This window comes from Neomonachus schauinslandi, chromosome 9 (assembly GCF_002201575.2).
Source record: "Neomonachus schauinslandi chromosome 9, ASM220157v2, whole genome shotgun sequence".
In the NCBI taxonomy this organism is placed as follows: Eukaryota; Metazoa; Chordata; class Mammalia; order Carnivora; family Phocidae; genus Neomonachus; species Neomonachus schauinslandi.
The window spans coordinates 39,047,094-39,119,182 of NC_058411.1; the positions used below are offsets into that span (position 1 = coordinate 39,047,094).

General features: G+C 37.8%; 1 protein-coding gene across 2 annotated transcripts; it reads right to left on the reverse strand.

The window, feature by feature from the left end:
• Positions 1-15,964: 15,964 nt before the first annotated feature.
• Positions 15,965-57,213, reverse strand: PPM1A (protein phosphatase, Mg2+/Mn2+ dependent 1A). Of its 2 annotated transcripts, none has more exons than XM_021701434.2 (6): positions 56,813-57,213; positions 26,883-27,736; positions 24,562-24,679; positions 20,307-20,415; positions 18,815-18,872; positions 15,965-17,841 (listed from the first exon to the last, which is right to left on the reverse strand). In XM_021701434.2, exons 2-6 carry the CDS (start codon positions 27,714-27,716, stop codon positions 17,812-17,814), a joined length of 1,149 nt encoding a protein of 382 aa, XP_021557109.1. In that variant the 5' UTR covers positions 27,717-27,736; positions 56,813-57,213; the 3' UTR covers positions 15,965-17,811. The 2 variants fall into 2 exon arrangements, with proteins under 2 accessions (XP_021557109.1, XP_021557110.1); XM_021701435.2 differs by lacking the exon at positions 56,813-57,213 and adding an exon at positions 56,045-56,092.
• Between the last annotated feature and the right edge of the window lie 14,876 nt (positions 57,214-72,089).

Here is a 72,089-nt window from a genome sequence, read left to right on the forward strand (position 1 = left end):
CCATGTGAGGAAACCACAGAAGTCAGCTACAGAACCACCCAGCACTGGATAATGTATAAGTATTCCACATATTCCATATTTCAGGAACCACTGTCTTCTGAGCAACTGAATGTGACTTGGGTGTAGAGAATTTAAAAAGTATCACCCTCTATTTGATGAATGGAGATGACTAGGTAATGATAAATCTCCCTTTTGCCTGGCTACTGAAAAGCCCCAAACCAAGCAAAGCCCCTATGACATGCATTCTATATTACTAGCCTTGCTCCAGGCTTAATCTTACTTTTGCTATTCTTGCTTCCTGTCCTAGTTGGGGCTGCCATACAAAAGTACAATAGGCTGGATGGCTGATAAAGAACAGAAATGTATTGCTCACGAATCTGGAGGTTGGAAGTCTGCAGTCAAGGTGCCAGAATGGTTGGGTTCTGGTGAGGGCTCTCTTGTAGGGTATACACTGCCAACTTCCTGTATCTTCACATGGTCGAAAGAGAATGAGCCAGCTCTCTGGCCTCTTCTCTTAAGGGCATGAATCCCACTCCTGAGGGCTCCACCCTCATGACCTAATCACCTTTTAAAGGTCCCACCTCCAAATACCATGACATTGGAGATTAGGGTTTCAACATATGCATTTTTATTTATGAACATATGAGACATTTGAACATTTAGCCCATTATATTTTCCCTAATCCCCAATCTTTCTCTTAAAGTCATTGGTATAGTTTTGAAAACTACCTTTGAGAATAAGACAAAAACAAATCGCCAAACCAGGACTCATGTTTTGAGAAAAAAAATTCTAGTTTTGACTTTTAGAACAGCCAGTGAGACAAAGATTAGCAATGAAAGTATGTCTAAAACGTTTAGGACTGATGGAAAATAGTAGAAATCTGCAAGATGTAGGAGAGGGAATACAATCTTGAGGTAAAGATTGACGTAATGTGCTCTCTGAGATAAATGCTTTTAATAGCACATTATCAATGTCCAGTCTACTCTCCAGGGCACATTATCCAGACTCAAGACCGAACATAGGGTGGGGGGAGGGGGATGGCTTGGGGATGGGCTAGCTCAGAGATGAGGAAGGAGGCAGGATGGGATGGCAGTCAAAGACCAAGCTCAGGACTGGGGCAGGGACTAACTGTGGGCTGGAGCTCAGGATAAGGAAATCAAGGATGCAGTGAGAATATGCTGGGCACGTGTGTATTAATTTTTTAAAAAGCTAAAAGTCGGAGAGATAAGAGAAAGCCTTTCCTCATAGTAGAATATAGAAAGTATGGAGTTCTAAAATCAGCTGATGCTAGAACTGGTGGGTGGAGTTAGATGAGCAATAGACGATTTACAGAGTCTCAGATAATCTCCCCACCAAGTACACATTAATTACAAAGGGAAAAACAATGACTTCACAGTGGAGAAAACCAGCAGATACCACCTTAATTGAGTGATCAGAGATAATATCTGAACCTAGTAATGAGAAAACACTAGAAAAACCCAAGCTGAGGGATATTCTCAGAACTGGCTTCTATTCCTCAAAAGTGGCAAAGTCACTAAAGACAAAGGCAGGCTAAGGAGGCAATGAAAGCAACAAGAGAGCTGATGGCCATGTGTGATCCCCGCTTGAGCCCTGGGGTGGGAAGAATAGCTAGAAAGACATTTTGGTGTAAGTGATGAAATTCGAATATGGACTGTGCGTTAGGGAACTGTATTTTAGGAATGTGACATTACCTGATGGTGAGAATTGAGCTGTGATTCTGTAAGGAAACGTCCTCGTTCTCAGGAAACACACGAAGTATTCAGAGGTGTGTGTGTGTATTCAGAAGAAGCTCAGCGTTTGCAGCTCATTCTCAGACAGCTCAGAAAGCAGCATTGGGGCTACAACAAATGGCGCCACTGTTGGCCCACACACTCTTGCCAGTTGTTGGTCAAATTCACCATTGAGTATGTCAGCTACCGCAGGCGAGGACTAAAGAGTAGAGATCACAGAGATTTCCTGGACCTGGAACAGTGACTGATGACACTTTGTATTGTCTCCCTCTGGGGAAGGGCTAATGCATTTCTTTTCTTTTCTTTTCTTTTCTTTTTATTTAGTTCCATTAGCCAACCTATAGTACATCATTAGTTTTTGATGTAGTGTTCAATGATTCATCAGTTGTGTATAATACCCAGTGCTCATCACATTCCGTGCCCTCCTTAATGCCCATCACATGGTTACCTCATCCCCCCAGCCCTCTCCCTTCTGTAACCCTCAATTTGTTTCCTGGAGTGAAGAGTTTCTCACGGTTTGTCCCCCCCCCCCGATTTCTTCCCATTCAGTTTTCCTTCCCTTCCCCTATGGTCCTCTGTGCTATTTCTTATATTCCACATATTAATGAAGCCATATGATAATTGTCTTTCTCTGCTTGACTTATTTCACTTAGCATAATACCTTCCAGTTCCATCCATGTTGATGCAAATGGTAGGTATTCAGGGCTACTACATTTTTTGAAAATTGCATTATGTGAGGCCAGGAGCATTTGGGGAAATATAGGAGTGAAAGGGACGTGGATGTGGATGTTGGGAGACCAGCAAGATGATTTCTAGCAGACGGTTGCTGTCAGTTGTGGCCCAATATTCACTCCCCGTCCTGGGCTCTGTTTCCTTTAGGGAATCTCCTCTACGGCCTTATGTATGGTCTTGGTGCATCTAAATTTTGGCATCTGCCTTACTATGAAGCTAAGATGATAGATCTTTCCTCTAATTACCTTGGTTTCCACCCATTTCCAAGCCTGGTTTTCTAGCTTCTTGTAGGTCTGTGAGCTGCTGATAGCGTTGCTATAAATTTCACTTTTTGCTTAAGTTATCTAAAGTCAGGATCTATGGCCTGGAAAGGAAGAGCCCTGACTGATCTGTCCGCTATGTGGTGGGCACTGTGGTAGGTGTTTTGTATACACGTCAACAATTCTCAGAGCCATCTACCAGCCTCATGGAGAAGACAGGCATGAAGGCTAATTGCTAGTAGCAAGAACAACAGATCCATTCATCTCTGCTAATCAGGGAATTTTAAATGGGGACCATAAGTGCAGTTTTTACTCTAGAAATTGGGGTTGATCCTCACCAGCCAGGGAGAAGAAGCAGTTTGTAAGCTTTCTGTCTCCAGCCTATGCCCAGTGTCAGGTGAGGCAGGAAGAAAAAGCCATTGTCCTAAATAAATTTGTTAATCTTTTTTTTCTTTATTTAAATTCAATTTAGCTAACATACACTGTATTATTAATCTCAGGGATAGAATTTAGTGATTCATCGTTGCATATAACACCCAGTGCTCATCACATCACAGGCCCTCCTTAATGCCCAACACCCTGTTACCCCATCCCCCCACCTGCCTCCCCTCCAGCAACCGTCAGTTGGTTTCCTAGAGTTAAGAGTCACTTATGGTTTGGCCCCTCTCTGTTTTTATCTTATTTTCTTTTTCCTTCCCTTCCCATATGTTCATCTGTTTTGTTTCTTAAATTCCACATATGAGTGAAATCATATGGTATTTGTCTTTCTCTGACTTATTTTGCTTAGCATAATACCCTCATTGCAAATGGCAAGATCTCATTCTTTTTGATAGCTGAGTAATCTTTTAAATAAATGGTGCTGGGAAAACTGGATATACATATGCAAAAGAATGAATTTGGACCCTTACCTTATGCCATATATAAAAATTAACTAAAAAATGGATCAAAGGCCTAAATTTAATAACTATGTAGCCCTTAGAATAAAACACAGTTGAAAAGCTTCATGACCTTGGGTTAGGCAATGATTTCTCAGGTACGACACCAAAAGCACAGGCAATAAAAGAAAAAATAAATCAGGCTTCGCCAAAATTAAAAACTGTGTATCAAAAGACTCCATCAACAGCTCACAGGATGGGAGGAAATATTTGCAAATCATCTATCTGATAAGAAATTAATATCCAGAATCATAAAGAATCCCTACAACTCAACACACCAACAAAGCCAAATAACACAGTTAAACAATGGGCAAAGGTTAAACTGGACATTTCTCCAAGAAAGGTACACAGGTAGCCAATAAGCACATCAGAAGATGCTCAACATCATTAGCCATCAGGAAAATGCATATCCACAACAGTGAGGTCCGCTGCACGCCCATTGGGATGGCTATCACTCAAACAAAGAGAAAAGTGTTGATGAGGATGTGGAGAACTGGAACCCTCGTACATGGCTGGTGGGGATGTAACATTGCGCAGCTGCTGTGGGAAACCATCTTTCAGCTCCTCAATAAGTTGGACACACAATTACAACATGACCCAGCAATTCTACATATATATACCTGGAAGAATTGAAAACAGGGACTCAAATTTATACACGTATGCTCATAGCAGCATTATTCTCAGTGGCCAAAAGGTGAAAAAAAAACCTGTCCATCTATGGATAAACGGTTAAACAAACTGTGGTATACACATTGTTGGAATAATAGCCCTAAAAAGGAATGAAATTCTGATACCCGTTAGAACATGGATGAAATGTGAAAACATGACGCTAAGTGAAATAAGTCACACACAAATACACAAATAGTGTATGATTTCATGTATATAAAATATGTAGAATAGGTCAATTTCTAGAGATAATAAAGTAGAATAGAGGTTGCTAAGGTCTGAGGGGAGGGGAGATTGGGAAGTTATTGTTAAGTGGGTACCGGGTTTCTGTTTGGGGTGATGGAAGTGTTCTGGAGATGGATGTTGGCGATGGTTAAACAACACTGTGAATGTACTTAATGCCACTGAATTGTACACTCAAAATGGTAATTTTGTTATATACACGTTGCAATAAAGAAACTATGTCAAGATAATAAAGCTGGTGAGATCTTCCCTGAGAAGTTAATTCAGGTAGCTTATGATCAAAGATGTTAAAAAAAAACAAAACTGTTTTTTTTTCCCAGCTTGAGGATTTTTTTTTACAGGTTGTTATAAATCATGGTTGGAGGTAAGTCTAGTATATTTTAATTATTAATATTCCTCAGTTTAAACAATATTCCATATACACTAGAATTTCTATTTGATTTGTCTTTTCCCTGAATCGCAAGAAAATGATTGGAAAGATGGTCACAAAACTAGAGGCTGGTTAAGTTAGTCTAACTTAAACTGTAGGCTCTGTGGCAAACCTCAGATTCACTTTGGTGCTCCCAGAAGCGCCTGAGAGAGAAACGATCATTATCTGCAGAAGATTAAGACTGAGGCCCGGGGGATGGGGATGTGTGGCCCGAGCGCACAACGGGCGGCGAGAGGCTTGCACGGCAACTGCCTACTGAGCCTCAGAGGCAGAGACTCCACTGCAGGTGAGGATGGATTGCAGAGGCGAGGCCGCTGACGGGCAGCTGTGGCATATCTCAGGGTTAGTGACAGCAGGGGGGTCTTTAGTTAAGACTGGTTGGTAAGTCTGGCCCGTGACGAAGGGCAGGACGGCTGGAGCCGCAGGAAGATGAAATAGCAGTAAGCAGGCAGAGCCCCCGGCCTTGGGTTTTGCTTCTGTTTTGTTTTTTTGCACACCACTTCTATTCAGAAAATGTCTCCTCCAAAGAATCACATTTACTAAGAAGAAAAACACAGGATTGTGCTACCTCCTGTCCTAGCCACAACGGCTGCAGGTTACTGTTTCAGAATGGAAGGAAGGAGAGCACAGTGTGAGGAGGGAAGCTTTCTGATAAAAAAACAAAGCCTCTTGCAAGGTTTACCTCCAAACTGTCATAGTCACAATGAATGGACCTGGGCAGTAGCTTTCGAAGCAGCTCAAAAATAGGGACATAATAATCGTACATCTTACGGTAGTCGCATCAGAAATAAGTTGCCGATAAATTGGAGGCTGTAAAAGTGTTTTTTTTTTTTAATTATGAAATGGGTTGTCCATTGTTAAAACTTGAAAAATGACAAACTATCAAATGCTTAACGGCTCTTAGCTGACTCCACATTCCAAATGTTGGTGTTATTTTGTTTCCGCTCAGAGGGTGGTGGTGGCAGGAAACCTCAAACAGCATTTCATGTGGTCCCCGCCTCTCTGCTCCCACGCACTTGCCTCAAAGTACACAGTTCAAGTTCGCCCCCGGCTCCAGGCTCGTGCTGGCGGCGGAATAGCGAGGCCAGTCAGGGTGGGGGCTGAGCTCAGGTCTTGGGTGTCTTCTCAGGGCCACAGTTCTGCCAGAGCTACTGCCGAGGCTCCTCTACAGCCGTATCTAATGCGTATCTAATAAACCTCCAGAACCCTCCTGGGGGTGGGGGTGGGGGGCGGGCGGGGAGGCCGTGGCAGATAAACCTTCTGACTGGGCAATCAGCCCGAATTACTGACCGACTGTTAGGTCTGGGGCCCGCACTGCGCTGGTGGCGTATGGGGGAGGGTGGTGGTGACTGAGATGCCGCTGGTCTGGGGTGAAGCTGATTTAACATAAGCAATGTCCTATTCATAACATAGACTTAGTGAAAAGCTCTTCTCAGGAAACAAAGGACAGAGAAGGCAGGTTTCTTAGTGATGTACCTTGAAACCTCCCTCATTCGCCGTCGGCGGTCCGGGCGCGGGAAGTTCCCGCGGAGCTGGGCATTCTCACCCGCCTCGCCGCCTCGGCGCCTTTCCTTTGCGCTCCGTTGCTCATCGGGTTCTTCTGCTTGGAAAACTACCTGCCTAGCTCTGTCTATGCAAATCTAACCTCACCCTTAATGCCAGGTGTGTTCCACTTCCCCAAAGATGCAGGAACACTCACCTCTCATAATTATGAGCACGTCCAACATGAAATCATCCCATGTGGTCCCAGCCACTGGTCTCAAAGTGCACAGTTCAAATAAGACCACGTCTCCCGGAGCGCATACACCAATCTCGTTTTCTGCAGGCCCAGATACACGCACAGGCTTATTTATCCAAGCGCATATTGTGCACCCAACATACTTAGTAGGGTTACTCACGATTATTCCGGTTTGTTCCTTTCAAGTCTCCTAAAGTTAGATGTGACCTGCTCTGGCCAATGAAACCATGCAAGTACAGGACCAGTAAAGCAAGTTCCCCTAAGACCCTAGGATGTGAATGAGACAGGCATGTTCTGGGGAGTGTGGCTGAAGCAAAGCAAGCCAGGTGGGTCTGAGAGGTCTCAGGGACCACCTCATACAGAGGGCTTCGCAGGCCGCTGTGAAGGGCTTCGGCTTCTACTGAGTGAAACAGCAGCTCTCTCAGGAATGTGAACAAAGGGTCTGAGGGGCGAGGGAGACTGCAGGTACCCCCTGGGGCTGGTGGTGGAGTAACCCTGCAACTGAACCTTCACTGATGGTAGAAGGTCATTCTATCTTGTGGGCAACTTGAGAACCACTGCTTCAGAGAAGCCAGGGGACCAATTAATAGAAGGGAAACCTGTGATCCTTATTTTAAACTTCATTTTTATTGCTTTCCTAATCGAACCTCCAAGTGACAGTTGACAGCTGAATGTTGGGCCATCCCCAGCTTCCCTTATACAGGGCCTTTGGAGGGACATAGTGCAGGGAGAGCAGGGACGCCTAATCTGCCAACCAGGGGTGCCTATTGACGGCTATAAAAACATAAGGATTTATGGAGCCTAAATTGATTAATTCTGTTTTTAATTTCAGAAAAGTAGAATTATCTTAACTTAAAAAAAAAAAAAACCTTATACCTTGTTTTTCACTTTAGAACCTCTTCTTTCTCGCCCTTAGTATTTATCGCCTTTCCCTCCCCTCCTCCACATTCCCTTTTCCTCTTCCTCTCTTGCCAAAAAGAATACTGCCAATTTCGTTAAATCACTTCAAGTTAAAGTCTAAGAAAATCATAGATTCTAAGATTAAAAAGTACAATGATTTTCACATAAAGCATTCAAATTTTTATACCTGAACAAATGATTTTTGAACAAAAGCGTTTGACTTCAGCCCAAGAAACTAAAATACCCAAACAGTTCCAACAGCTTTAGAGAACCAACTACATGATCTTCAAAAACTACTACAGCCTTCTTATTTCAAATCATGGAGACTCACCCTCCAGGAAGTATCCTTCTTGGAGCCCTGCTCCTCCTGAGATGAAGCTTTTACTGACACTGTAGTTCTGTCAGATGCCAAATCCATCTGGTCGTGAAGCAGCAAACCTCTCTGAAGGTCAAGTTGAACCAGGAACACTTGTGCCAGGCACTTGAACTTGAACAAGGATATTTATATATGCATATGTAACACCCTTATAACCATATTGTCATTAAACAGTCCAACCTAGAAATATTGAGGAAATCGGGACAAAGCAAAATGCAAACCCTTAGGATATATGAGAGGCAGAATTCAACACCCTCAGATTTTTCTAAAAATGTATTTACATAAGTCCTAAAGCAAATGTAGTCTAGCAGCTTACATATTTAAAACAAAACCAAAGACAAAAAACAAGGCAAGCATTCTGATTTCAGACATTAAAGTAAATACTAAGGAAGAAGGACACCAAGCAAGCTTCCTTTCTGGGATCTAGGCACATTAGCCGTTTCGTTGCCCTTATTAAATGCTAAGACCTCTGTCTTTTTATTTTATTAAGGATCATTGCAGCAAAATCTGTCAAAATACATTGGGACAGTTATAAAAGTTGAATTTACATCAGCTACATGAAGACTTTTGCTTAATGCCAGGTTAAAAAGTCACTTCCCATGTGCTTCTACTACATCAAATCACTAGAACATTATAGTTGTTTTGTTAGGAATGTTCTGGAGAATTTTAGCTAAAAAAACCTTTGTTTTGTTAGTAAGGAGTTAAAAGATGGAATGGCTAAAATAATTGAAAAAAGCTCTGCTCTTATAATGATATATAGTGAATCTTTGTTTTCTTCATTAAATAGAATCAAATATACATTGGAGATTGTTATACTAAAAATTTAAGACAATCCTTAGAATGATTTCAGTATCCTAATGTGAGGTACACATACAACCCATTTGAACTAGAACAGTCACGAACTCTTCTAGCAAACCCTTTGATTTTTAAATACTAAACAATTTTAGTCAGTTGATAGCAGAACAAACACAAATAGCAAAATACAATACAAAAAGGATCTTTAAGGACACAGCATGGCTATAATCCAAGTCAGAGTTTGACTGTCACCTAGTTAGAGACCTCATCCACCTCTAACAGAGACTACACTTAAAAGAATAATTTTCGGAGACTTCAGTGTGTCTCAGTCAGACTGAGTTGGATCCATAAATCTCAACACCCTTAGAGTTTGAAAGGAACTCTCCACTCAACTCACTTTTGTGTCATTCAAAAGAAAACCTTAAAATCACTTTCCCATCTTATCTTTATGCTATATTATAACCTGGCATTAACATTTAAGCTCAATATTATTTCTTTCTGGGTCAGCTGCTGGAATAACATTTCCCATACCAATGTCCATGCAGCAAGTTGATCTAATACTAGAGCATCTAGAGGGGGCTTTATGAAAAAGCTGAAATGACAAAGTAATTTAAAATAAAAACATATCTTTAGATTTAATTTCAAAGTAGGAATTATAAAGTTGGTATTGTCTATATTTATCAAACTTCATAAATGCAAATTTTATTTATGTATGTTTTTTCTTTAAACCTGTCATCCAGTTCTAAGGGTCAATTCTAAGGAGACACGATTAAATTGAAATAAGTACTGACTTGCAATCTGATCATTCAAGAACAACTAACTTCAGAAACTATGAAATTGAACCAAATAAAACTGCCATTTTTGTAGATTAAAAATGGTCAAATTAGAAATTAGAAATTTCAGTTAAAGGGGTGCATGGGTGGCTCAGTTGGTTAATCGTCCGGCTCTTGATTTCGGCTCAGGTCATGATCTCAGGGTTGTGGGATCGAGCCCCATGTTGTGTCGGGCTCCGTGCTCAACATGGAGTCTGCTTGTCCCTCTCCCTCTGCTCTCCCCGCCCCCCACTCACTCTCACTCACTCTCTAAAAAATAAAATCTTTAAAAAATAAAAAAGGAATTTCAATTAGAAATTTCACTGGTTCAAATTAACATCTGGAAAAACTCTTTGTACCTATCAGGAAAGCCATAGAGAAAGTGCTTTGGTCTGGGAGACCCAAGCCCGGACCTAAACTATAAACAGAAGAGGACACTTACGCAGTATGTTTAGCTAATCTACTATCTAGGTAATGGTACAACTATTAACATGAAACACAATCTTATAAAAAGCTTTTTAGATACTCTATATCACCTTATATGAGGTATCAGGGAAATTACTATAATTCTCTTTTAGACAACAGGCAGCAACAGAGCACAAATCCTTTCCCTGTCTCTGGTAAGTGGGTGGTTTTGTGGCCAAGTAAACAAAATCCTATGGACAGCATGCAAATTAAGTTTTTCTGGGGTAGTTCATTTAAGAATAGATTTTTCAACTAGAATCAAAATTTCTGTGATTTGATGGGAATTTCAGTCTAAGCAATTAAGTGATAACAAGGAAAGAGTACCCCAATATTAGTTTCTTCCTAAGCAATCACTTAAAGGGAAAAAGTAACTGAAATAAACAATTTTTACTTTAAAAAAAAAAAAAACCTACCTTCAATGTTTAAAAGAATGATTACAGAAAACAAAACTCCAGGATACAAAACTACACTTTGACAGGTGAACAGGCACTAGTTACATGTAAGCCAAATAAATCTTATTTGCCTCAACCTTACTTATTTCTAAGACTTGCTACCTTTAATTAATGTGTTTTCATTACACATTTTATGACAATTAGCTTTTGCAGTTCATAGAACTTAACTTACATCACCAATTCAATGTATGTTAAAATCCCTCTAATTCAATTCTGCAAGCCTCTAAGTCACACTTCCAGACATGAACACAGGTAATACAACAAAATATCAGAATTAGCAGAAGCACCAACATACACACACACACACGCACAATGAAGTGAGCACTACACCAGGGACACTAAATGGGTAAGTTCCAGACCACTCCCAATTCCCAATTCTCCAAGGGAGTAAGAAATCTTTATTGTAAGAAGACAAATGGAAATGTTCTTGCCAAAGAGGAACAACTTCTGGCTTCTTCGTTTCTGAAATGTTTTTATGAAAATAACCATCAATTCAAACTTACTTGCTTTCAGTAATCTTCCTAAAATCAAGAAGGGACAAGTCCAGTTCAAATTATGGCTATCAGTTCTATCTTCCTTAGCCAATGAACCAAATTGAGTTGAACAATTCTCTTAAGGTATCCTAATAACTAACTTCAAAACTCCCATGTTTCTAGGCAGAACAAAAATGCTGCCTGCAGTATCGAACAATCATAAACACACACACACATTATGCAATTGCCTGTTTATTTAGTGGCACCAATTTTGCAAACTAGAAATTATTTCTACTTTTCATCTCACATACAATCTGCAATCATTCACAGGCCGAATGCAATTTCTTCAACAGACTTAAAAACAAAAGTACATTCTTAAAGTTAGAACTGAATCCACATGTTTTCTTTGGACCAGGAAAACGGTACATAATACAAAATATACATTTATGGAATTTCTTTAAAGTTTGGATCACATAAACGGCAAACAGTGGGTGAGTTAACTGTGGAGAATTTTGTTATACACTGTTTAGGAAAAATATTTCTGCAGTTGTATTAGTTTTACATTTATAGATTTAAAAAATGAATGTATTTATATAATGCAACATGCTTTAACATGTACATGGTCTCTCCACTCATAACATTTATACAAATTAAGTGAAAAAAAATCATTTCAAGAGTGAAACCAACTACTATTTGGGCGTATTACTACAAACAAGGTATTTTCCTGCACATACACTGTTGTCTTAATCAATGGCTAACCAAGTAAGACAATGGTTTCTGTGTTTCAAAATTCCCACAACTGGGAATTAAATAAGCTGTAACTTATTTTGGCAACAAATGCAACAAGCTAATAAATTTTTTCATGGTGGTTATATTTTAGTAGATATCCCATTAATTCTATACATTAATGGCTGTATGTTACATCCTATTTTAACATTCTGTATCAGTAAGTAAATACCCAATTCCTTAGAATCTGAAGTGAATTACACGTTTGATGAACTCTAAGACTAGGGAGCTCAAAACCTGAGTGAGATCTGACAGTTAAACATGTTGTGAATATACTGTATTTGCACTATGCAGGTCAGAAACATTTCAAACTTTCAATTTCCATTTTTTACCTCTTTTCTGTTGTTTCAAGTGGCAAACTTAGAGTGATGTTATCCTCCAAAACTAGTCCAAATACTCTATTCACCTTTAATTACTTGCTTCCCCCCAAAATACCATCTTTAAAAAGGATATTTTCGTATCAGGTTCTAGCCTAGGGTCCCATCCACCTCTTTTATCTTTTAAAAAAGTGAAACACTTCCTTAAAATATAGACTCAAATTATTTTGATGCCCTTGAAATTTTTATGGGCTTTGCAGGAAAAAGGCTGACGAACCAATGCAATATTGTAAACTTTGGGGAGTTATGTACATTATATGAATTTTCCTGTGTAAGGAAGTTCCTAGGATTCATCAATTTCAAAGGGCCTGGGAACCTAAAAAGTTAAGAACCACTGCTAAAATGAATTTGTACCACTCACTGTACCTAATTTTTACTAATTTTGTTCTGCAGCTACCCAATCTCCTATACAAATCTTCAGATAGTACCATACAAACACAAATGTTACTAAATGTCCTTTACTGGATCAGGAGGACTATAGAAAAGAAAGGAAAAACATTAAATCTTTCTAAACATTTAATTCAATAAGAAAGCTAACAGAAAACTGAGGTTTGGAGCAATTAAAAGAACAGAAGGATTGGGTTTTTTGGTGAATAAACATTGCATTTATTTTTCTCAGTTAAGTTGAAGCAGCAGTAATTTTTACCATTATTTCCCTTGCTGGAAAAAATCAAATGATCTGAAGAAGCAAAGGTTGGTTCTTGCTGGTTTATGTGATGCAACAGTTAATAATATACAGCTAGGCTCAAGGAAGACCTTCCAATGGCATTTAAAATAATTAAGAGCAATCCTCTCTGTCTTCCTCACTGGCATCTACCCACCCTTCCGTCTCCCAAGTTTTCTTATTTTTGGCCCACTTTTATACAGTGTTAATTGGCCTTGGTGAGGTAATGCACCCAAGAAAACAGAACTGGCCTGCTGAAAGAGAGACAGAGAGAACCATCACCAAGAGGGTAGTAGAGGAAATCAAGCAACATTTCGTGCTGCATGAAGGGGGGGGGAAAAAAGTCACTTCTTTGTTATATCAATTCAAACAACATTTTCCCCCATCTAATACGTTGTCAACTACAATATAAATATATCTGAGTTTTTCTAGTTGGTGCACTTCTACCTGCTGGTAATATAATCGGGAAAACACGAGAGCAGAGGCCCCTAGGTTAATATATAAAGCAGGCAAAAGGGAAAGAATCTGCGTGAAGGTGAACAGAAGTAGAAATGTTCATTTGACAACAAAGTGGAACCAAATACCTCTCATCAATTCTGTATGGCATCTTGATTTCAGTAATAACTAACACTTGAGACTTATTATTCTGACCAACAAAACAATACAGTATTTTACTCCCAACATTTAGAAAATGTATTCTTAAATATTTCAAGCATATTCTAAAGTAATGTATAATTTAAAAATACAATCCAAACTCATGGCACATTATTGAAGGAAATAAAGTGAAATTAGGCTTCTAAAGTTTTAAACTACAGAGAAGTCGTCCTCATGACTAAAAGAAAAACTAATTAGAAGACTCAATTACAAAATGGTCATCTCACTAGCAATACCTGCAAGCAAAGGTATGAAACTCTTTAAGATTCCTTCAAAGAAAAACCTCAAAAGAGAAACATCTATGTACTGAAATATTTACATATTTTCTACTACCAAATCCTAACATAATACTGTACAAATAACAAAACATAGGCTTACACCTCTAATTCAAACTTTATGAATTAAAACTATACACCATGAAATTCAAAATGAAAACAGAAAACCTGTAACCAATTTTGTCAGTTCTTTCAGAAATCACAAATTGAATTCCCATATGAATTTGTCCAATAAAGATGGGCAGTGAAATTATTTTTAAAAATTAAAACACATAGTAATCATTTGGATAAAATTATTAACACCGGCAGTGTGTTTTCAAAAAACAGATTTTTCTCTTAAATAAGATAAATTTAGCGCTATATATATATATATATATATATATATTTTTTTTAATTTTAAATGCCTTAAGCTCAAACTCAACCAGTATTTCCAAGGTTGGAGAATTCTAAGAAATCCATGACCTATTTCTCTGACTGGCTGCTGTCGGCAGGAAGAGTAAATAAAGGCCATTTGTTAAAGGTAGTCAAGTATACTGAATAGAGTTGAGCCTCCTCAGTCCAATTTTATTACTATGCTGAGCAAAATTTTCTTCTGAATGAGATTTTTAACTTTGGGGAGAAGAAAGTAAACAGGAGCATTTTCAAATGAATAATGGTAGTACAAAGGAGCTCTTTAGGGCAGAGACCTGCCTTGTTCAGGACAATTATCTGGCAGACAGTAGGGGGACTGTAACTATTTCTCTGGATGAGTGATTCAGTTACAATATTAACATACATTAGATTATAAATTGTACTCAAATGTAAACTCCTTGAGGGCAAGGACCTATTCATGTCTTTATAGTTCCAAGGTACTTGGCCTAGAACAGTGTTTTGCAGGTAACACTCAATACATTTTATGGAAAAGGTGGATTATTAGCAGAATTGACATGTGGTCAAATGGATGGTCACTAAAAGTGTTAGTATAATTCAGATTATTTGAATTACATACTTGATTTAGTCTTTAATCCAAATTTCTCGACGTGGTAAACAAATGCATGGTCGGAGCAGCACGCTAATTGCATAGTACTCTAGGAGCAAGCATTACAATTACAAATGTTTGAAATCGTTCTAAAGCTAAATAAGAAAAATACCACTTGGATTTTTCAAAGTTAATGCTAATATTGAGCACTGTTTCTGTTATCTGTAAAAGTATATTCCTTAAGAAAGTGGAAATTAAGAGAGCTTACCTTGCTAAAACAATAAGAGATCGGTGAAATTTTTTAATGTTAGGGTAACAAGAGTCTGCTACACAAAATGAATTTCCTATTAAAAGCAGCAAATTGAGTTCATCCTATTAAAACACTTAAATGAAAGTACATTTTGAATGGTATATTACCATCATACAAGAACTTCCACCCTCCAAAGAAAGTAACATACAACACATCAAAAAAATTTTGAGGCATTGCCCTGAGATGCTAATTAGCACACAAAAGGGGGTTGGGAGGGTAAGAACTTAAGTGGTACAAAAATGATGTGCACAACAGAGGTGCAAAAGTGCCTTTTAAAAGTGTGGTTGGTTCCCACCCCCACCCTTACCCCCAGGAATCAAGAACACACACAGTCTGCTATTATAATGTATACTTCCTTTTTTTACAATGAAAAATTATATATAGTATGGCAATGCTGACTCATGCGGAAAAGATTTAGTCTTCTCAGAGAATACTTAGTAGTTTTCTCTCACTTCCAAGCTTCATTTCAGTACTAATTTTAACAAGGAATATCTTAACCTCTTCTTTTCTATTTAAAAAGTCTCAAATAAAAAACAACTCTAAATATGCTGTTATGGTTTGAAATATAGCGTTCCATCACATATTTTTACTCATGACTTACAATTTTGCATCTCAAAGTCTAATTCAAGGTTTTGAAATTTCTAAAACTAAAAGATTCAGTCTACTTTAAATATTAAGGAGCTGGCTTCTTACACTAGGAATTTAGATTTCAGCGCTAGTAGGTCTAGGACTCACTCTACACGAGAAGCGCCGCCATCCGCGGACCGCACGTGGAGCTGCCCGCAAAGCCAGAATAGAACATCGTCATACTTCGCACTCTACCACAGATTTAGACACCGAGCATTTATTTGTAAGTTTGGAATTGGTTCTGTAATTCCAACTGTTACGAATTTCTAAATATAAATAGTACTTGTTTTTCTTCATTCATGCTGGATTGAGTTATAAATTAAATACAATTAAATTACATTGAATCGCCTCACAAATAAGAGGGATAATGGAAAGGTTTTGCTGGTATGTAACTACTTAAATCTGAGACATTTCACATTACTTTGCCCACTACTCCCCTAACTTTACATTAGTTTTAAGGCTATATATACAAATATGTATATTTCCAAGTTAGGGAAAAAAAACAAATATAACAAAACTGATTATACTACCTTTTATACACAGAGTTTCGATTTTGTATTCAATGTTGTATTGTAATCTTATACGTTCATAGTTTTCTAGTGGGGAATCTGCCTACTGAATGATTAAATTACACGGCAATAAATACAATATCCAACCTAGACAGACAAAAATACAGAAGGGCACAAAACAGTAGTCTTTTCTGCGTGACAGATTTAAAAACTTACTTTCACATGCTTAATCAGAGGAATTTAAGCCTAAATTAAATTAGGTATTTTTATATCTACAATTCTTTAAGCTTTGAAAGTTATTTTTAAAGGCCAACAGCTAAATATTAGCAACATGCTATATTTCAAATCACAAATACATCTGAACTACTTGGATTCTAAAGACATGGGCCAATTAAGAATCACAGGCAAACACACGCTCACACACACACACGCACACACACACCCCTACTATAGAGTGTTAGATTGTCAAGCTCTGACAATTATTTTAATTAAACAGTAGGCAAATTCAAGCTGATCCACATCTTAATGAAAAATAAGCAGCCAGAAAGAACTCCATTAAAAAACACATTAAGAAACAACACAGACTTAAATCTTGTAGTCTTTCTAATGGAAGGGAAACAGTTCCATCTGTGCCTTGAGTAACAGTATTTCCCAATTAAAAGAGACTAGCATCTTTCCCCATGAGAAACTTCTCATTTACAATGGCATGGTGTTTTATAAGGGTGGGGTAAAGGAGGAATTACACATACATGATTAAATTTCTTGTTTGTTAAATCAAGCTTTATTGATAAAATGGAATCAGAATACCTTACTAGGAATGGCAGCAGGCCCAGCCAATCATGATAGCAAAAACGTGGCAGTCTCCTATCTGCAGGAAGCTGCTGCTTATCAATTAGTAATTCAACGTAAGGACTTGTAAAAGAGGTGCAAAGAATCAAGGCATTTTAGCCCCAAGATTGATATTCTTATGAATATACTGTATTACCTGCAATACTCCTGGCAACAAGGCGAGAACAACCTAAAAGACAGTTAAATGAAGGGACCAGCTTTATCAACAGTGCCAACCCCACTGCCAAGATAGTTTTCGGTTAACTCCCTGGATGTTCAGCTTTGTAAGATTTTGGAATTATTCTCCATAATTGTGAGCACATTTGAGCGTCTAGCTGGCATGGCTGCTACTCTCCCTGTCCCGACCCCAAGTCCAAGCACAACATGACTTCAAAGGACTATATATCTGTTGCATCACACAACAAGCCAAACATTTTTTGTAACTTTGATAGTGATTTAAAGCAGTTCATAATTAAATATGAGCATTTTGTACAAGGACAATTACACTTTACAAAAAACAAAATCATACAACAAAAATTGCTGGAGTCTGATTTACAACATGAATTATGGTTTGAAATCATGTTTACATTAAGTCTCAAATTTACAAAAAAAAAAAAAAAAAAAAATTCAGTCCTGGGCTAGCTGTTGTACTGCTGAGTTCTCCGGTGTGGCCCACTCTCACCCACGTCAGATGGCCTTCTTTAAAGTTGAGGATGGATGTTTAAAAGGTTCAAGGAAGTTGAGCTGTACTCTCCTTTGGAGGTGAAGGTAAACTCCATGGCTAGATGAGCAGTTTTACCACATGTCATCAGTTGATGTAGAGTCCTTTATAAAAGGAAACAGAACAGAACAAGGAACTACATTAAAGCTGAGGTGCCAAAAAACATTACTTTCTGGATAATGCGGAAAGGTAAGGTTTTATAAAGTTGACATTTGGACTACAAGTGCTTTTTAAAGTGTATGTGTTTGTGTGTATATGTAATATCAGTATTCTACCTGCTCAAAAAATTGTTAACCCTTTGTTTTGTTTTGGAATAAAATATTTGAAATACAATTTTACCATGAGGTTGACCAAATGTATTTCTAAATCAGTATAATTACTAAAAAATTTTTATTTTCTTCAATTAAAACCCAATTTATCTTCAGAACACTACTTTTATTACATAAGAAGATATTAAGGCTTCAGGTAATATGAGATTTGAGGAGGCTTCATAATGCAATATATATCTCAGAGCTGTGCCCAAATGATTTTAAGTCACCACTTTTCTGTAAACACCATACTACAACAGAATTCTAACAGGAAATTTAAGTGGAGAATAGGACATTCTAATGTCTTTTTATATAAGTAGAATTCTCTACTTTAGTATTTAAATGAAGTATATATTTCAGGGTTCTCAGCAAAGGTATTTCCAAACAAAAACTACTTAGTGGAGCTGAGCATTCTGAAGTTCTGTTGCAGCTGCTTATAAAACTCAGAATTTAGAATTCTGAGCAGAGGTATTATTTCCAACTTCAAAAAATCATTTAGTGGAGGCAAACCTTCTGAAGCTGATTGCTTGCAGAGACTTAAAAAACCAAGAATAATTCAAAGGGACTTTCTTCTTTTTCAAGAGGTGGCCACTCACCATGATTATGTCCTCAATCACTAGAACTGTGGTGCAGCCAGAGTTCAGAGCAATCAATCAGGGGTGTGTGTAAGAGAATGCGTGCAGTGAACAGCTCTGCAAAAACAGGTAGGAAGGATATGCATTTAGAGTGAAGTGGAAGGGAAAGCAGATGGAGCCAAAATGTTACTTACAGTGTCATCATTTTTGTAAGGATTCAGCCTGTTGTAAACGGCTTCAATTACATTCCGCCTAAATTTAAAAAAATGCAGAAAGTTAATTCTTTAGAGCACAAAACTTTAACAATTCATAGTTAGGTGCTCATTAAAATGTCAAAGATAACCTTATACTTAGAAATTATTTTAATTCTATTTCTTACTGTCAGTAAGTGATCCTCACTTTAAGGTATTTGAGCCCCTTTGTTAAACTAGAGGGGAATTTACTCTAAAATGTTAACATTCCACCAACCCAATTAATAGAAGACTAAAAGTCGTGGTACCAAAAAAAAAAAAAAAATCAGTCTATATATGGTCTACTTCATTTGAACTGGCTTATGTGGTTATGAGTCAGCAATGACAATGCAGTTTTAAGATAAAAATACTAATATATATCCTGCTTAAGAGTTGAATGTTAGTTTTGAAGTAGAAGTAACTTCAGCATCTGTTGCGGTAAAATAATTTAGATAAATTTTACATTTAAATTTCTGCTTTTTGTAATGCCCCTTTAAAAAACTCTATTAAAGCTAAAATGTCAAATATGACATTTCCCTGCCAAGTCTAGGACTTTCTGAATAACATTTTGTTAAACAATCTGTAGTGGTATTTATAAGTTATAGCCTTCCCTACTTCCAAAATTGATTTGAAGCAATTTCAGACAGTCATTTCACAGAAAGTCATATTGGAAGAAAAGGTTTCCAAGCTTCAAATAGGAATTTTAACAATTACTATTTAGAGAAATGATTATAAAGAACATGGTTACATTTACACAACACAGTAGTGAATCAAGGAAATTATCAATATATCTTTGTAGGTCCATTATACGGATATCGGAGGTAAAAATGTTTGAATTATAAAATTTCTTAAAGTCTCCACTTTAGTTTATAAAGATGTAAGCTTAATATCTGACACAAATTAGTCCAGTTCTATGAACTGAAATGCACACAGAAAAAGGCAAGAAATGCATCCTCCTATATTCCCTCGTTATAAAATCCAACCAACCAGGTATCAACAATCAAAGACACTGGGAAAATCAAGAGATAGAAAAAAATGGCCTAGATGGAGGAAGGGAAAGATGCTCATCCCTGGGTGCTAAATTATCCAGGGATTGACAAAATCAAATTAAAATAGTAGCAATAAAAATGACAATTAGAATTTTGTAGTGCTACATAATTTAGCTTAAAAAATTATTTCACAAAAAAATTTCACTATATACTTATCCTATAACCCAAGGCTTCACTAAAGACAGCCTTCAGTATAATTAGTTACACATAATGACATTCTGACACCTATTCTAAAACATGCATCATGTATCATTAATAATGAAAAATACTGAATCACAGGCTAAACATTTTGAACATACAGATAACTGCATCACTTTAGAAATTAGGTAAATACACATCTGATCAATGAACACCTAACATTTTTATGTGCGGAGATAAATTTTAAGAGTATGCAGAATGTAACTTACTTGCTTGCCAATTCACCCCCTGGTGGGAGGCTGGGGATGTTCTCACTTGCTAATGTGCGCATCACATGGACTAAGTCAGGGACGCCTTCCCCCTGCTTCTTTATGATTTCTGGGAATCAGAAGTACTTTTTTTGTAAGTGTTGTCCAAATTTAATTAAAAAAAAAAACTGAAACAAAGATAACTTAGGTTTTTAAAGATGGCATTTACCACATCTGAGATTTTCTAAGCTGGTATTAGAAAAAAAATCAAGTTGACTTTTAAAAATTTATGACAAAGGGATGCACAAAATGACACACAAAAATGAGATACTTTCCAGATTAACTTCGAAGAATGAAAATAAACAAGACAAAAATGTGAAAAAAATTTCATGTTAAAATCAATGTACTATATGATCAAGGATATGGGTATACAAATGAGAATATTCTTAAGATGCCAACTAGTTACTTCTGAGGAGGTCAACTCCTCTCTTTAGACTAGAAACATGTTTCCTGAATTTTGCACAGGTTTTTTTTTTAAAAAATAACCAATCTCAAAATTTGAAAGGAAAAAAACTCTTTAAACATAAGGGAATTTTTTGATTATATATGAACCCAAATCATTTTTACATATGTTTATACTTGCAAAGTGAGATTAAGTAGCATGTGCAGATTACCACTCACAGCTTAATTTTTGTCTGAAGTATCTTTAAGCAGTAAATAGATATATAATACCATTTCCTCAGTTGGTCATTTGCACAGGGCATATGGAGTGGAAAAAAAATCTAAATTTCATGATAAATTTTTACAAAGAAAAAATTTGATAAACCATACAACTGCACTTAAAATTGTTAATTTCAAAACATCCAGTTACTAAATGGGTATAGTGATATGAGCTGCAGTGTTGCCATGTAGACGCATACTGTTATTCATACCACAGAATAGCAACAATTATATACAACCAACTTAAAGAATTCTCAAACTATCAAGTACAAGAAGTCTTCACTTGGAGTTTTAGCATATTTATTCTAAATGCAAGATCATACCAAAGGTATTTGTAATTTAAAAGTTCAAGTTTTGCTCAATTTTCTGTTTTTAAATGTTTTTAAATGTAAGAAATTCTCTTTGTCATCATTAGGGCAAGAAAACTGTCATTCTAGTTCTCAATTTATAAATACCTTTGAAAATCACAATGCATATAAAGATCTTCCATCCTTTGATCAAGTCTCAAAATATCAATTCCTCATTAAAGCCATATATTAAAAGACAGACATTGCTACCCATATTTCTTTAAATGGCTTAAATTGTCCTTTTGGAATTAAGGCCAAATTTTACCATGTATTCTTTTTTTGCTTTTTTTTTTTTTAACCAGTCTTAAATCTGAACAAAAAGCAAGGATCTCAGATTTGGTTTGCCAAGTTCCTTTATTGTATAATCTTTAACATCTAGTATTCTACATGGTTCTAATGCTGGAAATCTGCTGTACAAAAATAAAGGGTTTTGATGTTTACCTAAGCTGCACAATTTCACAATCTAAAGCTGTAAAACACTTAACATACAGTCTCTGCTAAGCCAATACAATTATTGGATAGATGACTAAATACAATAGAAATGAACACTGATGATAAATTCAATCAATGATAGTTTCAGGTCTAAAAAACATTATCTTGATTCATCTATATTTGATGTATCTTACATCTCCTTTATTAAAATATATATTAGGGTATTTTAATTGTGAAGAAAATTACAGGAAGACAAATTCTTTTAAAAAATTAATGTAAGGCTTTAAAAACAGTTAATATCTCTTATTCCACACGGGACAACACATTTAAACTGTCTTACCATTAATACTACACTAGCATTGCTTCTTCTGCTTTTAAAAAGGAAAACAAGATGAATTTTATGAAATATTCCTTTAATTGCTCTTGAACTATACATTAATTAGAATTGTAAAAAGGCTGAATGCTTTTACTAAAGAATATATGTATAGAAGATCTGTTTCCCATACTCACATATAAACACATTCTGCTCTTCCCTACTCCCCTCCACACCAAGTCTGAGGCATCCTATCAGTTATCTCCAAATTAGCAACTTTAAAGCTTGGGCAGTCAACAGAAAAGATTTAAAAAGTATATATGTACAAGTACAATCTTAAATTGGCTTAGAAGGACCACAACCTTAAGTGATGTAGTTTTAAATTATGAGCTGAGTCTTTTTATCACAACCCTAGACAGTCAAGTATTTAGAAGGGCACAGGTAATGGGAGAGCTGAAAAGCCTTTCCTCTTTTGTATGGTGTGGACAGAGAAGCCAAAAGTATTCAAAGCAAATAAAATGAGGTTTAGTAGATCACAGCAATTTTGAAGACATGCATTTAAACAAAGAAAGAAAGAAAAGAAAGAAAAAAATATTCGGTGCCTGTTTTGGAAGCTGAATGCAGTATTTTTTACTTAGAACAACTTTTGCAATGTAAATAGTTACATTCTATGTTTTAAAATATAGTAGCAATTTTAATTAATGTAATTATTTATTTTCTAGTTGCAGTCTTATCAAACCTACCTCAGTAAAGAATTTGAAATTTGATTTGTGACATAATAATCTCAAATTGAATGATACAAGTATATTTCAACATATCAAAAATATTGAGTATTGATGTAAACTCTGTTCAGGTAGCAATTCTTCCTTGATAAAAAGCAATATAAAACTTAATATTGTAACATAAAATTATGTATCTAAAGCAATTATTTAGAATTGCACCAAAAACTTAAAGAGTGTACACTAAAGACAAAGTTGTAATTCATTTCTAAAATATGATCCTGTTTCACAGTAAATAAAACTAAAGTACTTATTCTTTAAATCAGTAAGAAAACATGTACACCCAAATTACTTTAAAGTGCCAATAAATCACATACCAATTTATCCCAATACATATTCTTACTGTTTCATTTTTCCACTAGCCAGCAGTTTGAACCAATGTGGTATGACTTGGTAGCATTCTAAATATTTTATTTTACTGTATTATATATAAATAACATATCAAAATGATTCATTTAAGATATAAAAATTCCAAGAGCCTTGGGTAATAGTAAGAAAACAAACTCAGTGAATAGTATGTCCAATGAATGAAATACTAAATAGTACATACACATACTAGATATAGCACTATCAAGTGGGGGAGAGCAATAAAAACAAAATAGCAGCTCTAGATAGTACTGAAAATCAAAACCAATCATGATTCTAATAGCAGACTGATCATAATTGATATCAAACAGTAAAAACGGAGAAAACAAAATTAAAGTGCATATTAATTTTAATAATGCAGGGCATAGCAGGATATAATAGTGTGTAGGTCAATGCTTACACACTATTAGATCTTTAATGTGCAAATTCATGACATTAGGAGCCCAAAATGCATTTTAACGCTATCATAGGCATGTCAAGTTTTTCTGCTTAAAAGAAACTGCATAATCTACATGCTTATTGCACATATGCAACCAAATGGAATTCTCTGGGGAGACTTAGCATTTAAAGCAGCAGCTTCATAAAAGGTCGCTTGTATTTTTCCAGATATTTAAAGGCATTACACTTGAGAGTTACAAACATCTTTCTAATTGTCTCCAAGTAATTTGCAGAATTATGACAAATATATTCCTGAAATTCCCAACTCATTTCTTCCTTTTATTCAGCATTTATATTTCTACCAAGTAGAAACTTGGTATATCTTCTATTCAGGTCTATGTTGTCTCAGTGAGGAAGTTTATGGCTTAGGCAAGAAGCCTTGAAACAGTTTAAAATAAATTTTTTAAAAAGCTGTGGCACATGAAAGTTGCTAATAACCAGGCTGTGATCTTCAAGTTATTAAAAAAAAAATCCTAAAGACCTTAAATTCATATACATAGCTTTACACAGAAAGATGGTATTCAAATTATCACCATCATAAATAATCTGTTTATAATTAAATAAACCACAAATCAGACTTTCCTGGCATAAAACTACTCATGCCAGTGAATTCATCAAGAATTTTAAAGCATACAAACACTTTTTAGCCTTTTTAAACAAAGTATCCTGAACAGAATGTACAGGGTCACACTAGTTATTTCTAATATAACCGTAATAGACAATCAAAAACATCTGAACAGTTACTACAGAAATGCCCTTTCCCACTTTTGTACACTAAACACTAGATGTCAAAGGCATGTAAAGATCTAAAAGCTAAAATATTTTGATTGTGTTGAGGTTTTTCTTTAATAAAGCTACTTATTTTTTGTTAAATGATCCACCTTCTACTCTGCTTTCCAGGTACTTGTCCAATTCTGCCTCCTTCTTCACTGCTTCTGGTGATACTTTGGGTGCATTTGGAAAACAGATCAATATCACACTCATGTTGTCTCGACTTCCCTGGGAAGAAAAAAGTTTGAGAAATATTATGCTTTCTTCTTGCTCTTTAAAGCCTTGAAAACTTTTACAGCCATGACAATCTTAAATATACTTGTTCCAGTAAAAAATATATAAATTGTTTTAAAGGAGAAAAAATATGCCTATGTGGAGAGGCACCCCCCTCCCCATGCACATACAGTGTATATGGCATACAGTATAACCAACACTCCAAAAGACGGGAGAAGCACTACAGGCTAACCTCCACTGCAACGATCATTTTTTTAAAATGCTATAAAACAAAAATATTTCTGAACATTTACTGGCAGCCTACTTAATTTGAAGATACCAAACACAAATATACATACATACATGCATGCACACACACACACACATAATCAACAAAACAGAAAATTCTAGGGGATTTGACCTATAGTTACATGTATACTCGACAAATTTATATTTAAAATAAATTATAATAAATTTGGGGGCTAACTACTTTGCTTCATAATAAACAGAAACATGGAATTAGTAGTAAAACACTAAATATATATAATTTATAAACCAGTTTTTTAACTTTCATAATTTAAAAAAATGGCTTAACTTTTAGGAAGTACATTCATTTTTAAAAAGACACCTAGGTATTCAAAATGCTATAATTAAAATACTTGAATCAATGTTAGCCTCCTCATATTCCCCTCCCTATTAGGAACTGGAGTTAACTTTTACATTTTAAATATTTGATTCCTCGATATGGGAAAACTGACCTTATACCATTAGTTTAAGCAAACCATACAAAGTTTAATATTAAAAAGAATCTTGGAGAAAAACAGTATAAAATGTGGCAAACGACAGGGTACTGAATAATTTTTTAAATGGAGAATGCAGACAAGATAAAGTATTAGCTGAGTCATAATTTACTAGTGTCTGAATGTGACAATTCTCTCCAAGAAAACAGCTTTTAATCTAGCCAACAACTATTTAATTCTCAAGAGCTACAGAATAAGACCAACAAATAGATACTACTTTTATGCATACTAAAAGGGACAAAGAGCACATGCGTCACTGTTCAGCTCTACTCAAATTCAGAAATCAATAGTGTGAACTATTAAGTTATTGCTCTATTGTTTTTTTTTAAAACCTATGTGCTGGATGTTACATAAACTTGATTTGTGTTGGATGTTACATAAACGTGATTTCTAAGTATGATCAGATTTTAATTAAGATTTTAAGTAGAACTGGCAGTATGCTTATAAAACTACAAAGAACATTAAGATGACTTTCTATTTCTGCACGTTAAAAGAAAATCAAATATGTAGTCTCAGAAGAGTTTTATAAAATCAACATTTGTTAGAGAAGAAGAAAAAAACCCAAAGAATAATGAACATTACAGACAAAAAATTTAATTCCTCATCAGTCCTATGAGTTAGCTACTATCTCCACTCAATAGCTGAGAGAGGTCAAACAATTTGTCCGAGACTGTAAAAGTAACCCAGGTAAGCCTGACTCAAGGCCTGCCTCTTCAGTCGGCTTACTCTTGCTTCAGCTTCCTCATCTGTAAAATAAAGGGGCTGAGCTGGCTCATCTACATATATGAACACCTTTGATCATCCCAACAACCCCATGAGATAGGGTGATAATATCTCTTACCTTTTTCACAGTTAAAGAAACTGATTTTCCAGACAGCTTAAATAGCTTACCTGAAGTCATACTCAGTCTCATACCACATTCTTCTGACTCCATGTTCAAGGCTATTTTTATTACATCATACCAAGTGATCACTAAATTCTCTTTGTTGGTGCTACATATTCATTAGACTATAGTCTCACAGTACTTCCATGATTGTATGGAGATATCACATGATAAAAATAAAATATTAAAATTCTAAAATGCTTTTCATTTATTAGACACAAAGGCCTAACCCTCCCCCATGCCTTTCCTTTTAAGACATGCACTCTTTTTGCCTTTGATAATCTTCCACAATATTAAAAAGCTGAGGTAGTCATGGTTACTAAAAGACCATTTAGATTATAATTCTTGCATATTTGGTAATTGGGTAATTTATTTCTAAAAAATGTTCCTAAATTTTCCTAATTGGTAAAGAGTATCCTGCAGTTTTGTGCCAAGAACTTATTCCTGAGAACTAGTTTCTAAAATGATTAAATACTAGAGTAATAGTTAAGATGACATACAACCATTTTTATCTTTTAAAAGAAAGTCTAACTACCTTATACAAACAGGTGTCGACTACTTCATTGCAAACTTTCTCAAGGTCATCAGTGACTTCAAGTCTGGATCTTACAAAATCACAGAGCTCTTCATTTCCCATAACATCCCAAATACCATCACATGCAAGGATAATGAACTGATCATCTTCTTCAGATCTTTCAATATCATGGACTTCAGGCTCTGGTGAGACAAGCTGCTCTGTAGGACCTTTTCCATGGACACATTTGTAATCAAAGTCCCCAAGGGCCCTCGATACAGCCAGAGAGCCATTCACACGCTGAATCATTACAGAACCACCTGCATTCTGAATTCGTTCTTTTTCCAGCGGATTACTTGGTTTGTGATCTTGTGTGAAGAAGTGAACTTTCCTGTTTCTACAAAGTAAACCTCTCGAGTCTCCACAGTTAATGAAATAAGTATGTTGAGGAGAAATTAAGACACCCACAGCTGTTGACCCACTTCTATCTGCACCATGTTTCTTCTCTGACATAACTCTCATGTGTTCATCAATCTCCAGAAAACCTGTTCTGATTCCATTCTTTACATTTTCCACAGAAGGTGCTCCTGCAGACCCTTTAAAATCCTGGTTATTGGTGATGTGATCTAACAAATGCTCACAGCAGTATTTGGCAACCTGAGAACCAGCATGCCCGTCATACACAGCAAAGAATGACCATGTTTCAAGTCCACTTGGCAAACCGATCACAGCCGTATGTGCATCCTCCATTTCAACTCGCCAACCTTGCATGCTGCTTAGCCCATATCGCAACCCATTACCCTGCCCCTGGGCATTATGTTTTTCCATCTTTGGCTTGTCTAAAAATGCTCCCATTATGTCTTGATATTCTAGGTCTGCAAAGGAAGAGAAACAGGAAAGTTAATAACTATCTCATATACAAAATACATATCCAACAACCTTTTTAAGAGTGAAAAAAATATAAAGAAAGCTTTAAATAAGAAATCACAACTTTATAAGCAGACACTCATTGTGTTGCGGACCAGGAACCTAGAGATTAACAAGAAAGAATTGGGTACAACAGGCAGAGAGAACTAAAGCATCAGGATAAAAGTAGCTGACCTGACACTGCCCGCCAGGCACAACCACTTGAGGTAGAAAGGAGACTGGCAGTGGTCATCAGCTTACATGAACCAGGCCAAGTGTTTAAGGATGCAATGAATATGTGAATCTCTTAGGGAATCTCAGACCTAAATTGTATGTGTATGTTAATCAAGAAAAAGCCAAATGAATTCACAACATACCAAAAGCCTACTAATTCAAACATCTTGGTTGAACTTTTAGGATTTTCCATTTTTATTCTGAACTACCTATAGTTTTATTCCTACTACATGAACACTCTGAAAAGGTAAAAAAATTATCTACTCACAAAGATCCGAATTTGTATACTCATTCCTTTAAGCCTTTGCTCATGTCAGTCTCCTTAACTGGAATCCCTTGCCCCTCCTCCCTACTTATAGAAAAATGTATATCCATCTTTTAAAGTCTAGTTCAAATTCTACTTTTTCCATAGCTTTTTCAGTCTCTGACAAAGCTATTAAGTTATTAAATTATCATAAGGAGTACAACCTCAACGGTCAAGTTGCAAAGCAATTATACATACATACAACAAAGCTTGTTATATATAACAAAATCAACCTATTGTGATCTACTGATGTTCTATTAATTTAGCAGTAATAACATGTATCATTAGTATTATACTTTATGACCATTAGATATAAACAGTAAAGGAGATTGGAGGGTCTAGGAAAAGCCATGTGGACAAGGCATGTGGACAAGGATTAGCTAATCTAATCCTTTCCCAATAATCAAAAGCTAAAAACTCTAGTCTGAAATGGGCCCACAAGGGGCAAAGTCGGTTAGAATTTAGGTTGACCTTTACTTGAGTAATAGCCTAGGAATGTAGAGAAGTAGGGTCCAAGTCATCAAATTAAGTCACAACTGAACTCAAACCAATCCAAAAGAAGGCTAGAATTAAATTTAATGGAGGTAAAATGGGGAAGCAAAATAGGGAGTAGGTAAAAGTACCTAGGTAAATCAGGATGCAGTTATGAGACTAAGGAATTGATGATGCTAGTGATGCTAAGCTTTGAGAAGTTGGGAGAGAAAGGTTTAAGAAAAACTCCTTAGGAAGGTCCCAGTGTCCCAGTAACCTTTTCCCCCTTCTTTTCCTACCAGGACCAAACTAATACACAAGAGAGAAGTCTGGCTGATTGGTGTGATAAAACAATCTCTTGCTTACTCCTCTGTCCCTTATGACAATTCCACTAACGAAGGTAAATAATGAAAACTAGCCATCATTATTCCTTATGGTAGTATTCATCAGATTACCAGATACCAAGTTGATATACATTATTATGACAAGAGTGTTTTGATTAGACAAAGGAGTAACATAATGATGATACCTTAATAGCAGACCATGTTTAAGAATAATTCTAAATCATTCGTTCTCAATAACCTTCTAAAGTCAGTAATAATATCTTCAATTTATAGATGAATCTCAGTGAGACTAAAGAACTTGGCCAAGGTTACTCAACTGATAAGTTTAGAAGAATCAGGACTCTAATTCAAGCCTGTCTGAATCTAAAACACCATTTACTACTGTGGCAATGGTCTTGATCATGGATATACAAAAGAATTATTTGTGGACTTTTTGAAAAATTACAATTAACAAATCAGAATTTCCAGGGTAGGGTTGGAACCTAGACATTTGTGTATCTGTAAAAAGATTAGATGAGCTGCCTAGATAGGTACATCTAGATGGCTAGATGATGACTGACCCATCGTGAAGTTAAGTCATCTGCTGAAGGTCAACAGCAATTTGCCTCATCTCTGTACCTCAATTCCTTTAGCTAGACTAAACGGGAGGAGAGAGATATAGTTAAGATGCTTGATAATCTAGCATTCCTCGTCTGTACAATGAACATATTTATACTTACCTCTGAATGTTGCTTCAAGGTTTAAATGAGGTAGGCAAAAATAAGGCACTCAGTAAACTATTTAATTATTACTACATTCCTACATATACAGTCACACTAGATTCAGATAGTACTTAACAGGGAACTTTCTTTTGCAGAAAAGTCCAGTAGCTATTTTCCAGATATACATATAAAACTACCAAATAAATAATTCTTTGAAGACAAACAGGATAAAATTTCTAAAAACAAAACCCAAACTTTTGAAAAATATATATTAGAAATGTAAAAATGTAACAAACCAAGTCAACCATCTGATAAAAATTTAGGTCCAGCCCATAGCAAATAGAAAAATATACATCAAAGACAAATTAGTAATTTTGTGATTGGACTTTCACCTAGTGAAAATAGACAATTCAGAAATCTTACCTCCTGGGATTCTGAGTAATTTGTAGAATCCTAGTGAAGCAGCCAACAATAGCTACATAAATACAGCAGATGGTTATGTAAATATAATACTTACCAGAAATTACTTACTTATAAATACTATGTTTACATAGTCATCTTCCAGAAGTGGACTACTAATTATGTAGTCAAATTATTAAATTGGCATCTATCTATAAATAGTAAATCCCAAGGGGTTCAATTTGCCCTTGAAAGCTTAAGCTAGTTTCTGAAAGAAATTCTAGTTCTCGCCTTGTCTTAGATCTACTCTGAGCACATGCTGGATGGATCTCACCACAACACTAGCTTATCGGTTGATCTGAACTTTTCAAAACAAAGTACTATGACAATCACAAGACTGAACTCATCTTTGATATAATCAGAAATTTTGATGAACACTTTTTGTCTTTGAAAACCAAACTAACTCCTAAATTGAAAAATTCTAAGGCTGAGCCAGGAAGTCATTCATTAAAGTTCAGCCATTGGCTTTTATTAAGCAAAACTGATCTCATAGTCATAGCAGAAAAGTCTTAAACCTTGTTATTTGGTTTAATCTGCTTATAAATCACCCCCCCCCCAATAAAAGCTCTATATATTCAACTGGTAAGATCCTTAAGCAACATATTAGCCCAGAAACAAGAGTTAGTCAAAAAATTGAGGAGTAAAACGATATAAGGTCTTTTTTTCTGTTTACCTATGGGGACACAGGCTAATACAGAACCCCTCCAGGCTCCATAAACAGAGGACAAAATAGACGTGTAAACAATATGGAGAGGGGCGCCTTGGTGGCTCAATTGTTAAGCGTCTGCCTTCGGCTCAGGTCATGATCCCAGGGTCCTGGGATCAAGCCCCGCATCGGGCTCCCTGCTCCGCGAGAGGACTGCTTCTCCCTCTCCCACGCCCCCTGCTTGTGTTCCTTCTCTCGCTATCTCTGTCAAATAAATAAATAAAATCTTTAAAAAAAAAACAAAAACCGTGAGAAAATATATTTTAAAGATTGGGGGGAATCCAGAGGGGGAAAAAACTATATACAAGAGTGCTAGGAGCTCCTTGGGGAAGAGGGAAAAAATGGAACACTAACTAGCAGCATAGGAAGCAGTGTAAACAACATGGCAAAATTCAAGTCATTTGCAGTGGGATGTGGGATGTAAACTCTTTACTGCTACCAAATGTTTAGCATATTCTACATTGCCCACTAATGCTTATACGTGAATAGACTTTGTCAAACACGAAGACAAATGCTCAGCTGACCCCTGAAATGCACATTTATTGAATGATAGGATTTAAGCAATATATTGCAGAGTGGGGGTTCAGTGAAAAAACACAGACTCCTTGTGGCTGTATCTCTGCAAAGGATAATTTAGGGTACACAATCTACTTTTAACTTCCCAAGCTATGAGACATGGTAATTCATAAATTGTATTTTATAATCCAAGGCAGCCACATCAAAGTTATCTATGGTAATGACAAATAAATGCATGAACAAAACTTTATACCAATTTGAGAAAAGAAAAAGGCTAAATTTTTCTCTCATTGGAGTCTGAAATTTCTCATCGACCCTTACTTTAAAAAATGATTACACAGGGGTGCCAGGGGGGCGCAGCTAGTTAAGCATCCGACTCTTGATTTCAGCTCAGGTCATGACCTCAGGGTCGTGATATCAAGCCCTGCTTTGTGCTCCATGCTGGGCATGGAGCCTGCTTAAGATGCTCTCTCTCCCTCTCCCCCTGCCCTCCTCTCTCTCTTAAAAAAAAGGATTACACATATTTATATTTACAAATTTGATTTTGATTAACTTGTGTAACTCATCAGAGCCAAAATGTAGAAATGATCTGTCTAAATCTATTTTACAAACGAGAAGGCACAAGAAATAGAATGATTTGCTGAAGGTCACAAAGCTAGTTCCAACAGTAAAAGCTGAGAATAGGTAGTACGTTTCTGGAATTTTACTGCAATTCTACACATCCTGTCCTGTGTACTTGCAAATGAAGTTAATGGAAGTCTAAAAACAGGCTTTTTAAAGACAACACACAAGGCAGATAAGTAGGGAAGACTGTCACAGAACAAAGCTGAAAATTCCTTAAGTGCCATTTCTTCCTCTGCCTACTCTAACTTCTTTTCTAAACTTCTATACTGCCAAGATAAAGGACAAAAAAGAAGGAAAGGTAAAGAGAAAAGGAAAAAAAGCAAGAAATCTAACTTTGGTTTTTTGTCTGGGACTGAGAGAAAACCAGAGTGAACAATTTTTGGCAAAGCTAATCTTAAATACTCAGGCTAAATAAAATGTAATAATGAGCAAAGAAAAATAAGAGGATATATTTTTAAAGGTTCAGAAGTTATGGGGGGATGGGGGAGGGAGAGGGGGAGGGGAGCACAAGGCTCAATATTCATTATCTCCCAACTAGAAATGACCCATCAAGATAGGAGATATGAGATTATGAGTTGGAACTACAGGCTGTCAATTAAAAAAAAGGGGGGGGGCACTCTGAAAGTAGGTACATGGAAATGAAAAACAAATATTGAACTAAAAATTTCAATAGAAACAACGAATAGCCAATTAGATACCACAGAAAAAAACCAAACCAATAAATGAGATCACCTCAAGAAATTCTTTTAGAACTCAGGTCTTTCTTCATCTTAATTCCAAACATACAAACCCACCCACATCTGTACCCATCCTATTCTCATACCTTTCTGTTATAAAAGAGGACTCTCTGTGCTCTCACTTAACTTAAATCCCTCTACTAGAGCTTTGAAGCCCATGCTTCAAAGGAATCTTATACTACTTACGTGTCTTCTCCGGAACCTTACAGTATTATCCTCTTCTTCTTTATATTCAACCTCTCCTTTTCAATTGGAGTACAACTTCTAAAGACACTCAGATGTCGACCATTACTGCCTTTCCCTTCTCTTTGCAGTTCAACTTCTTAAAAACACGTGTTGATGCTCCACACTCTTGCCTGGCCATCCCACCAAAATAAGCTCCTCCAAGTTGCTTAATCCAGTGGACATTTTTAGTCCTCATTTCACTGACTGTTTACAACAGCATTTGACACTCCCTCTTCCAACTTCCCACTGGCTTTTCAAGATGCTACACACTCTCAGCTTTCCTCCTGCCCCAGGCTTTTCTGTCCTTGTTCCCTTTGCAGATCCATCTTCATCTTCCAAGCCATTAAATACTGACATTCAAGGCTTAGACCCAAGCCCTTTTCTCACTTTATGCTGGCTTCCAACTATTATTCATGTGTATGGGGGAAAGGGAACCAGATGCTTTTTTAAGATACAAAAGGACTCAAAGTATACACTCATACTTTTTTAATGAGAAATCCAGCCAAGCAAACATCTACTCACTGTGTTTTAAAACTAAGTTCATCTCTATGACTTGTCATTAGTTTAACTCTTAAATAACCTGCTTCTTAAAAATAATCTAAAAAACAAAATTCCATATATAAAGTAAAAAGAAGTTGGGAAATTGCCAACTTGTCCAATTTAATACTAAGGAGAAACCCCTTATGTCTATAAATGGAAATACCTTTCATAAGATTAAACTTAAAAGTTATAGATGTATCCAGTATGTGACTTTGGACAAATCCTTTAGCTTAATTTCTAACTCTCTTCATTGATAAATAAACAACCTTGATTAACCATTTTCAGAATAATTACCTTGTTCTGAGAAATGTAGAAGAAGCCTAAAATTCTAGGAATACCAAGGTAAACGGCATTAGTAAATAATATTTCAGTCTAAAATCATGCCAATAAAATTCTCAATACCAAGATAAAGATTATGAGATAAAATTATTTTACAACAGAAAAGTCAACTTGTAGAGAATGAAAAAAGGAAAAAAACAGCTACCAACTAGGACTACAAGCTGGTAGACTGAAGTTCATCTTCACATATATTGTTAGCCCCTGTCCCTGAACAACTTGCATTCTCCAGTGCTCCTACTACTCCTTATGGACCACATGGCATCTGAGTTTGCATCATTTGATAAAGAGGACAATACCTGTGATGATAACAGCATACAATCCATGAGGATTTACTCTAATCTTATTTTTCATGAAGTGGCCACCTCATCTCAAAGTAGCAAAACAAATGATACCTGTAAATGGCTGAATAACAGGTACCAGCTCCAAATCCTATAAATGTTACCTTATTTGGAAACAGTCTTTGCAGGCGTGATTAGTTAAGAAATTTGCAATGGGGGGATTATTTTGGATTATACTGGGGCCCCTAAATGTAATCACAAGTGTCCCTGAAAGAGAGGCAGAGGAAGAATTGTCACAGAGAAGTGAAGATAGAGATTTGAAGATGCTAGCCCTTGAAGATTACAGTGATATATGGCTACAATCCAAGGAATGCTGCATTCTTCATTCTTCCTAAAGCCTCCAGAGTGAACACATTCCTGCCAATACCTTGACTTTGGCCCAGTGAAACTAATTTTGGACTTGTGCCCTCTAGAATGGTAAGAGAATAAATGTGTACAAATAAGAACCTGGAGTATAAAAGTATTAATAGAGCTAAGGAAAGAAATTTGAGAGATAAAAATTACTGTAATGTTTTAAATGGCAGGAAAAACAATAATGAGGGGCGCCTGGGTGCTTCAGTCGGTTAAGTGTCCACCTTTGGGTCAGGTCATGATCCTAGGGTCCTGGGATCAAGCCCCGCATCGGACTCCCTGCTCTGCGGGAAGCCTGCTTCTCCCTCTCCCACTCCCCCTGCTTGTATTTCCTCTCTCACTGTCTCTCTCTGTCAAATAAATAAATAAAATCTTTAAAAAAATAAAAAAGAAAAACAATAATGAGCAAAGAACCTATAGAAAACAATCTGCAAGGCATAAAACTTAAAATAAGAGAAAAATCATCCTGTATGCAGGTAAGAATAAAGAGATAAAAGTGAGTAGATTAAAGACACAAACAATGCAGATCCAATAATTTAATTAGTATACTGTAAAAAGAAAATCAAATAATGGAGAAGAAATAAAACTTCAAAGAAATTAATCACAAACTGAGGGAAAATTTGAACTGATGATTGAAAGTGTTTGTCAAGTAGTAATTTTAGTAGAAAATGATCAATACCAAAGTATACTTTGATAATAAATTTCAAGAATACAAGAATTTAGAAAAATGAACATGCCAAAAAATTAAAAAAAAAAAACAAATCAAGCTGGCCTCAAACTTCGTCACATGATATGCAATAATGAAGTAATGCCTATAAATGTTGAGGGTAAAGAGTGATATTCCCAGAATTCTATACCCAGCAAAGTTGGCATTTATATGTGAAGGTAACAGAAAAGGTATCATCAACTAGGCCAACACTAAAAAAGTACCATCCAGGGGCGCCGGGGTGGCTCAGTCAGTTAAGCGGCCAACTCTTGACTTCGGCTCAGGTCATGATCCTGGGGTCCTGAGGTAGAGCCCCACGTCAGGCTCCACGCACAGCTGAGGAGTCTGATTGTGGATTCTCTCTCCTTATCCCTCTGCCCCTCCCCATGCTCAAGCTTGCTCCCTCTCTCTCTCAAATAAATAAACCTTAAAAAAAAAAAAAAGTATCATTCATGGAAAACCTATTTAAAGAAAGGTTAATGCCAAGAGATTAATTAAAACCAGAAATTCAATAAATGGAGATGTCATAGTATATAGGACTTTGGGGTTGGCAAAATACACTAAGCAAATACAGTTGTCCCTTGAAAAACATGGGTTTGATCCACTTATGGACCTGTGCATGGATTTTTTTTTTAGTAAATACAGTACAGTACTATAAATGTATTTACTCTTCCCTATGATTTTCTTGACATTTTTTCTCTAGCTTATTTTAAGAATACAGTATACAATACATACAACATGCATAATATATATTAATCAACTTTATGTTATCAGTAAGGTTTCCAATCAACAGTAGGCTATCAGTAGTTAAGCTTTGGGGAAGACAGAAGTTATATGTGAATTTTTAACCACGTGGAGAATTGGTGCCCTTAGGGAAGGGGAACCTGCTTTTCCTGCAACAACCTCCATGTTGTTCAAGGGTCACCTGTATAACAGAACTCAAGGGTGCGATTTTACTTTCAGAGAAAGGAAAGCATAAGGAATAAGTCAATAAATACAATGACTGTCTTTTTTTAATTGACGAGAGTGTATTCTAAAATTATAACCTATGAATTTTACGGGCTAAATACTTTTATGCCAGATAATTCATAACAATCCTTCAAAAATACTATATGCTGAAATTAAGACTATATTTTCTGTTCAAATATGCTTAAAACATTAAAAATCAAGCATTTATTTGATTGTATATTAGAAAAGCTGTGAAGTTTCCTAACACGCTCCCGCCCACCATACTCCAGGAACCCTCGCCCCCCCCCCCAAAAGAAAACAAATGACACAGATCATATTATCTGACTTTAATACAATAACAGTAAATGTTGGTAAAAATAAAGAAAGAAGAAAACTTTAAACATCTAGAAATTGTTTTAAAGGCATGCTTCTAATCAACCTTGCAGTGAGTTTGTATATTTTTATAATTACAGAATATTTAGAAACAATAATGGTAAGTAAAACCTTATATCAAATTTTATGAGATGTGACCAAACCTTATTCAGGAAAACTCACTTTCTTAGTAAAAAAGTGAAAATCGGTATACTAAATCTCAACTCAAAAAGTAAGAACAACTACATGCATACACACAGACCTAAGGAAAGAAATATATTAAGGAATGTATGTTAAGAAAAATTAAGGTAGGGGCGCCTGGGTGGTTCAGTCGTTAAATGTCTGCCTTCGGCTCAGATCATGATCCCAGGGTCCTGGGATCGAGTCCTGCATCAGGCTCCCTGCTCAGTGGGAAGCCTGCTTCTCCCTCTCCCGCTCCCCCTGCTTGTGTTCCCTCTCTCACTGTGTCTCTCTCTGTCAAATAAATAAATAAAATCTAAAAGAAAAAAAAAGAAAAAGAAAAATTAAGGTAAACATGATGTCATGAGAGAAAAATGAATAAAATAGGTAAACCACTAATTAGTCTGAGAAAAACTATTATTCAAAATTAGAAATCAAATAAGCATATGGCTTGCCTCTGAGACAGGTGTTTGTTTTGTTTTATAAAACACATTGTACAATTCTTTGCTAATAAATTTGAAAATATGGAGGAAACAGACAATGTTCTTGAAAAACAAATTACCAAATTTTTTTCAGGCAGTGATGAAATAGAGACCAGCAACTCTGGAACAAAATGAGAAAGTTATCAAAGAACTAACCCTCAAAAGAACTCTAGGGCTCATGAAAAAATTAAAAAAGCAGAAGAACCATTCCAGGTTAAAGACCAAGGAGATATGACAATAAAGTGTAATGCACAATTGTGCATGGGCTTATATATTATTTGTGTGTGCAAAAAGAATATGTATGCATACATACACAAAGGGAAAAAAGAAAATTTATAAAACAAATGTGGGAAAAAAGTCATTCAGATAATATGAAAGTTCACTGTACCTTTTTTCCTTCAAATTTTCTGTAAGTTTAAATTGTTTCCAAAATAAAGTTATTAAAAATGAGTGTATCAGACAAGCCTTAAAACATAATACCTAAATTACCTACAGAAGAAAAAAGCTTCCCACTTCGTTTAACAAACCTACCGTAATCCTGATTAAAAACTGGCAAAGACAGTACCAAAAAATAAAACTATAATCCAAACATATTAATACAGATGCAAAAAACCCTAAGTATAAGCAGATCACCAACTAGAGCTCATCTTAACAATTTAACTACGAGCCAACATTCAGCAACCTATTAATATGCCATCTTTTTAAAAAAAGTCCAAAGGGGGGCACCCAGGTGACCCAGTCGGTTAAGTGTCTACTACCTTCAGCTCAGATTGTGATCCTGGAGTTCCAGAATTGAGCCCAGGGGGCAGGCTCCCTGCTCAGCGGGGAGTCTGCTTCTCACTCTCCCTCTGCTCCTCCTCCCCCCCCCACCCCGCCCCTCCACCTTGTGTGCACGCTCTCAAATAAATAAATAAATAGAGTTCAAAACCACATGATTATCTCTTCATCTGATAAAATTCATTCTATAATATGATAATCTATATTTCAAGCCAAAGAGGAAACATAGTGATTAGAACAATTCCCAGAAAGAAGCCAACACAAGGATACTTATTCTTATCCCTAACAGTTAGCAAGGTCTAGAAATAATGATCAATACAGTTAAGATTTTTTTTAAAAGGCATAAAATTATGAGAAGAGATCAAACTGCTATTTGCAGATAATAACCATGTGATGGCAAACTCAAAATCTAAAACAATATTAGGGGGAAAAAGTTCAATTAAGGTTATCTGACTACAGAGAATCCTTAAGAAAATAATAATAACCACTTAGAAAATAAAGAAAAAATGCCAATAAAAGTCTTTACATCCAAATAAATAACCAAAGAATTATTCAAGACCTTTAAGAAAAGAGCCTCAGGGGGCGCCTGGGTGGCTCAGATGGTTAAGCGTCTGCTCGGGTCATGATCCCAGGGTCCTGGGATTCCCCACATGGGGATCCTGGCTCAGCGGGGAGCCTGCTTCTCCCTCTCCCTCTGCCTTTCCCCCTGCTCATGCTCTCTCCTTCCCTCTGTATCTCTGTGTCTCAAATGAATAAATAAAAAATCCTAAAAAAAAATAAATAAATAAAAGACACTCCTATTTCTGAGACAGGAAGATTCAATATTGCAAAGACAGTCATCCTCCCTTTATTAATCAATAAATTCAGTATAACCACAACTGGGTCTTTTTGTTCCCAGACCTTGATGCAATGATTACTAAATTCATATGAAAGAATAAATGTTTGAGAATAGCCAAAACATTCTAAAAAACATTAGCATTTGTCATATCTAATATTAAAATAATTTCAAATTATGATATTTAAGAGGGAATACTAAAAGGATTCATCAGTGGAACAGAACTGAGACTCTGGAAAGACAACTGTGGGAGGAAAAATTCAATCAATGATGTTAAAACAGCTGGCCTATTTTAATCCTGCCCCCCAATGGAAAGTAGCTGAATTCCTATTACACATCTTGAAATAAATACCAGGTAATTAAAGATTTAAGTTTGAAACACCATAATAAAACCATACATCTAGGCAAATATTTCTATAATTTTATCATAGGAAAGGACTTTCTAAGTATGACACTTTTTGGCCGTTAGGCAAAAAAAGACTTTAAAGAAATAAAAAGCAATTCCAGAGGAATAAAACTTCTTACACGATAAAACCAAGCTCCTAAGCTTGAAAGGCACATATCTTTAAAATGAGTATTTGCAATATACATGGTAAAGTTAATATGCCTAAAATAGAAGTCTCTTGTAAGACAATAAAATGAACACTTTAAAGGAAAAGAAACAAAGAACATGAACAGGCAATTCAATTCATAAAAGAATACAAATAGACAATAAATACATGGAGTAATAACCAAACTCACTAGCCATTAAACACAAATTTATTTTTTACACATTATCAAAGATTAAAAATGGGGCGCCTGGGTGGCTCAGTGGGTTAAACGTCTGCCTCTGGCTCGGGTCATGATCCCAGAGTCCTGGGATTGAGCCCCGCCGGAGCCTGCTTCTCCCTCTCCCTTGCCTCTGTCTGCCGCTCCCCCTGCTCAGGCTCTTGCCCACTCGTTCTCTTTCTTTTTAAGAAATATATAAAATCTTAAAAAAAAAAAAAAGATTAAAAATTTATAGTGTCCAGTATTGGCAAAGGAGTTAAAAAAAAAAAAATATATATATATATATACACTTCTCATAGGTAGGAGACTAAACTGCCACCTTTCTGAAGGGTATGTATGACACACATTAATTTTAAATGTTGACTTCCATTTAAATGGTTTTTTATATTCACACTCTAAAGTGCCCTTCTATTCCAAAAGTACTTTTAAAATAAATGGACTATAAAACAAAAATAAGAAAACCAAACCACCTGCTAAAGATAAACTCTTGAAATACAAAACTTTTTGTGAAGCTGAAACTATGAGTCTCCCCGGTTCAACTAACAGAGATGGATGAGTCTATATCCTGTAGGGATAGTAACAGAAATTAAAAATGCCCTGTGCAAAGCTGGGATAGAACTCAAGCACCCTGAAACTCATGCCTGGGGTGGAGGGGCTCTGTTGCCTATAAAAGGAGATGGAAAAAGCTACTTACTAACCATAACCTGGAGCTATGGTTTAGATGAAGTTAGGTGCCCAGTGAGCAGAAAAAGTATAGCTCTTCTTTTAGTCAGTGCCTTTTCTTGGAGAGAGGTAAAAGTCTGATCCTGATCTTATCAAGAATCAGGAACCACACCTCCAATGTAAGATATGGTTTCAGAATGGGCACCCCAGGGCCAAGATGTAGGCACATGCAAAAACACTGGATAAGAAGGGTGAAAACAAAGAAAACAAAACCAAAAACTTTCATTTAATAAGAGAACACAAAACCAAACTCCAAAACACATGAGGAAAAAAAAATACGATGGACAGCCAACAAAATCAACAATTGTAGGAATTCAAACTAGAAGGAAAAATAACAATCTGAAAATAACTTAAAATGTGTGTTTAGGATCCTTCCAAAGTTAAAAAAGACAATAGACATAAAGAGGAAAAAAATTTAAAACAGTCAGAAATCAAACCAGAATAGGTGGCTCTTAGAGAGAAAGAACCTGAAAAGGAGAAAAATATTCATTGAGAAATAAAAACAACTGAGGCCACATAAACTCTAGCTGAATAAAGTCAAGGGATTTATCAGTAAATCGAAAAATGATACTTAAGAACTGCCTAGAAAATAACATAAAGATTAAAAAGGAATACTGGAAAAGCAATATTCAAAAATATAGGGGCACCTGGCTGGCTCAGTGGGTGGAGCATGAGATTCTTGATCTCGGGATTGTATGCTCGAATCCCACACTGGGCGTAGGGATTACTTAAAAATAAAATCTTAAAAAAGAAAAAAAGAAAAATATAAAGGTTAAAGAATTTTCTAGAACTGAAGAAAGATATGCGTCTTTAGATCAACAATGTATTTCAAAGAGTACCTCCATATAGCACAACATACACATACCTCCTAGGTATAGGGGAATGTGTTAGGATATCAAGTACGGTAGAACAAATACTTAATATTTATACCATACTTAAAAAACAGAGCTCTGTCCTGCGTATATTTTACATATTATTAAGGTAATCAATGCTACAACCCCATACAATACAGATACTATCTCATTATCTGTTTAGAACTTGCCCAAGGTCACAAAGTAAATAGTGGTGACAGGATACAGAAAAGGAATCCTTTTAAAAACTGGTAGAGAGAAAAATTATATACAAAGGCCTAACAACTAGGTGGAAACCAGACTTCTCAGAGATCATAATACAATGAAATATCTTGAGGGTACTAATAGGGATGGGGGGACGGGACACCTATTAACCAAGAATTCTTTATTTGCTTAAAAAAAGAAAGTAATGTATAAAATATACTTTCAGATAAAAATTACAGACATTTACAGGCCACACTCTGTTAGAAAAGATTACTAAGAGCTATACCTTAGCAAGAAGAAAGGTAACTCCAGGAGTGAGATATAAAGGAACAGTAAGGACAGTGAAATATCTGACTGATTAAAGTAGGTATTAAATATAAAAAAGAGAATGAAACTTTTTTATGCTACAAAAAGAGGAAATAAAATTATAGACAGTTATACAGATGATGAAGGTATGTTGTGTTTAATCAAATGTGAGCTCAGAGAAAAAAAAATCACCAAATATACAAGGAAACAGGCTGCAATGAATAGGAGTAACGTAACAAATACAAGATATAAAATAACTATGTATGAAATGTTTAACAAGATTTTTCACACACACACACACACACACACACGGCCCCAGGAAAATGAGAAGAAATTACTTAAAAATTTACCAAGGAATTGGGAAAGAATTAAATGCCACTTTAGGAAATTAAAAATTAAAAATCATTGATATTAAAATTTCAAAGAATGACAACAGATTAGAAACAAATGCAATAAATTTAGTTCACTGAGTTGAAGAAATAAAAAAATAAAATTATGTTCACTTTAAAAAACCTACCACCAAAGGATGAGGGGGAAAGGGGAAGGAGAAAAAGAAAATCAAATCCTCCAATAATAGTTAAGTAGTATAAACAGTCCACACAGAAGTAGCTCTAAGAAATTTTAAGACTTGGACTTTATAGTGCCCTCTGAAAGCCCAAGAACTATTAACTAATCTCTCTGTTGATGCCAACTCCCTAGAACATGGCTATGGTAGTAGCAGAGTTCTTTACACTCTAAATCAACATTTATTCCACTGAGAGAATCAGAAAACACCAGCAAAATAATGGCACCTAATTCTATAAGGTACAGCTTAATCTCATTTAACAAATGCTCCTTTGGTATCTCATTTTCTAAATATACCTAAATCATAGCAATCTTTAAATTTGTATATCTTTACTTTAGTTAGAGGTAGAAGTGTCCTATGGGATCCATTAGTTTGCAGCTCATAGGGCTAAGGCCTCTGGAATGGTGCTCCAATCTCCCTCAGGCCTAAAATATTTTCACAGGTTTCTCTGGTTAAATATTCTTTTAATAAAGCTCAATTTTATAGTCAGTTAAATCAACAAATACTCTTAAATTTCTCCTACAATATAAGTAATCTATAAAGGGTATGAAGATTCTCTGTATCTCTGTCTTCAATGAATAAATAAAATCTTTAAAAAAAAAGTTATGAAGATTTATATAGAGTTCTTTTAAGAAGAATATTTGATAGAGAGAGAGAAAGCGAGCTGAGAGAGAGAGCGAGCACACAAGCAGGGAGAGGGAGAAGCAGGCTCCCTGCTGAGCAAGGAGCCCAATGCAGGCTAGATCCCAGGACTCTGGGATCATGACCTGACCTGAAGGCAGACACTTAACCAACTGAGCCACCCAGGTGCCCTTATAGAGTTCTTTTGAATAGAAATACTTATTATTTAAAAAAAAAATACACACATTTTGTAAACTTGAGTTCCAATACTAAAAACATTCACTTAAATCAGATAACATATTTTATATGTTAAATAACGAATCTTATTGTTCTAAAGAAATTAAGTATCTTCATCACCTGCTCCTTTAGAAAGTTATACACAAAATATTGTAGGCAATATTTCTGATAAGGGGCTGATTATGGGGTTTTAAACATATCATCCAAGATGCAAAATACAAGTACAAACAGTTCCCATTAGTTTGCATTCCCTTTCTCCCAAATTTTGAGTTTGCTTATTACAGGATTTTACTCCTTTAAAGCTGTATGTATGACTATGGCTCTTTGGGGGCACTTTCACTGACTGTGCCTAAAATCCCACTAACAATTCTAGTCCAACCAGAAGGCCCCTGATCTATCAAATCAAATTAGATGTTCTTTGGCAGCGGCAATCTCTCAATTAGTGCCATTCCCCTAGCTAATTCTAGATCCCTGAAGTAGTCCACTGAGTATGGAGGCACCCAGAATAGGATTCTACCCCTCCAATTTAAAAACCCTCAGGGGACAGTGTCATTTAAGTCTGTGGGATTTCTCCAAAGTATCCCAAGGTGATATCCCATGCTACCCTGGTTCAAACCTGAAGATCTTCAAATAATCCAAAAAAACAACACATGACTATAGTTCAGCTTCAAAATTCCTATACAAAGTTCTGGAAAGAAAATATGTCAAGGGTACTAAACCTCATCAGAAAATGGAATTATCATTTGTGCTCCACTGATATTATGACTAAAATTCAAAGTTCAGAACAGAGAATTAAAAAAAATTCTTATCTTCTACTACATGATAACATCTCTGCCTTTGCTTTTTTCTTCCCTCTAGGTCTTATTCTCTCCTAAGCAAACTCCGAGTTTTACTCTTCTGTTCACAAATTCAGTCTCCTTGTGAAAACCCCGGCCCCCCCAGCCTGATCAATCTCTTCTATTTTCCTGTTCTTGCCCTTCCCATTCTTGGGTTTAGGGGTATAAGTAGGTAGAGTTCAGGCAAGTCAGCTGCTAGGGGAAATATTTCAGTGAACTCATGCAAGCCTGAGTTTGAAAGGTTAGAAGAGAAATGGCTACTAGAGAACACTTTAAGGAAAGTTGAGGGACTAATGAGCAACCCACAGTAAAAAGCACTTCTGGATGAGGACTAATCGTACATATTCTTTGAAGAGCCTGATTCTTGGTTTAAATTTGGATACAGTCTTCCAATTACTGAATTAATTTTTCCTGGTCAGAGGAGGAGGAAACAAACATTATTTAAGCTCTATAAGGAAGCTACATTATTCATCCCTGGTTATCTCGTAAGAAAGATATACAAGATGTTTATAAAGGCTAGAAATTAACTGATCAAAAAGTTATCTAGATTGCATTTATATGAAATATCCAAAAAAATGTATAGAGACAGAAAGTAGATTAGTGGTTGATAAGAACTGGGGGAGAGGAGAATGGGGAGTGACTGCTAATGACTACAAGGTTTCTTTGGGGGTGATGTAAATGTTCTAAAATTAAATTGTGGTTAATGGTTGCACAATTCTGTGAATACACTAAAAACTACTGAGCTGCAACTTTAAATGGGTGAATTTTATGCTATGTGAGCTATGTCTCAATAAAGTCATTTAAAAAGACTGCTATGGTTTTCTCTATATTTTATTTTGCATAAAAAGATTTTAAAAGATGACTATAGATTATATGGAGTAACATGTAAAATACTGTATTAAATTTTTTCAAAGATTACCTTTGAAACTTCCCCAGCTGCCCAATATTTTTTCATCTTATAGCTTCAACTAAACACTGATTTCACTCTTTGAATATTTCTTCCAAATAACCAAATTCCATCCAAATGAATTATAATGCAAGACTGTTACTGAGTTAAATAATACCTAAATTTAAATGCTCTAAATTAAAACCTTAAAAATGAAATTTCAAAAAGCAAACCAAAAGTGACCAAGCAAACCAACCAAAATAAGTCAGATACAGTTCTTCTATGCTAAATAGTATTTCCATGAAGTCCATGACGTAAGTCATTTTTTTCTACCAAATATCACTCAAAAATAGTCATTGCTGAATTAGGTAAAAACTTACAACTCCAGAAACCATAGTCACCTTGTGCAGGTATGAGCAGCAGTCTCAGTCTCACATAGTAAGTGTAGACAGAGCTTGCCACTTTTGATGTTTCCTTCATGTTTAATATATCAGTATCTTCTAGACATGTACTGTGATATTAATTACAAGCTCCATAAGGTAGTCTCAAGTTTCTACAAAGGTACGTATTGAGCAATTTTTAAAAGTAAACTTCAGAAGGACATAATTGCCTGAAAAATATCTAAGCTCAATTTAGTTGGTGGGTTCTAGTGACTATAAAAATTGGATACTGACCTATTTCAACTACAGTATGAGCAAAAACATTGAAAAGATGTGGAAAGCATAGAGCTATTTAGTTTTTAAAGTTTTCTAAGAATGTTCTATAGTATTCACAATCTCAATTTGCCTCATCTGTTAACTATTTCAAATTTCTTGGTTTTGAATAACTTGTCTACAGAAATGGATTCAATTTCCAGTTTGCTATTTTTTAAACCTTGCATATTTGAGGATTCAGACTCAGACTGACCTAGAAAATAATAACTGACTCCCTTAGCCAACCAACCCATTCTTTTTTCTTTTGCTTAAAACAAACAAAACCCCCTGTGTGACAGTACATTTAAAAATGTATGCTGGTAACCTGAAAGAAGGGGAAAATAAAACTTATTAAATATTTAAGATGCTAAAAGGTTTATTCACAAACAAAATATGTAGCAATTTTAAGTATGAAATGCCACTGCTAGACAAAAGAACCAAAAAGTATTTGCCTCTAAGAGAAAGACTTCTGTCCATACAATCTAACATTTTTCAAAAACAGATTCATTCACTGAGTCCATAAGTTTTGATGAGATGCTTTGAGTGTATGGAAAAGGGTGTTGGGAAAGTAAGAGAAAAAAAGTTTTTTTTTTTTTTTAAGTGAAAAATTCCATCTTTCTATTAGCTTAAAATATATATATATCTAACTACCTCCTGTACTTGATTAGCCACACCTCAAATGACATGACCTAAAATGAATTTCTCAATTCCCTGCCACTTCTCCTACCCAGTTCCCTGTCTCAGGAAATAGATCTACCATTAGTCATAAGTTCACAGAATCCTGTATTTCACCCTTATCATAGTCTATAAGACCCTGTGAATTCTTCTCATTTTAGATTTTCAGATTCATGAGGGAAGGGATCATGTCTTTTCTATTCATAATACTTTGCATATCTTGAGACACTTGTTTAATATGTAGGACAAGGGAATGATAGCCATCATCATGACTTCTCTCTTGTCAACAGCCTCAGGAATTCTTTTCTACCCAGGAAAAGGTATTCCCATAGAAGAGGACTTGCAAACAAACTGTATCCTACCATTTCCATTTTCTTATTCTATAGAATGCATAGTTCTAATTTTTAAAACCTCTACAGAAATAGAACTGATTTCTAATAAGAAAATATTGGACTCTAAAGCAAATGTGCAGCTTACCAATTAAAAATTTGATTTTCAGATTGTGTTCATTAATGACTTTTAAAAGTTTCTTGACATCAGGGGCACCTGGGTGGCTCAGTTGTTAAATGTCTGCCTTCGGCTCAGGTCGTGGTCCCGGGGTCCTGGGATGGAGCCCAACATCGGGCTCCCTGCTCAGCGGGAAGCCTGCTTCTCCCTCTCCCACTCCCCCTGCTTGTGTTCCCTCTCTTGCTGTGTCTCTCTGTCAAATAAATAAATAAAATCTTTAAAAAAAAAAGTTTCTTGACATTATTAGTTGACACTCTCATTACTGAAAAATGGAAGGGACAAAAGAGAAAGATGTAGTTTTGACTAGAAGTTAGAGCCTATACATTCTCTTTCCCTGAGCTATTTATTTATTCATCTGATCATTCAATCAACAGTCATGAATGGGTAAATTTTTTAAAGTGTTTTCTATATGAGAAGCAAAGTATAAGGTAATTTAGACACAAAGGAATAATTTCTGAGAGCTAGGAAACCCACTTTCAATGTATTTTAGACAAAAATATCTTTAGTCTGGGAGTTTTACTGTATATAAAATGAATTTATCCCATATGCACTTAAGGAGCTCCTCATTCTACTGACTGTAGCAAACTAGTACAAGATCATACTAGATGGCTGACTAGTTGTTGAAGTACTTGCTTATACTATCAGGAAGCATTTACACAGAGAAAAATGAAGATGACAGATATGGAGTAATTCAGGGTTAAGCTGTGGGTTACAGCAGAACAAGAACTGCCACTTCTAAGATCAGCCCCTAACATCCAAAACAGCCTTAAAGATTCTCAGCAAGGATAATAATCCACTGCTTTATGAAAAGTAAAAATTTTATTTACCATCTATTTACATTCTGAACATGACGGCATACTGCAGAGATGTTTTTCTAAAGCCTGGTAAGTTTTGTAATTCTGTTTGTAAAACAAAATCAAAAAAGCAATATATAGCCAGCCACTCCTTGCTTATCCTTATCATTAATATTTTCATTTCTGAAATTTGGTAACAAAGGTAAGTAAGCAAGCTGCATCTCCTACAGACGTAATATCAAATTAGATGCAATTTTCTACCACTCATGCTAAAGAAAAGTAGAAGTGCCAAAAAAAAAAAAAAAAAAAGCCAAGGCATTTATTCAAAATCAGTAATGAATTACATTCTTAGAAATAGCACAATAGTTCTTGAATAACATTTTTTTTAAAGATTTTATTTATTTATTTGAGAGAGAGAGAGAGAGAGAGCAGAGCAGTGTGAGGAGCAGAGGGAGAAGCAAGCTCTCTGCTGAGCAGAGAGCCCAATGCAGGGCCTGATCCCGGGACTCTGGGATCATGACCAGAGCTGAAGGCAGATGCTGAACTGACAACCACCCAGGTGCCCCACTGAATAACATATTCTTGAAATAAAATATCTAAGCTACATATATAGCCTGGTTCAAAACAAAATACACACACACAAAAACCATTTATCTACATCCCTGCCTGAATGGTCATATCACAGATGAGTAAAAAGAACTAGCCTAAATATAAAATGGATTATACATGATCTATGCTCTCATAATTTGCTATACTTCTGGTTCACATTCAATTTTCTCTGTCATGTGTTCATCAGAAAATAAGCAAGGAGACTATAAAGATTAAACAATCACATATTGAGATCTACTTAAAACAAAACCCTGTCCCTGCTTTCAAGGAATTTATTTTTAATAAATCTTAATATTGAACTATTCCATTTATAGTATAACTTCTATTTTAAGCCCAATGGGGTAGCTTGGGTTTAAGACCATCTTCCTAAATTCACTAAGAATTTAATTTAAATAAAGGCCTGATGAAAGCATCTGTCAGTGGGTTGCAAAGTAATGAATAAGCCCTAAGGCAAACCTGCGTATGGCTTGTGGTACTAGTTGTATTATGCCTATATCTTTCTTGTATTACAAAATTTAATAGTTCTTGGTAAAAAGTTCTAAAGTGAATTGACATTAACACATGACACTACACTTTTCAAATTTAATATACCCTTCCACCTAGGATCCCAACTCAGTCACAATATTCACTCATTGGGTACAACGGAAATGTAGTCATACCCTTCATAACCAAAGATTTTCTAAGCCATCACAACTGCCAACAGTTTCTTTTAGCAAGAGGAATAAAACTGCTGTGACCCACATATACAATAACTATGAAAAATCCAAGGACATGTGTTTAGCTTCTATTACCGGCTGTGAAACTTTGGACAAGTAACTTAACCTTTGTCTCAATTCCTCATCTGTTAAGATACAAGTAATAATAGTATCTATGTCATATACAGAGATAGGAAGATTTAATGAGACAGTAATCAAAATTTTTCTATGATAATGCCTGGCCTACTGCTCAATAATGTTAGCCATCATTGTTAGTAGCTAATGTTAAAGCTAGAAAAACTTAAAAGTCGCACAAGAATCAAATTTATCATTCTGGTCTCGTTAGTATCATACTCCAATAAATGGGTCTTAGCAACCAGACTGCCTATATAAAATTATCCATTTAAAAATTCAATAAAGGAAATTTTACTATGCATTTTCCAAATACTGGAAACAGTTTAACAGTTTGATATGGTTTAAAATTTAGCTTTAAGGTTTATATGAACATAGACTATTCATGTATTATGGTTTTGGTTCAAATTAAATCAGTTGAAAGTTATCTCCCTTCTTTAACTAATACGTCATCTAATTACTGTGACTCCACAACTCCCATTTAAAAGGTTGCCTAGTTTGTAGTATCTGCAAATATAACTCTGGAAAGAGATGCATGACTATGAATGTCTTATTAACCCTCAAAGTGAAAACACTGGAAGTTAAAATGAAACCTTTAGGTCTAGAATCAATCAACCTAATTATCTATACCAACATAAGAACTCTGCCACATTTCTGCTATGTATAATCTTCACACTTAAATACCCAGGTTCAGCCAAAATAATATATAGGAAGAAAAGTCAGAAATGTCTGCTACCCGAAAGCTCTGAACTGTTTCCACCACCTCCTACAGCAATCACTTCCACTCTCAGGTAGATTTTGCCTAATATTTACAAAATATCTGAATATCTACTATCCACAAGGCATTGTGGTAAGCTTTGGGATAATAAAAAGTTATTGTATTTTCCCCTTCTCAGTTTTATAATTAAATTGAACACAGTTATAATTAGAACACAAATACCTAGCAATAAAGTATACAACTAAAGCCTAACAAATAATACAATAGATACTGCTGTAGAAGTACAGAGAAATGAGAGATGAAACACTGTGATCAGAGAAGGCTTTGTGAAAGATGAAATATTAGAAATGAGCTTCATGATCGAGCTCTGCATCGGGCTCCCTCCTCCGCGGGAAGCCTGCTTCTCCCTCTCCTACTACCCCTGCTTGTGTTCCCTCTCTCGCTGTGTCTCGCTCTGTCAAATAAATAAATAAAATCTTAAAAAAAAAGAAAAAGAAATGAGCTTTGATAGAGGGGAAAAAGAAGGGCAAGAATCCAACCTACCAATGAGCATGAACAAGAATCCACTGAGATAAAAGGATAGGGTGTGTTCCAGAGATGGCAAGTGTACTGGTTTGGCTGAAACAGATCAATCCTGGGATGCCTGGGTGGCTCAGTTGGCTAAGCATCTGACTTGTGATTTTGGTTCAGGTCACAATCTCATGACCGAGTCCCACGTCTAGCTCCCCCCTCAGTGGGGAGTCTGCTTGAAATTCTCTGCCGCTGCCCCTCCCCCCACTCATTCTCCTCCCACTCTCTCTCCAAAATAAATAAATAAATCTTTAAAAAAAAAGAGAGAGAGAAAGAAACAGATCAATCCTGAAGTTCAATTATGGAAAGTGTCAAAAGCCCAGCAAAGAATTCTAAACTTTATCCTAGATGAAAACGGAATCACAAAGTATATCAAGCACAGAAATAATATGATACAAATAGTTTTTTAGAAAAAGTTTGTGATGGTTTATAGTATGGAGAAGGGAGATGCAGCACAAAATGAAAGTGGGAAAGACCAGCTGGAGTGCTAAAAGCATGGTTTGGGTATGAAGTAATTAAGATCTGTACTATTCTAATACAATTTTTCAACCTTAAATAACACAGGACCCACCTGTAAAGCCTTAATACCTTTTATATAAAGACTATTTTTTTTACAAGAACTGAATTAATTAGAATTTAGTTTTCTTACTCTCTCTTGCATTTTTTTCCATAGCAGTATCTTCTTGCCCATGTCTAATCATAAACTGTAACTTTTCTTCAAAATACCAACCCTTGTTTTTCTTTACTTACTGATCATTCTACTCTGAACATTCACCTTTGCTATTACTCTTACTCATTATCCTCTATTTAACCATCTATTCCCACCTAACCATTAACTCCAAATGCATGACCTCTCCAGCTTCATATACTCAAATAAATCTACTCATACTCAACTTTTTCTTCCATTACCTCTTAACATTTAACTTTTATATATAAATTCTAGATGCCCACAATCTTTATAACTTCTTCTGAAGTCTCTACTCAATCTCTTACAGTATGGTTTCCAGGCTCACTGCTAAAACTGTACTCAAAGACTCACACTCAGTAAATCTCTATTCCTGTATCTCAAGATTTCACAAACTCAATAGCAACTACTGTTTATTTAGTACTTTCTTCATGGTAGAAAACGTCAAGTATTTTACACAATCATCTCACTTAATCTTCAAGAATACCTTATGAGGGGCACCTGGGTGGCTCAGTTGGTTGTCGGCTCAGGTCATGATCCTGGAGTCCGGGGATCAAGCCCCGCATCGGGCTCCCTGCTCAGCGGGGAGTCTGCTTCTCCCTCTGATCCTCCCCCCTCTCATGCTCTCTCTCTGTTTCCAATAAATAAGTAAAATCTTTAATAAAAAAAAAAAAAAGAACACCTTATGAGAAAGGCTTTCCCATAAGACACTGAGGCTTAGAGAAATCAAGGAGCTTGCCCCAAATCACCCCACTAGAAAATTTTACCATCACCTCCTCTCTAAAGTCTTTAATGTATGTACTTAGAAACATTTCCCTTAGTCCTTCATTAAGGATATCAACCATTTGAGAATTTAATATTGATTCCATTCCTCAATCTAAACAATGATAGTTGAAGACATAAAATTGTTTAGCTCTGTTGACTTCGGAAACTTAAGAGAATGAGAAAATGAACTTAACTTCTTAAATCTTTTCTGAAGGTTTCAGAAGAGACTCCTGTATTGGAAGACTTAATTTATACATAAATTTATAAGGTGTCTTTTAATTCTAGGAATCTGAATCATAGTGTTAACATTCAGCTTCTCAATTTTTGATTTCTAGGAACAAGAAGGCTCATCTAGTTGGGAAAAATTCAATCAGGAATATTTTGAAAATAACTTTATAACTACACAGCTCTGACTGTGGCATGTTACTTAGATTCTCTGAATCTATGTTTCTTCATTTGTAAAACAGAAATAACATCATATACTTTAGAGGGTTGTGGGGAAAATTAAAGCCTGACAAATGGTCAATACACTCTGGCTTTTATTATTTCTTTATTCTGTATCTAGAAGTAGTTTGTTCTCATAGGATTTTAATTCAAATCATATCAGCTACAAAAACTCTAATGACTTTCAATCCAGATCCTAAATATGAATACTACATAAACTTGATCAATGGATTCCAAATAAACATATTAAAAATTATAAACTCGAGCTCCCTCCTTTATCACACATTTATTCAAGGAATGTTTAAGACACCTCTAATTTCATAAATACAGTATCAGTAGTCTATTAATACACATTAACATCTAGTACTCTTCTCTCAGTTTCTTAAAAAAATTCTAGTCTATTACATTTTAGATAAAGGTATACAGAAGTTCACCTCTCTTAATCGTTTCCTTTCTCTAGCTCCTCCTACCTGTCTCAGCAAAAGAAAAGCTAGGTAAAGAGATTATCTAGGTAGTACATAGATAGCTAGGACATGCAAAGGTCAAAATCATCAAGGAATCTATTCTGGAGACTCAATAAAATATAAAATTGTTACTTGTACATTCGACATTAAAAAGAGCAAAAGAAGAATATAATCAACCTTTTGATTTTTATGTAATTTAACCCAAGCTCCTTTCATATAAGGGTGGTTAATAATCCCAGGTAGAAATTCAGAGAATTTCTTGGCTAATAGTGCAATAATAAATGAAGCAACTGAATTTTAAAAATTTGTCACTGACATTATTTGAAATGAAAGACAGAACACATTCTGGCATAAAGTTACTACCTAAGGTACAGGAAGATACAAACTTTTACCTAGTTGCCTCACACCTTCCCCTCACCCAAGGTCCACACATTTCACAGGGCCACACCTTATTTTATCTTCTTGCTTAACTCTTACAGGACTCCACTTGAGCCGACTTTCTTACATGGCTGCCTCCTCCTCTGATCTAAGGATGGAAAGTAATCAGTACCACTCAAGAGTCAGGTGCCCAGGCAAGAGTTAGATAATCATGGGGGGGGTGGGGTCGATCATCAAAATATCACCCTATAATTATATCTACATGATCATGGACTTCCACCTTAAGAAATAAATCCAGCTCTTATGGGTGCGCATTACAGGGACAACAAGCTTCCTGTGGACATATGTCAGTCTTTAGTTTTAAATTATTAAATAAATAAGCATTCACAGCTAAGCCAGAATTGGCTACACATTTTATTAGCTACTATAATAAATAGTCTAAGTATAATCTGAACAAATTCAGTAAGTTTTTGGTAACTGCTTAGCAATGTTTACCATGTGACAACACAACGTTGCTATAGATTCCTTTGAAAAAAAGTAGGTACTAGGGGCACCTGGGTGGCTCAGTTGGTTGGGAGTCTGCCTTTGGCTCGGGTCATGATCCGGGGTCCTGGGACTGAGTCCCACGGTGGGTTCCCTGCTCAGCGGGGAGTCTGCTTCTCCCTCTCCCTGTGCTCCTCCCCTCCCCTCTGCTTGTGCTCTCGTTCTCTAAAAATAAATCAAATCTCAAAAAAAAATTAGGTATTAGGAAACAAATTTTCAGACAAAGGTGTATTAACAAGTCAAGATAAGCAAGACCCAGCTTGAACTCACAGAAACATCTTCATAATGTGTTCTTATAATGCCCTTCACATCAAACTACCAAGGGTCCTGTGCTTGTTCAAACCTGCAGTCTCAACCACCCATTCTCTTGTGGAATCCCCACCCTTCTTTCTCCCAAGAGTTTTTCTAGACTTCCCAATCCCAACAGAAAAATCAATAAAGCCTGCCTACAAGAATATCATCCCTAAAGATCAACCACCAACTTAAAATTCTTTTATGGAAGATACTTATTTTTAAATAACATGCAGATTTAGAATACTGAAACATCTGGGGCACCTGGGTGGCTCAGCTGGTTAAGCGGCTGCCTTCAGCTCAGGTCATGATCCCAGTCTCCTGGGATAGAGCCCCGCATCAGGCTCCCTGCTCGGCAGGGAGCCTGCTTCTCCCTCTCCCTCTGCCTGCCTCTCTGCCTACTTGTGCTCTCTACCTCTCTGTCAAATAAAGAAATAAATAAATAATCTTTAAAAAAAAATAGAATACTGAAACATCTAAGTGCCTGGCATATACCAGGCACTTGGTCAAGGCATTTTGAATAGACAATGTTAGCAGAATAAAAAAATTTAACAACTGGCCATGCATTTGATAATACAGTTTACCACTTTGGCTTTACTGATTTGTAAACTGAGACTCAAAAGGTTAAAGGACTTGCCCATGGACACAGACATTTTGGAGCACAGTCATGACTAAACAATTCTTATCTCCTAGTACAGTGTTCCCTTCAACAGGTTATACTGTAATTATGGTCATCATTCCAGCCTTTCAAACTGAAATATGAAAACATACAACTTGTGTTTAAAAAAAAAAAAATGTTTAAAGAAAGTTATGTAAATTTCCACCAAAAAAGAAAAAAAAATTTTTTTTAAAGATTTTATTTATTTATTTGACAGAGACACAGCGAGAGAGGGAACACACAAGCAGGGGGAGTGGGAGAGGGAGAAACAGGCTTCCCGCCGAGCAGGGAGCCCCACGCGGGGCTCGATCCCAGGACCCCGGGATCATGACCTGAGCCGAAGGCAGATGCTTAACGAATGAGCCACTCAGGCGCCCCAAGAAAAAAAATGTTTTTTAAAGTAGGCTCCAACCCCAGCATAGCGCCCAAGGTGGAGCTTGAACTCACGACCCTGGAATAAAAGACCTGAGCTGAGAGCAAGAGTTGGAAGCTTAACCAAATGAGCCACCTAGGTGCGCCTAAAAAAGAAATTTTAATGACTCTGGCATTCAACCCTTTTATTTCTCAAATATATACTGAGGTAGCTAGCCAAACTTCCTGGTCTTATATACCTCTCCCATAATAAAATTACTTCACTAATATGAAAAATGTTTGACGATATCACATCAGAAATGTCTTTAGTAACTTCCATGTGCACTTCTCACTATACTTTCAGTAACGTGTCACTGCCGCCAACTTGCAGCTTAAAAGTAATCATCCCTACATGATTGAATGTTTATTCAGATACATGTGAGTTACACATAAGAACAGAACTACAACATCAGGCAATGAATGCTACTTTGTGGTTCAAATTATTTACTGACAAAGAAACATTTAATCAAAGGTAACATCTATGATTAGAAAATTGGCAGTGGGGTGGGTCACTATCTCCCTAATCAATTTTCTAAAGTGTTACAGAAATACAATATTTGTAAAAGGCCCAATATGTAAAAATATAAAAGTTATAAAAGTGAAGTTGTCCCAGTTCAAGAGGAATTGGGGAGTAAGCCCTGCTGAACTCCTGGGAGCTGTGGAACCCCTAAGGCTCAGCAGAGTACCGTTTAAATAAATAAATCCCCTTACTCTTCAGAGCTCTTTGCATCTAAAAACTGGTTGTGTTTAAAATCCCAATACGCAAGTTTGAAAAGATTAAGCCTTTTTCCTCAGAACAATTTAAAAAAATTTTAATTTCTTTCAATAATGTCAAAATCACCTACTCTGAGAAAATAATACCTATATCCCACTGATTTTTACACCTCCCATCACTCTACAAATCACTAAAATTCATTCCGCTCATTAATGCAATCTGCCGAAAATTCAGGGCTACTAGGGATGGGGGCGGCGCACACATTTCTTGGCTTGGACAACTTAAGTACGACCTTTGTGGATTGTAAGTACCATGCGGTGCTTGAGAAGAGACAAGGAAAAATACCTCAGGTGATGAAATTTTCAAAACGTATCTAAACTGCGGTTGGTAGAAGGCTCTCCACAGCCAGCTGTGTTTCAATATTTAAATCTACAAGCAGAACAGAACCACACCTCAACCACCAAACTCTAACATTAAGAACTTTATCACACAATTTACAGTTAAAAATACAAGAAATCAGTGTGATTTACTTCAATGGATTTGTTCGATGTAATGAATGAACTGGAGGCATCACAGACTTGAGTTCTCAAGGAGCCTCACTCTCAGCTCAGACCCCTCTAAGACCTGAAGCAAATCCTCCAGAATTTGGTGTCTCGAGGCTAAGTGCGGTCCAAAGGAAGCCTACCCCCTCCTTTCTCCAGGCCTCCCTCCCAGGGGTTGGAGCCCTGGGCGGCCCTGCGGGTGGGGGCGCCGCGACGCCCTACTCTTCGTTTCGGAAAAGTTCCGCCCGCCGTTCTCGGGCCAGGCTGGCCTGGGGCTCTCGCCCGCTTCGCGGCCACAAACACCCGCCGGGCCTCGGCGGCGGGAGGGTCGCGCCCCCTCCCCGCGCCGCCGCCACCGCCCTCGCTGAGCGTTAACCCCTTGCGGCCCGCCGCCCGGCTTCGGGGAGGAGGCCGGGCCAGGGGGTGGAGTTGTCGTGTCTCCTCCCGGGAGCGCCCGGGCAGACGCCCGGCTTGTTTACAGGCCCCAGGCCCAGGCCTGGCCGCCACCGCCGCCGCGCAGGCCCGCGCCGCCCGCCCGCCCGCCCGCCTTCGGCCCGAGCGTCGCGCTTACCAGGAGCAGCCGCGGGCTGGCAGGTCCCTGGTCGGCCAAGGCAGCGGTGGCGACGGCGGCCGGGGAGGGGGCTGGAAGGGGGTCACCGCGGCGGCCGCCGGCCAGGTCAGGCCGGGGAGGGGGCGGAGGAGGGGAGGAACCGGGCTGCGTCCGGGCCCCCCGCTCTCGGCGCCCTCGCGGCTCAGATCATCCGGGCGTTGGAGCGGGAGGCGGAGAGCGGGCCCCGGAGGAGGAGGAGGAAGATCCGAAGATTCATCGCTTTCGCGCCCCACCTGCCTGGCGCCCCCCCCACCCCCCTCCCCAACCACCCGTTCCGGCGCTGCAGCCGCCCGAATACCCGAAGCTGCGGGCCGGGCCGGCGCCGAGACCACTGCTCCCTCGCTCCCGCGCGCGCTCCCGCCCCTAGCGCCGCCGCCGCCGCCGCCGCCGCCTCGAGCGCGTCCCCGCGCAGGCGCGCTCACGACGGCGCCGTGCTGCCCCTCCCCGACTCCTCTGTCCGCCCCGCCCCGCGGGCTCGGCGGCCGCTACAGCTGCGGCGCGGCGGAGCAGCTGGAGAGACCCGGATGTCGTTGGGCAGGAACTGCGGCGAGGGCCGGCAGGCGGGGGAGGGGCGGCCGCAGATGACATCACTGCCCTACCTAGCTTCTCTCGCCGCAGCCCCCTCGCGGCCGGGGCCCCAGGCTGAGGCCGAAGGGAGCATCCGAATCCCGGATCGGAACCGGGACTGGGGCCCTTATGCCCCCGGCCCTGGGGGCTGGACAGAGTGTGTACGCGTAAGGAGCCCCGGCCATCGAGAGCTCCTCCAAACCCGGCAGTCTGTCGAGCCCGGACTCGGGAGCTCCCCCTAGGGCGTCGGCTCCTCCCGCCCCGCGCTTCCACTTGTCTTGAATACACACCCCACTCCCTGCAAAGACGCCGTTCTCAGAACCCGGAGGACCGACCCCGTGCTTTCGACCTCTCTCGGACGCGGTCGCGGCCTCGTTGCCCCCTGGCGGCTGCGGCTTGAACGCACTGTTGCACCCAGGCAGCCGCCAGACCTCCTCCCCCGGGGCCCGAGGCCTCTGGAGCCACCCTCGCCAGTGACCCCGGGAGCCCCACGCAGGTGCCCCAACCACACACCTCTGGTCCCGAAGGGCAGCCACACCCTACCACCACCCACCCACACGCGACTGCGGCTGATACACGCACGGGGCACATGCTCTGAGTTTCTGGCAGGTTTTCCATCTGTAGCTCATCGGATTCCACCTTGTATTTATTTGCACATGTTAGACAGTCATGTGATTCTGTCACAGGGGACCTCCAACGACCTCCTGCAAGGTTTAAGGAACGCAAGATTTTTCTTGAGAATGATCAGAAACGTAACAGCTGCTTCTGTTAAGAGTTAGAGATCAAGTGAACCTAACTGAAACTGCACATGCAGGCGGCCAAAATCCAGTTTAGCTAGCTGGACTACAGAAAACCGACCCACGCTGTTTGCAGACGCCAGGATAGAATGACAAACCCTAGGCGGCCAATGAATCAGAACTGGGAGCAGTACATCACCAGCATGCGTTCCCATTGGCCGGTGTGTCTTTCCCTCTCTTGTCAGAGGCTTAACCTGTTCATGGATTTGACCTATACCACGCTGGCTGGAAGAGAAGTTTAAAAGAAAAATCTGTGTTTTAAAAAGATGGTCTCGTATATACAAAGAAAAAAACAGATACTTCACTGTAGGAGGCAAGTACTTTAAAAAGAGCACCTGAAAATATTAGTCAAATTGTGTTCTGGCCAATAAGAAGGTAAACTTGTGATGAGGCCTCTCCATTTTATCTCAGAAACTCACTGTAGCAATTTATACCCTGTTACTTTGTATATCCTAAAAGGACTTTGTTGCCCCAACTCTTAGATCAAAAGCAATCTGTTTATTCTTTGTCATTCAGCGCACACTTAACTGTTTTTGAAGCTGTGAAAGCCATCTCCAATTTTTTCTACATGACTTTTTTGAGAAGATTCTGTTCCTTTCACATTTAGGCCTGGAACTTGACAACAGGATAAAACAGTTTCACCAAATAGTCCCTGGCTGGCCAATTCTTCAAGAAACCCAAAAATCACTCTCCCCACTATCTATGGCGTTAGAATTTCTTAGAGTAAGAGGAAGATGGATCTTTTCCAGGTATACAATGTGAAAATAAAATTCACTTATGCATTTGGTCCCAGTATCATCTGAGGATACAGTTCCTAATTACTTCTCTGTACACTTGCCAAAAAAAAAAGGGGGGGGGGGAAATTAGATCAAAGATCTTTGAAACTGTGCTGTATTGAAATCCCTAATACTTAAGACAAGTAACAGCATGATTAGCATGCTAGTAGACTCATTACAATTGTAAAATTAAAAAGCCCATGTGGCAACCACTATGTGAAGTGCCCCTGGAAAGCAAATTTTCTTATTCCTAAGGCAGAGCCTGGGTAGCCAATGACAGTAGTGGACCATAGAGAACTTGAAGGACTTGCTTATCTTTCTGCTTCCTTCCTTTAGGCTTCCATATCTTTTCTTCTCTCTGTTCTACACTTGCAGGAGAATCTGGGTCAATTATAGCAGAAGAGGCAGAAGAATAGAAAATAAGAGCATAAAGAGATTTTTAAGGAGGCTGCACAGTGTACCACAGACTGCTGATAAAGCTGTACCTTCCTACTATTTCTTATATCTGGATACAGCTTGCAGGGACATTTTGGTATGAACTAGGAAACTCATGGGTTATCAGATAACATTTTAAAGTTTGGAACAAAGATATCTTAATATTGTCTGAATAAATATGCTTGATATTATAATATCCCGTTCCTTATTATTATATTAAATATTATGTTACTGAAATATTATGCTATATACCAAACCCAACTATTTAGAAGGGAGGAAAGGACATTGAAAAAAGAGGCTTAAGGGTAGCTTGGGTGGCTCAGTCGTTAAGCGTCTGCCTTTGGCTCAGGTCATGATCCCAGGGTCCTGGGATCAAGCCCCGCATCTAGCCCCGCATCGAGCCCTGCATCGAGCCCCGCATCGAGCCCCGCATCGAGCCCCGCATCGGGCTCCCTGCTCCGCAGGAAGCCTGCTTCTCCCTCTCCCACTCCCCCAGCTTGTGTTCCCTCTCTCGCTGTGTCTCTCTCTGTCAAATAAATAAAATCTTAAAAGAAAGAAAAAAGAGACTTAAAAGTTTTCTTTTTGTTTAAACTATAGGGGGCCTCCAACGTGTATTTGGGATGTTCATATGAGTTTCTGTGAAACCTCAGTGAGAATATATTCTCATAATTGTATTTTAGTAATTTCTTATAGGCATATTGTAAAACTATCCTACGCTGCTTTGGAAATCTGTTTACATTTCAATTACCAAAGAGGAAGAAGATTTTCTGGAAGATTGGCTTTCAAGTCCTGAATTTAACCGTGTGCTATTAGCTTAGTACTTGGGAGGCATGGGGTGAGGATGGGGGCTGAGGTGAGGAGTCTGAAGCTTAATCTGGTTAGCAATACCCTCTCCTCTTTTCCTCCAGAATCACAATTTAAAGTGAAGGTTACATTGCTTGTTCCCAAATTACTATTGTGAATCCATCCAGGAGAGTCCCTTGAGACAGCCTGGCTTGGGCCTCTCAAAATCGAGGTCAGCAATTTAAGTGATCCCTTGGGGGAGCGCCTGAGAATTCCCCTCACCTGAGCCATCCATCCTCTCACACTGAAGTCAACCACTACTCAGGGGTCACGAAGCCAAGCAGAACAGAGCTTCAACTCTTCCTTCCTCCTCCTACTTCACTACCTGTTCCACGAGTCTTTCTCACAAATATCCTCTTCATCTGTCCTCCTCTTCTCTCTTTTCTCCTTATCACTCTTCTCCCTTTCTTCTGTTCTTTTTTAGTCCCCTTTGCCCTTCTTTTCCCCATTCTTCTCTTCTCGCTTTTTCTTAGCTTAGTCCAAATTACAGCCTCTGCTACCCACTTTCTCCTGAAGCAATACGTATCAGTGGATAGTGCCCCTAAACTAATTTTGTCGGTGGGGGGTGTGCCCCCCACCTGGCCCTCTTGCCTCCATCCTCCCCCGCCCCCCCACACCATAAAGGTCATGAAAAACTGAGGTCTTTAAAGGACTGTCACAGAATGAAAAGGCTTAGAGAACCCGGTCCTGTGTGACATCACTGAGGCGCCCCATCAGGGTGGAGCAGATAGGAGCCAGCCGTCCTGTGTGGCCACTGTGACTCCTCCTGGATCTTTTAAGAGAAATGGGGGTCCCCATGAACACCACAGGCCAAGTCCTAGGGAGTCTTCAGAGTAGGGTCTGAATGGGTTAGAAATGTAACAAAGTATTGATCTCTTAAGCCGTTGGAATATTTGAATAAGGGTCAGCTGCTGAAACCTGAGACTGTCCTGTCTGGCCACAAACAGCCTCATCCAGGTACCCCTGTATGTTGGACCCCTGTTTGTATCGTGATGTGAAAAAATTGGGAAGCACAGGCTTAAGGCATGGCGATGTGATGCCGTTCTGACCCATGGAACTTGGGGAAAAGCCTTGGAAGATGGATCTAGGAAAGATTTTCCTCCATAATAAGAAGAGTCACCCAAGAGAAAATGCCTTCTTCAACCAATGCTGTTACGTTTATGTGTGAGCCTGCAACTTCTGAGCCATCTTGCAAAGAACCAGTGTAACGTGGAGAAGGTGAGTGATGACAAAAGGTTGGGTCCTGCACATTGTTGAGCCACTGAGGCATCCCTGCAACTGCCTATCTTGGGAATTTATTTTGGGAGGGGGACTGGATAATATTTCTCATTGTTTAAGCCACTTTTATTTTTGTATTCAGTTATTTGTAGCTAAAAGCAGCCAAATACAGAAGAACTGGTACATCCTTGACACACAGTGAGTGCTCAATAAGGTTAACTAATTACCAAATTAGATCCTTTGCCTTTAGAAAAGCTGCATGGTGAGATGTATACTTATCTTATTCCTTAATATTTGAAGGATTTGTTCAGTATGTAGATTCACTTTTAATCTTTATCTTGATTCTTTCTTAAAAGTGTTTTTAATTGGGTAGTAAAAACAGTAATTGAAAAATGAAGTCATTTTAGGCTTGAGAGCAATTGATACAGAGATGTTGATACGCATTTTCTTTTCTTGAAAGCTCTAGACAAACTAGAGCTTTATCACATGAAAAAGGTGATAGAATCCCTTCAGATTCTGCAGAGTAGAACAAGAACCAACTCATGGGAATTCCAGAGAAAACAATTCTAGTTCAATATAAGGGGAAGGGAATGAACATGGACTAGAATATGCCAAGCTCTGGGGTGCCTGGGTGGCTCAGTCACTAAGCATCTGCCTTTGGCTCAGGTCATGATCCTAGGGTCCTGGGATCGAGCCCCGCATCGGGCTCCCTGCTCGCCAGGAAGACTGCTTCTCCCTCTCCCGCTCCCCCTGCTTTTATTCCCTCTCTCACTGTCTCTCTCTCTGTCAAAAAATAAATAAAATCTTAAAAAAAAAAAAAAGATACAGAATATGCCAAGCTCCATACCAGGCCCCTTATGGGTATTATTTAATTCTCACAATAACTTTGTAAAAAAAAGATACTTCCCCCCCTCTCTCTCTCACCTCCCATTTTACAGAAGAGGAAACTAAGGCTGAGGAAAAGAACTCTTTTGCAGACCTGAGACCATCTGAGTCCAGAGTCACTGCTTTTCTGTCCCAGAAGCAAAAAAAGATACTTCCCCTCTCTCTCTCTCTCTCACCCACTATTTTACAGAAGAGGAAACTAAGGCTGAGGATAAGAGCTCTTTTGCAGACCTGAGACCATCTGAGTCCAAAGTCACTGCTTTTTCTGTCCCAGAAGCTGACTCTTGAACTGACTTTCTCTTTTTTTGAGGCCCTTTCCACTTCAGTTTCGCATCCAAGAAAAAAAGAACAAGCCCAAAAATGGTGCTCTTGCTGAAGATGTATTAGGAGAGGAGGTACACAGCACATTGAACAGCAAAATATTTCTCATGCTCCATTTAAAATCATCACTTGTCTTAGAATTTTGTTTCCAGCTGTCACCAATTCCATTCTCCTGCTCTCTCTACTCAAGGAAAACTTCTCTCTTCCCTTCTCCTAAGACTCTGTGAAAACTGTGGAGGAGGAGAGCATATTTATTCTGTCTGAAGATATTCATAACAATCATTTTTGAATATTTTAAAAACGTTAGAGCCAAAGAGGATATCCCAAAGCCTATCTCTGCTCTGTTTATCCTGTGGACAAGTTATTAACCTCTCTTAACCTTGGTTTCTTCATCAGGAACACAGGAATAATCACCTTGCAGAAACAGATGAGATCTTGCACAGAAAGAACCTGCCACAAGAAAATGTAACTGTTACTTTAAAGCACATCATGTGATATTTTTAATAATAACACATTGTAAATGTTTTGACATCTTCCATGCAATATTTTATCTCTTCTATAGGCCTACAAAGGTTCACAACAGAGTTGTCAGTTGTAGGGCTAAGATTATTCTTTTCAAGACTTGTTTTGACTTCTAGTCCATTGGCTTACTGAGGGCCTGTGGGAATGTATGTGTGACCTATGACATCCCCACCACTGCTGACCCTTTTTATGTGAGTTTCCACTTCATGCCATCTATACCGGAGGTGACCATTTGGTTCTGAACCTAAACTCTAGATTGTTCTTCTTATACAGCTTTAAAAGAAGGACTCCAAACTCTATATTTTATATGTTATAGTATTTGTAATTTTTATATTATAGACTTGAGTCACCACCATGCATTTTATCTAATCGATAGGTATTGAGTACCTCAAAAATCCCAGGCAGTGCTCTAGAGGCTGGGGATATTATGTTGAAGAAGAAAGGCAGTTTTCATAGAGCTTACTTGGGGTTAACAGAAAACAAACAAGCTTCTTACAGAGGAATAAATACTGTAATATATGTAGAACAAAGTATGATGTGGGCAAGCAGGATGGGAGAGGGGGCAAAGGAAAGGTTACTTTACAGCAACCTGTCAGAGAAGGTCTGTTACAGGGGTGGCAGTTGGGCAGGCCTGGATAACAGAGGAAACCACCATGTAACAATCTAAGGGAAGACCCAGGCAAGAGCAAAGGCCCTAGGGTGGGAGTGCTCTTGACATGTCAAGGAACAGACAGAACTCTGGGATGTCAGGGACACGGTCAATGTGGGAGAGAGTGCTATGTAGGCAGGGTGCCTATTGGCCACACTAAGCATTTTGATTTTATTTTAAGTGTGATGGAAAACCACTGGAGGTTTTTATGCAGGGGAATGATGTGATCTGATTTATGTTTTGCTCTTGCTGCAATATGAAGAAGAGATTTTAGAAAAGTAAAAGTGGAAGTAGAAAAATCCTTTCATGTCAGTTTCATAAATCCTTAAAGAGGAAGTGAAATTATTTTCAGCTTTAAATGTCATAGAATGATTACATTTTGGTGGTAGGATTGAGGTCTTCTAGAGATCTCTTGTTATTGGAGTTTATGTTTTCATTTTCTGAGAAGGATACTTGGATATCTTTGCCAATGACTCATCACAAAACCTTTCTTGGTTAGTATAGTAAAATGTAGCAAGGAGTACCTTGTAGGAAAGGCTAAATTAAGAATAGGTAAGATAGACACCCATTCAAGTGGTTCAATTACACGTGAATACCTACTGCCCTCAAAAATACTCTCCAAGGGCGCCTGGGTGGTTCAGTTGGTTAAGCGACTGCCTTCGGCTCAGGTCATGATCCTGGAGTCCCTGGATCGAGTCCCGCATCGGGCTCCCTGCTCCACAGGGAGCCTGCTTCTCCCTCTGACCCTCCCCCCTCTCATGTGCTCTCTGTCTCTCTCATTCTCTCTGTCTCAGATAAATAAATAAAATCTTAAAAAAAAAAAAAACTCTCCAAGAACCTCATTATCCTCTCCCTCTCCACTTGATGCTCTCCCAACACACAACTGAAGGCTGAAGACTAAAATTCTACTAGTTATTTATACCTTGTGCCATCCAATGAGAATGGTAGTTTAGGTGTCCTTACCTAAGGCAGATATTTTTACATCTTAATAGGAAAATCTTTAGATCTTTTGAGTAGTTAAATTTGAATACATGGGAAGCAAGTTGCATTGACATGCATTAGTGGGAAGGGTAAAGGAAATTTAAGAAGGAACTTGGTAAAGACCTCAATAAAATCAAAGATGAATTCTACTTCTTCCACAGCCATATCTGGTTTCAGTCTCACTCAAGGACCAATGAAAGAAATACGAATACTTCACATATTTAGTCTTCTTATTTGCTACTGAGTTTTCTTCCTTTAATTTAAAGGTCAAATATTGGTAGTCTTCAAGGTAAACCTAGAGTAGGCCTTTAGAAAGGGACCATGACTAATTTTATGCTTAATCTTATAATTAGTACATTATAGATACCCAAGAAATATTTCATAATAAAAATTATTATGGCTATTATATGACACCTGTAGAATCTGCGATCTCTGCATTGGTGAGCCAAACAACAATTTCTGCCTATAGTACCAGATTCAGCCTATGCACTAGCTGGTGTAAATAATAAGCACTTCTCATTGGAAAAATAATCCATCATTCAAAACTAAGTACTGATTATGAACCTATAATGTGTCAAATGACATTAAATATGGAGAAGGATGCAAATAATAGTTGCTGTAATATCTTGCAAACCTCCTATTTACCAGACTCTGACATATGTCATATCAATTCTATTAAAAATATCTGTTAGGGTGCCTGAGGGGCTCAGTCGGTTAAGCATTGGCCTTCAGCTCAGGTCATGATCCTGGAGTCCTGGGATCAAGTCCCATGTCAGGGCTCCTTGCTCAGCAGGGAACCTGCTTCTCCAGTTCCCCCTGCTTGTTCTCTCTCTCTCTCTCTCTCTGTGTCAAATAAATAAATAAAATCTTTAAAAAATAAAATACAAATATCTGTTAGAAATAATTTGTTGTTTAAATTACATTTTATGGCCATTGTAAGTTCTTGAAAAGAATATATAAGAAAATATATGGATCTGTACTTTTAAAGAACCATATGTACATCTCTTGCGGGGAGGGGGACGGTCAGTAAAATTACTGACCTTTGTCCAAGTAGGCAAGACATACAAAACTCTTTTTGTTGTCAATCACAACACAAGCATGGAAAGTTTAAAGGGAACAATGTGAGTACTTGAAACATGGGATGCCAAAAAAAAAAATCTTGGCTTGATGTAAAATACCAGTGATTTATATGGCCCTAGTGAGTCATGTGTATCATATCTGGGTTATGTACCCATAAACATTGCCTTAAAGGCAGTCAGACTATTTGGACTGTCATCACTAAACGCATCATCACATGTCAGTCCTGCCTGAATTCAAAAGCAAAAACTAAAATACAGGGACACCTGGGTGGCTCAGTCAGTTAAGCAGCTGCCTTCTGCTCAGGTATTGATCCCAGGGTCCTGGGATCGAACCCCACATCAGGCTCCCTGCTCAACGAGGAGCCTGCTTCTCCTTCTCCTTCTGCCTGCCTCTCTGCCTACTTGTGCTCTCTCTATCTCCCTGTCAAATAAATAAATAAAATATTAAAAAAAAACCTAAAATACAGAAGCACATGGAACTGACAACATATAAAATTTCTGCTGTCCTACACTTAGATTCCCAAAGGCAGTGTTACAAAAGGGTGTTTAAAAGTCCAAGAAATGCTCCTTGTAACTCTATCTAATTTGGATTAAATAGGTCCTTTTTGGTTGTTAATATTTGTTTGAAACTGTTAAAGGGCAAGGAATTTCACTGACTTAATAAAATGCTCTAGATGATGTAAATCACAACCCCCACACCTATGAAAAGAATTGTTAGTCAAACATCAAGTTTGGAATAAAAACATAGTATGTGTCAAATCCCAATAAATATGGCAAGAGATACAAATGATAGCTACTGTTTAATGAGCGCTTCCTTTTTTGGTAGAATCTTTATTTCCACATTATCTAATTTAATCCCAACAAAATCCCTACAAGATAGCTGTTATTACTATATTTCACAGATGAGAAATGGAAGCTCAGAAGGGTTAAGTCACTTGTCCAAATTCATAGAGCAAGTGAGTGGATAGAATTTGAACCCCATGTGACTCCAGGTTTTGCTGTTTTTTAGAACACAGAATTGAAGTTCAAAATATAATCTTGATGTCTATTAAGACATCAGGTTATACAAAGACCCTCTGGCCTGGGGAGTCAGAACACAGGGTTTTAGTCTCGGCCCTGATGCTATGCCGCTGTATGCAACTTAGGCAAGTCATTTCATCTTTCTGAATTTTGAGTTTCCACGTATGTAAAATGAAGGTGTTGAGTCAAATAATCCTTGTAGTTCCTTCCATCTTTAACATTCCACTACTCTAGCCATGAAAAACCCCTGACTCTGGAATTGAACTTCTATTTCTTCCACATTCTGGTAAGAGTAATGTATATTTCTTTAGGAAGAACCACCTCTTCCTCTCAGTATAATTCCTTCCTCTGACCCCAGAATCTGGTGCAAGGTTGGGCACATGACCTAAGTGGACCAATTAGAGTAAATCTTAGGAATTGTTTGGGAGCATAGAAGAAAGACATCCTGTTCCTCTATGGTTGTGAACAGAAAGGATGATGAGAGTTCGGAGCTTCTTGGGGCATGTGCAAAGATAGCTTCTCCTCTGGAGTGTTTAGTTTCTTGAGGCAATACATTCTCTATTTGGTTAAGCCAGTTTAAATTGGGGTTTCTTTCTGGTTCATAGAGTCACAATAGGGGTGCTCTTTGAAGAATAGCTTGAATTTGCATTAGGTTGTATTTCAGAGGGGGAAAGCTGTGCCCAGAATCTTTGATATGGGCACGACTCTCTTAACTGGATTGGAAGCAAAGTGTGAAGAGGCGGTTAGATATCAGGAATGAAAAGTAGTATGAGACTGAATTGTCAAAGATGTTGTAAGGTTCCAGGAGGACTTTAGACTTGGATGGTGATGTCAGATTTTATTTTTCAAAAAAGACCCCTATGATATTTCGAGTTCTACCTCTCCTCTTCCAAACCTTGCCATTCTTGCATCAAAAGGTGGAAGAAGATTTATATCTTTTCCCATTAATCTTAAGTCTTTAAAACTGCCTCAATAAATAGAATGTGATTGAAGCAACACTGCATTATTTCCAAGGCTAGGTCATACAAGGCAATATGGTTTCCTTATGGGTTCTCTCTCTTTCAGAACATTTGCCCTTGAAACCATACTACCATGTTGTGAGCAAAGACCATGTGTAGGTATTTTAGTTCACAACCTGTGTAATAAAGAATTTGGCCTTTCTCCCTAGTTCCTGGGAAGTAGCCTTTAAAACCTTGGACTGTCCCAAGTGATAGGAGTATCTTTGTTATTCAGCATGTTCCCTGATGGTTTATGTTAATGAGTTGACTAACAGTGGGACCTTTGATAATTTAAACAAACGTGATGACTCAGGATAGAAGCTGCCCATGCCAGAAAGACCAATCATGTGACCAGAGGTTTGGGGTTTTGAAGTGGGTGATATTAACCCAACCTCTGGGAAGGGGTGGGGGATGGCTGGAGATTGAATCACATGGCCAATGATTTATGGAAGGCAGTGATCACGGAGGTTTAACATTATGCACACAGTTGGAAGTCATTGTAGGGTTTGTTAACATCCAAAAACATATCCCTAAATATATATGGTATATTTATTTAAAGTTATGGTAAATAAAAATAAGTTTCATCTTGATACATTTTTGAAAAGTTAACATCTTTTGAAGTAGTTAGAGAAATCCTGTAATGTCCCAAACCCAGGGGCGTCTATAATTTGGAAACTAAAATGGACTGAAAGAGATTATATTCTCTTCTTTTCCAAAGACATTCAAATCCTAGCAAGTTTATTCCAGATTTGTTACTTATAATTTTCTTTTGTTCTTTTTAAAGATTTTTTTAAAAATTTATTCATTTGAGACAGAGAGAGAGAGAGAGCATGAGCAGGGGAGAGAGACAGAGACAGAGGGAGAAGCAGGCTTCCCACTGAGCAGGAAGCTCTACTCAGGGCTGGATCCCAGGACCCGGAGAGCCAAAAGCAGACAGTTAATCATCTGAGCCACTCAGGTGCCTCGTTACTTATATTTTTTCTTTTTAAGATTTTATTTATTTATTTATTTGACACAGAGAGACACAGCGAGAGAGGGAATGCAAGCAGGGGGAGTGGGAGAGGAGGAAGCAGGCTTTCCGCTGAGCAGGGAGCCCGATGCGGGGCTTGATCCTAGGACCCTGGGACCGTGACCTGAGCCAAAGGCAGACGCTTAACAACCGAGCCACTCAGGCATCCATACTTACAATTTTCTTAATTGAAAATCAGAACGTAGATAGGTCTAAAGAGTCCAGAGTTGTAAATAGGGAGGGTGTGGCCCATTAACATTTTACAGTAATAATTCTCCTTTAATTATCTCTATGTATATACATTTATTTATATATATACACACATATATATATATTCCTCCCCCCATTTATATTATACATATATGTATATATATATACATTAAAGCAAATATTCTTACAGTATGGTGAACAGAATAATGGCCCCACCAAATGTTCACCTCTAATCCCTGGAACCTGCAACTGTGTTACCTTACGTAGCAAAAGGAACTTTGCAGATGTTATTCAGTGAAGGATATTGAGGTGGGAAGATTATCATGGATTACCTGAGGTGCAGTGTAATCACAAGTGTTCTTACAGGAGTGAATCAGGAGGAGCAGAGTCAGAGAAGAAGATGTGATGATGGAAGCAAAGGTCAGAATGATATGAAGAAAGGGTCACAAGCCAAGGAGTTAGGTGATCTCCAGAAGATGCAAACGGCAAGGAAACTGACTCCTCCCTAGAGCTTCCAGAAGGAACATGGCCCTACAGGCAGATCTTATTATTTCTGATCTCCGGAATGGTAAAATAATACATTTATGTTGTTTGAAGCCACTGAGTTTATGGTAATTTGTTACAGCAGCAACAGGAAGCTAGGGCATATACTTTACTTCTTTAGGATCTTAATTTGCTTCTTACCGCTATTAGGAGATATTTTCAAATCTCCCATCAGTAATGGCATTTTAGTACAGAAATCCAATTGCGTGTCAAAATCACTTGGAAATCTTTTTAAAAATACAGTTCCCTGAGCTTCATCCCCAGGGATTCTAAGTTGGGAATTATTGCTCCAGAATTAAGTATGGCTTGAAGGGAGAGCCCACTCTAACAGGTAGATGGTTAAAGTGTAAATGGCAACTTTAAACTCAGTTATGGTTAAGGTATATTTTTAATGAGACTTTTACAATCAGACTAATTGTTTTTTAAACCTAGGATCTGGACTTCTCCAGCATTCACAGATTTCCCTTTTGATGACCTCTATCTGATGAATGAACTTGGATGCAAGCATCACAGAGAGAAGCTGACTGCTATTCAGCGATGGTGAAAAACAAAACAAAACAACCCTCAATGAGACTGGGAATAGGTACCAACACATATTTCCCAGCGCCATGGTCGGTTGAAGATTGTTTGAGTGCCCCGGGGCTACCGGAACAAAGTGCCACAATCTGGCTGGCTCAAACAGCCAAAACTTACTGTCTTACAGTTTGGGGGCCAGAGTCCAAAATCAAGGTATTGGCAGGGCCACGCTCCCTCTGAAGGCACTAGGGAGCGATCTGTTCTTGGCCTCTCTCCTAGCTTTTGATACCTTGGTTTGTGGCATTCTCCCTGTGTGTATCTGTCTCCAAATTCCTCCCTCCCCTCTTTTAAAGATTTATTTATTTATTTATTTGAGAGAGAGAGAGCACAAGCAGGGGGAGCAGCAAAGGGAGAGGGAGAAGCAGGCTCCCCACTGAGCACGGAGCCCAACACGGGACCCTGAGATCGTGACCTGAGCCGAAGGCGGATGCTTAAACGACTGAGCCACCCAGGTGCCCCAAATTCCTCCTCTTGTTGAGGACACCAGTCATATTGGGGCCCATCCTACTTCAGCATGACCTCAATGACTCATTACATTTGCAAAGACCCCATTTCCAAATAAGGTCATATTTTGCAGTCCTAAGGGTTAGGATTTCAACATATGAATTTGGGGAGGACACAATTCGACCCAAAACAAGGATGTAGGTCATGGGAGACTGAAAATAAGGCTTGTCAAGGAGATAGTGGGGTAGTAACAGCCACCTTTTATTCTCACAGAGACTGTCCAAAGTAGGTGTTTTTCTCTTGCTCTGAGATGAGGAATCTGAGACTGAGAAGGACGAGGCAATTGCTCTGAGTTCATGCAGTTAGGGGCAGAGTTAGGTGCCGGCCCAGGTTTCTCTGGCTCCAAAACCCAAGCTTTCAATCCCTTTGCTGTGCCACCTCCAGGAACAGTCACAAGAGCAAAAGACCTGGTTTGTAGGACCAGTTCTGCCACAAAATAACATGAGACATTTAATAAATCATTTAACTTCTCTAGGGCTTAATTTTCTCTCTAGTAAAATGAGCCTAATAATAATATATGGGGAGGTACAATCCTTCGTAGACTGTAAAGCATCCTGCCATTGTAGTAAGTGTTATTAAGAGCAGCATCAGCATAAGGCAAAGACAATTAACATGTTCTCAGTGAAGAATGAGGCCATATTTCTGTTCCCTAGGTTTTTAAGCTTCGTATTGCTTTTATGACCCTCCACACTCCCTTTGTGGGCCTCTCTATCAGTCCATACACCTATCATTAATCTTCCATTCAATTCAGACCTCCTGCCTTGAACAGACAAATGAATTCCAGGCTATTTTTTTTTTTTAAACCAAGTTTCCTGGGGCACGTGGGTGGCACAGTCAGTTAAGCGTCCAGCTCTTGGTTTCAGCTCAGGTCCTGATCTCAGGGTCATCGTGAGATCGAGCCCTGTGTCAGGCTCCATGCTCAGCGGGGAGTCTGCTTAAGACCATCTCTGCCCGCCCCCCCCCCCCGTGCATGTGCGTGTACATGCGTGTGTGCACTCTCTCTCTCAAATAAATAAATAAATCTTTAAAAAAAAAAGTTTCTTAAATTAAAACCATTGTTTTATTGAGATGGTTCTTTGGGTAGCTAAGAAAAAAAACATAGTGTCTCAGTTCAGGCTGTTGTAACAAAGCACTATAGACTGGGTAACTTATAAACAACAGAAATTTATTGCTCACAGTTCTGGAAACTGGAAAGTCCAAGATCAAGGTGCCGACAGATTAGGGGTCTGGTGAGGCCTGCTACCTGATTCATAGATGGCTGCCTTCTCACTGTTTCCTCATATGGTGAAAAGGATGAGGGAGCTC

What these genes read in the sequence shown, in the direction of transcription:
- PPM1A (XM_021701434.2), bottom strand. Translation starts at nt 27,716, where the DNA reads ATGGGAGCATTTTTAGACAAGCCAAAGATGGAAAAACATAATGCCCAG. An exon ending in CCTGGAAAGCAGAGTAGAAG is followed by an intron (nt 20,416 to 24,561) that starts GTGGATCATTTA and finishes TCTGATTCCCAG; the next exon opens with AAATCATAAAGAAGCAGGGG. An exon ending in GGGGGTGAATTGGCAAGCAA is followed by an intron (nt 18,873 to 20,306) that starts GTAAGTTACATT and finishes TTTTAAATTTAG; the next exon opens with GCGGAATGTAATTGAAGCCG.